At 38.3% G+C, this 69,804-nt stretch overlaps 7 protein-coding genes and 1 long non-coding RNA gene across 11 annotated transcripts; 6 read left to right on the top strand and 2 right to left on the bottom strand.

The window, feature by feature from the left end:
* Positions 1–4,962: 4,962 nt before the first annotated feature.
* LOC103444607 (type IV inositol polyphosphate 5-phosphatase 9) lies at positions 4,963–7,903 on the top strand. The gene is made up of 8 exons (XM_008383561.4): positions 4,963–5,116; positions 5,258–5,451; positions 5,588–5,686; positions 5,778–6,045; positions 6,270–6,454; positions 7,050–7,158; positions 7,254–7,405; positions 7,496–7,903. Exons 1-8 carry the CDS (start codon positions 5,096–5,098, stop codon positions 7,740–7,742), a joined length of 1,275 nt encoding a protein of 424 aa, XP_008381783.1. The 5' UTR covers positions 4,963–5,095; the 3' UTR covers positions 7,743–7,903.
* Positions 7,904–14,751: 6,848 nt separating this feature from the next.
* On the top strand, positions 14,752–16,834 carry LOC139192965 (uncharacterized). The gene is made up of 4 exons (XR_011577555.1): positions 14,752–14,940; positions 15,034–15,131; positions 16,051–16,111; positions 16,759–16,834. It is a non-coding gene; the product is annotated as an uncharacterized lncRNA (long non-coding RNA).
* Positions 16,835–27,889: 11,055 nt separating this feature from the next.
* LOC103444610 (65-kDa microtubule-associated protein 6) lies at positions 27,890–33,509 on the top strand. 2 transcript variants are annotated; one of them, XM_008383565.4, is made up of 12 exons: positions 27,890–28,893; positions 29,977–30,180; positions 30,516–30,782; positions 30,918–31,133; positions 31,211–31,366; positions 31,446–31,605; positions 31,731–31,882; positions 32,060–32,147; positions 32,222–32,295; positions 32,381–32,455; positions 32,635–32,991; positions 33,111–33,509. In XM_008383565.4, exons 1-11 carry the CDS (start codon positions 28,819–28,821, stop codon positions 32,971–32,973), a joined length of 1,806 nt encoding a protein of 601 aa, XP_008381787.1. In that variant the 5' UTR covers positions 27,890–28,818; the 3' UTR covers positions 32,974–32,991; positions 33,111–33,509. The 2 variants fall into 2 exon arrangements, with proteins under 2 accessions (XP_008381787.1, XP_008381789.1); XM_008383567.4 differs by having other exon boundaries at positions 28,045–28,893; positions 33,117–33,509.
* A 647-nt stretch (positions 33,510–34,156) lies between these two features.
* LOC103444609 (IAA-alanine resistance protein 1) lies at positions 34,157–38,436 on the top strand. Its single transcript, XM_008383564.4, has 11 exons — positions 34,157–34,982; positions 35,345–35,428; positions 35,534–35,583; positions 35,839–35,890; positions 36,222–36,335; positions 36,631–36,905; positions 37,108–37,257; positions 37,357–37,464; positions 37,680–37,781; positions 37,867–37,911; positions 38,019–38,436. Exons 1-11 carry the CDS (start codon positions 34,640–34,642, stop codon positions 38,172–38,174), a joined length of 1,479 nt encoding a protein of 492 aa, XP_008381786.1. The 5' UTR covers positions 34,157–34,639; the 3' UTR covers positions 38,175–38,436.
* Positions 38,437–38,608: 172 nt separating this feature from the next.
* On the bottom strand, positions 38,609–40,202 carry LOC103444608 (uncharacterized). 2 transcript variants are annotated; one of them, XM_029095725.2, is made up of 3 exons: positions 39,846–40,202; positions 39,463–39,669; positions 38,609–39,052 (listed from the first exon to the last, which is right to left on the bottom strand). In XM_029095725.2, exons 1-3 carry the CDS (start codon positions 40,071–40,073, stop codon positions 38,726–38,728), a joined length of 762 nt encoding a protein of 253 aa, XP_028951558.2. In that variant the 5' UTR covers positions 40,074–40,202; the 3' UTR covers positions 38,609–38,725. The 2 variants fall into 2 exon arrangements, with proteins under 2 accessions (XP_028951558.2, XP_008381785.3); XM_008383563.4 differs by having other exon boundaries at positions 38,609–39,019; positions 39,846–40,196.
* An 8,317-nt stretch (positions 40,203–48,519) lies between these two features.
* LOC103411905 (putative clathrin assembly protein At1g25240) lies at positions 48,520–50,160 on the top strand. Its single transcript, XM_029096441.2, has one exon. The coding sequence runs from the start codon at positions 48,724–48,726 to the stop codon at positions 49,990–49,992; it is 1,269 nt and encodes a 422-aa protein (XP_028952274.1). The 5' UTR covers positions 48,520–48,723; the 3' UTR covers positions 49,993–50,160.
* A 2,455-nt stretch (positions 50,161–52,615) lies between these two features.
* On the bottom strand, positions 52,616–54,759 carry LOC103411906 (protein BASIC PENTACYSTEINE2-like). Of its 2 annotated transcripts, XM_008350520.4 has the most exons (2): positions 54,519–54,759; positions 52,616–53,725 (listed from the first exon to the last, which is right to left on the bottom strand). In XM_008350520.4, exon 2 carries the CDS (start codon positions 53,718–53,720, stop codon positions 52,881–52,883), a length of 840 nt encoding a protein of 279 aa, XP_008348742.1. In that variant the 5' UTR covers positions 53,721–53,725; positions 54,519–54,759; the 3' UTR covers positions 52,616–52,880. The 2 variants fall into 2 exon arrangements, with proteins under 2 accessions (XP_008348742.1, XP_008348741.1); XM_008350519.4 differs by lacking the exon at positions 54,519–54,759 and having other exon boundaries at positions 52,616–54,510.
* Positions 54,760–58,002: 3,243 nt separating this feature from the next.
* LOC103411908 (PHD finger protein MALE STERILITY 1) lies at positions 58,003–60,639 on the top strand. Its single transcript, XM_029096193.2, has 3 exons — positions 58,003–58,315; positions 58,523–58,853; positions 58,988–60,639. Exons 1-3 carry the CDS (start codon positions 58,003–58,005, stop codon positions 60,420–60,422), a joined length of 2,079 nt encoding a protein of 692 aa, XP_028952026.2. The 3' UTR covers positions 60,423–60,639.
* The last annotated feature ends 9,165 nt before the right edge of the window (positions 60,640–69,804 follow it).

Here is a 69,804-nt window from a genome sequence, read left to right as displayed (position 1 = left end):
AACCCTAATATGCAATGAAACGAAACCTTAATAATAACGGGCTAGGACCAAAAAACAAAACATTAAAATAAACCTAAACACTAATATTTTCCAACACCCCTCAAACTTGCGCTACATGACATGAGTTTGCCAACATAGAGATGTGGATTCAAGCTTCGTTATGCTAACGTCTAATGCGAATGCCCAATGAATCCAACAATGCAAGTGCAAGATTCTAATGTCAGTGCAAGTACTAGTGCAAACTTACAATGTGAGTGCGAAGTTTTGAATAAACAAGCAAAAAATCCAATTTATCATGTTTACAACGTTACACGAATGCTCGAGTTGTCACAAATTTGAACACTCGAGAGTGATTGTTGCATTTGAGTAACAGGCTTCCAAACCCAAACCTTAAGGGTGCGTTTGTTGCACCGGACTGTCTCGGATTGGACTAGCTGCTGGGACTAAGCTGGACTGGCTTAAACTAAACTAAGCTGGACTAGTTTAATAAAGCGTTTGGTGCAGTGTTGAACTATAAAACCGGATAATAAACAAATTATAATAATATATTATTTCATGCATATATTATAATATATTATATTATTTAATGTATATATAGTAATATTTTATATTATTTGATGCATACATAATAATATTTTATTATTTATTCAACCTTTTAACCTTTTTTTCTCCTAGAAACTATCACTCTGGAATCATCTATTCTTTTCTCCTTCTGGCTCCGTCCATTTCTTCTTTTCTCCCTCATTTTCCTGCACAACGCAGATGTGAAGCTCATCGCAAATCCTTCAAAAACAAGCTCATCATCTTCACCATCTTGCCGCCATTAAGCATCTCCACCTTCCTCATCCTTTTTTCTTCCAAAAATTTTCGGATCTCTCTCTTCCATCTGATACATGTTTTGGCTTCTCCGCCTGCAAAGCCATCTCGGAATTTTCTGGCACGGGGTGGACTTTGAATTTGGTGGTTGGATTTGGTTGTTGTTATTGTTTTACGTTTTTAATTTTTTTTTTAATTTTGTGGTTGGATTTTGAGATTTAGGCAGCGGCTGAAGCTTTTGTTTCAGATTTTGGGGGGGGGGGCAAATGGTGTTGCAGAGAAGAACGCTTGCAGATGATGTAGTATGTAGACATGCAACAGGCAAATGAAACAGATTTGGGGACGGAATTAGCAATCCCATACCTATCAGGGATCCTCGCTAAGACGGCCTAGCGAAAGACTTAGTCGGTGCAAGTCCGACTTAAGGGGTGGTTTGGGAGTAAGCTTCTTAAAAGGAAAAAAAAAAAAACACCCATGAAAAACTGTAAGGGTTTTAGGTGTCTGGTAAACTGAAAAAAAAAGCTTATTTTGGAAGCTGTGAGAATAAGCTGAAATCAAAGGAAAAAGCTGAAGCTGTTATTTGCAGCTTTAGAAAACTAGTTTTTTTTTCAAAGTATACAAAGCTGCTCCTTTAATGAAAAGACTTACTATCAAATTGTTTTTTTTTTTTTTCAAAAGCATTTTTACAAAAAAGTTTCCCAAACACTTTGCTGATTTATTTCACAACCGTTTATTCTCACAGCACAGCTACTTATTCTCACAACAGTTTTTTTTCAAAGTACAACAATACCAAACCAGCCCTTAGTCTCATTAACAATAGTCCTTGTTCGCATCAAACACTGGCTAGCAATCCTAGCTAAGCCAGTCAAATCTAAAGAAGTTTAGTGAGGACAAACAAACGCCTCTTAAAACACTAACTAATTTCTTTTCCTTGCGATGTGGCCTAAAAAAACCTTCTTTTTTTTGTTTTTTGTTTTTTGTCTTGTTCCTTTCCCTTCTTTCATTTTTTTCTCCTTTCCTTTTCCTGCCTCCTGGAGTCGGCGTTGTGCAACAAACCAATATGCAAATTCGAAAAAAAAAAAAAGTCAAAACAATCTGGAGCAGAAGCAGGCCATGCAGGTCTGTGTGGGTGCAGATGCAGATGGATGCGGGTACACAGATCACGGAGTCTCGCGGGTGCAGCAGATTGTGGGTGCGTTGTGGCGGCGAGGATGAATGAATTGGAGAAGCGGGTTCGTGCAAATGTTTGATGGTGGCTCAACGGTCCAGATGGTGAGCCGAGTCCGATGCGGAACAGATGCGGGGTTCATCAGATTCTCACGATTATCCAATCTCTTTTTTTTCCAACAAAAACAAAATCTAGGTCTAACCAACACAAATCTAATTGACAAGAAACGAAAACGAAGAATTTTCGCGAACTTAAGCACCGACCAACAAACTGATACCAATTAAAGCAGATTAAACCCTAAGAATCAAACCTATTAGGATACCAAGTTGAAAAAACAATGGAATATGAAATATTACTAAACAAAACAAGAATACGGACACGGTTATAAATCGTAAGATTACAATGTGACTAGCTTGTTATTCTATAGAGTTATAAAGTATCATATATGTAGAAAACTAACTTCACCCAAATAAGCAAGAAAACAATACCCTTTTTGCTCATCATCATTTAGTGTGGTGTATGCTCACCACCCTATTTATTATCGTTAGATGAGTTTGAAATTCGATATTCGTTAGTGGATAGACACAAATCTCAAAATTCTACTTATCTAACGGTGATAAATAAGGTGGTGAGCATACACCACACTAAATGATGGCGAGAAATTTTGGATTGAAAACCCTAAGACGTGTTATTGTACCTGTGAGATGCATGTAATTTACTAATTTCAAGCTGATCAGATGAAGTTACTTAGCTAAGCATGCATCACATAAAATTAACTTGAATCGGGCCGATCGTGACTAGCTTGTTGTGCCCCAATTGCCAAATATCTCACCATCAAATAATATATTATATATAACAATTATGAGCGCATATGCTAATAATTAATATCTATCATTAGGAGATCATATTAACTAAATACAAAGTCGCGGAGCTACAAGAACACAGCCAAAAACATTCAGAAATAACACAGATTAAAATATTGTGTCCTTTTTAATATGATAAAAAGATGACAATTTTATTGGAAACATTTAGCTCGCCATCCAAATAAGAAATTGGATTGGTGGTTTGCTTTCTGTGGCTGTCATTAGTGCCTATCAAATCCCTCCAATTCGTATGGTGTGTAAATTATAAACTAATTAATATTATTTGAGAACGATAGTTTAACTTTAACGAGTATATATAATTAGTGGTGTTAAAATATACAAATTTTCTATTTGATTGGAGGTGTTAAAATGGCTGATTTTTCCGGATGAATTAAGATTGGAATCTTTGTAAACAAGTTGCAGTGTGATCGTTGGAAAGTATACTATACACTACGAAAATAAATACTTAAAAATTGGAAGGCGCCTTTCAATGTTAGGTTAAGATACTAGTCGATTATCACGTACCATTAATTTTAAAGCCATTTAATTTGTTCATACACCAACTTGTGATTTTCTGCCGGCGGCACTGGAAAAACTGAACTTACTAGTCTACCAACGACTTGCATATTGCATGCTCTGAGCCATCCCTGTTATGATATTCCAGCTAGCCGAATATGTCAGATCATATACCTTTAAATCAGCTTTTTGGAAACATATTAGTGTTATCAATGAGAGAGTCAACAGTACTTTTTTTGGATGTGTCTTCTCAGTGTCTATATGTGAAACAGATATATATTCATTTTCATATGAAACATTAATTTGATTGATTTTTTTTTTGGAGGGGGATTAGAAGCCATGTTTTTCTAGTTGCAAATGAAAAGTATGTATATGACTTCTTGCAAATTAAATAACATATCTTCACAAATTATAATTGAATCCAATTAGGTTTTTACCCGCAGCCACAAGAAAAGCTGCCTTGCTCGCCAAAACTACTAGCTAGGCCAAACTGTTAACAAAACGAAGGGCTAGAAAAGAATTACAAACTCTGATTCTAAATTTATTGACTACAATAAAGAATAAGACCACAAATATTGTCAAAACGACTACATAACTAAAATGCTATATCTTATAGCGTATTAATTTTTATACTAAGTTAAAGGTGTATTTATAAAGACCTAATTCTGAAACTAAGAGGGAAGGAGACATACTCCTTATATCTCTAGAAAACCCGAAACTAATAGGAAAGCAATCTAACCTTAGTAGAAAATAGAAAAGGAGGCATACTCCTTAATTATATCTCTAGAAAACCTTAATATATAAAATACCCTAACACAAAAACAAATTATTTGACAAAAAAAAAGAGCATAAAAACAAATTAAATTGCTCGCTCACTTAGAAAACAAAAACGCATTCTTATTTTCCAACACAAACCAAACTCGGAGATCATTGCATTCGACTGGGTCAGTTAGCTACTTCACCAAATACATTAGTATGTTGACATATGTATGCCAGAGAGATTTATAATTGAACGAGATAAAGAATATTATTCTAAAAACCGGGGCAAAGTTGAAATGGAGAATTCGTTATTAGTAAAAAGTAATCGAACTTTATAAATTCCATGTTATATATTACGTGAGCTTTAGTTTAGAGGATGTCAAATACCAGCTAGCTATGAATCAGCAGCAACATATATAGAAGTTTTGATCCAGCTTAAATAAGAAGTATATGTCCAGATGAGGACATTTTGATAACCAGTAAGAGGTTGACACGTTAAAAAAAACAGGGTTTCTTTACTGTTGCTGATCGTCTGTCTTCCATAATGGTGATATGGACCACGCCCACTTGCATGCACCCTTGCTTAAACAACTCTGTAAAAACATATCCTTCATGTTTTGCCTTAAGAAAATAGATAAAATTCATGCGTGCAGAGACCCATGTTTTCCCTGTACTCTCTCTCTCTCTCTCCCTCTCTCTCTCTCTCTCTCTCAAAGAATATATTTATTGGTAGACAAGCAATGCAGCCACTTCTTTTTAACGATTGCTGCATTCTCTATCCTCGAAACCATCCACGTCGCTTTAGTTAGTAGCAACTGATCCTCCAAACAACCCCAACTTGCAGTGGTCTCACAGCATGCATGATTATCTCTCTGCCATTTCTTTTTATCTGTTTTGGCATGATCTATCCAACCTTTTCTCCTTCCCTCTCTAGCATAAAATACTTAAACTCTTCCCCTCTTTCCCTCTGTCCATGGTTAGAAAGCAAGGAGGAGTGAGCACCTTCTTCTCTTAGGCATCCCGTTGATATTTTACCTCATCCATATATACATCTATACATACAGAGTATATACACATATGCATGGATAAACATGCTTACACCAATATTAATATATGTTATGTTTCCCTTAATTAGGTGATGTGGCCTAGATTAGTGGCAAACAAGATTCTGAGAAAGCAATTGGGAAGCAACAACTTTGTAGCAGATTTTCCAAGCAACGATGTCTCGGAAGGATTAGTGCTGGAAACACCAAGCGATGATCAACCGTCTTCAAACCCTACGTCCACCGTCTTCAATCAGCAGAAGGACACTAGCACACACAAGTACAAGTATGTATTTACCAACTCGATCTCGAAATTGTTTTCCCTTGTCCACCATGATTAGTACTTCAATTGGTACGTGTCTTTTTAATAAAATGTATTTTTATACATCTCATACGTATGGTTTTGTTTTCTCTTCATCTAGGGTTTTTGTTAGTACATGGAATGTTGGTGGGGTGGAACCTCAAGAAGATATGAATATGGAGGATTTGATTGACACGTCCTGTGACATCTATGTTTTTGGGTACTTACATAATTTCATAATAATTTAGAAAAACTATAACTCAAAGTTGTTTTAATTACTCATGGTCCAAGTAAATTTCCATGATGTTCAGGTTTCAAGAAATCGTTCCTCTGAAAGCCTCCAATGTTCTAGGATCGGAGAATAGTAAGATCTGCATGAAATGGAATTCCTTAATCAGAGAAGCTTTAAACAAGAATAGACACAACAATATTAAAGATCCACACTTCTACTGTATTGTAAGCAAGCAAATGGTGGGGATACTAGTATCAATTTGGATTCGAAGCAATCTGCGTCCATTTATTCGGAATCCAAGTGTCTCCTGTGTTGGATGTGGGATCATGGGATGCCTAGGAAATAAGGTACGTGGTACTTATTATTACGTACTTATGTTACAATACTTAGGGATTGAATTTAAAGATTTTAGTGGCAGAATATCCTTACTTTGTAATATTGTAGCCTTATGATCGATATTTTAGAGTCCAAGATTATATATGATCTAAAAACTATAATAATATCAAAAGAAACATTACATTTTTTTAATCTTAATTAATTTTCCTCTTTCAAAATGATGATGTGCATGCAGGGTTCGGTTTCTGTTAGGTTTCGGTTACATGAAACAAGCTTTTGCTTTGTGTGCACTCATCTAGCTTCAGGGAGTAGAGAAGGAGATGAGAAACTGAGAAATTCTAACATATCCGATATATTGTCAAGAACAAGTTTTCCTAGAGGCCCTTTGCTTGATTTGCCCCGAAAGATCCTAGATTATGAGTATGTTAACTAAACTTTGAAACCGTCCAAACCATTGCATTAATTAGTTTTTTTATACATAACATATCTCATTAATCAATCTATTTTTCACTATGTAACATGAAATAAGACAATTGTACAACTACAATATACATATTTAAGGCTTAAGCACCATTATTGTTTATTTTTTCCTCGTCGAATTTGTCGTGACAAATAACTAATTAATGGAGCCGCCTATCCTGTAGTGTTGTTGATCTTTATAACTACTTGTCTTGTTCTATATAATATTAATTATAATTAAGTAGTTGTTAATCAAATTTGATATGGCCATGTTGCACTCATTATGTTATATAACCACATGGAAAGCTTGACTTCTCTACACCAGTAAACAGTTAATGGTCTATTGTATCATGTCATTCAAACTATGGGTTCCTTAAAAGTTAACTTCATATATATGTTACATATATATATATAATGATCAAAAGTTAATATCATATAAACCCTAGACACCAAGCTAATTAATTACATAAATATATAATATGTTTTGAAGTACTACTCTAAATTAAAAACCTCAACAGATAGCGGCCACTAATTGCTTGGTTCAAAAATATTGCAGTCGAGTAATTTTCCTCGGAGATTTGAATTATAGAATTTCCCTTCCAGAAGCAACAACGCGTTCGTTGGTGGATACAAGAGAATGGAATACCTTACTAAAACATGATCAGGTAGACCACTTAATCGTTAGTACCCATTATATTTATTTAAACATGAATTTAATTTCTTTCACTCAAAATTTGACATCAATTTTCATTGGGATTAGCTGATGATGGAGCTCAAAGAGGGACAAGTACTCGAAGGTTGGAACGAAGGAGCTGTTGAATTTGCTCCCACTTACAAATATTGTCCAAATTCTGATGTATACTATGGGTGTTGTCCGGGAAAGAAAGGTGAAAAGAAGCGTGCTCCTGCATGGTAACTTTCACGTAATTATTACATGTAATTTGCAACATACATACCGACACGTGATATTATACTAATTGTTTTTTATTTCTGGGTTTTTAGGTGTGATCGGATAATTTGGCGCAGAGAAGGATTGAAGCAATATGTATACAATAGAGGTGAATCAAAACTGTCTGATCACAGACCTGTGAATGCAATATTCACTGCCGAAGTTAGGCTTTCAAGAACATTGAGAGGATACCATAGCTTTTTTTTATCTGACAGGTTTGAGAGAATATCAAGCCAGTTTCAAATATCCTCCACCGATAATTTTCTCCGTAAAGGTAGATCAACAAGCTTGAAACTTTGACCATAAAAATGTTACTCTAATTAAGAAGCTTGTAATATTTATAAATATAAAGTTTTGCTTACATAACCCGGCTGATGAATGTACAGTGAAAGTTGGTTAAGAAGCATCCTTTCTATTTGGATCGAATATTACAAAAATTGAAGGTTTTTGTTTTGGTCCAATGATAATGAATGATACAAATTTAATTGCGTAATATATGATGCTCCCAACCAGGGACCTGGGTGTTGTGTGCTAACCACCATGCACCCATATCTCGTGGCAAATATTTTAATCGAACTTAGTAATGATTGTTATTTTTTTTGTCGAATGAAAACTTAATTAAGAAGGATACGGATTGTCTGCCCTCCTTGTTTTCGTGTCCTCCCATACCCTCCTGTTTGTGTGATCACGGTTAAGCCACATCAACATTTTATATTACTATTCATTTTTGTCTTATTATCTCTATAAAAAAAACAATATAAAATTTTGACGTGGCTTAACCGTGACCACACAAAACAGGAGGGCATGGGAGGGCATGGGAACAAGAAGAGCAGACAATCCTTGTCCAATTAAGAAACCCAAAGACGGGTAGCAAATACAAATATAGGCCAAGATAGCCCAAAAGCTAAACCCAGAAAAAAAGAAAAAAGGATGCAGTCGATACGAACTATTTACCAAACACCACTCAGGTGAAACAAAAGAGGAAGAGGCAGATAGTGAAACCACCATCAAATCTCAACTAAAAGATGGCGGGGGACATGGAAGACCATCCCGAGATAGCACCATAACCAGTGAGATGAGGAAGGGGGCAAAGTTTCCCATAAGAGATTGCTGACCCTTGAATGAGTGGGGTTTTTAACAACTAAAAATGCACTTTCAACAACACCGATATTGTCTCTAAAAACCACCAGGAAATCTCAACTAAAAGATGGCGGGGGATATGGAAGCTCATCCCGAGATAGCACCATAACCAGTGAGGTGAGTAAGAGGGCAAAGTTTCCCATGAGAGATTGCTGACCCTTGAATGAGTGGGGTTTTTAACAACTAAAAATCCACTTTCAACAACACCGATATTGTCTTTAACTTTTTAATTACCACATACACAATTCGTCAGGTGTGAGGTTTTATCACAAAAGACCTCGGTATTAGTTGGCATGGAGTTAGGATATTTAAACTTTTCTTTTCTTAGAGAAATGGTCAATGTGGGATATTTCAACACGCTTTTTCTCGTGAAACCCAATTAGTGGGTAACATGTGAGAGATTCACACATCGACAACCATGCGGAGCCAAGGAGACTTACCTTACACGCATGGCCAAATCACCCACTAGCATCGCACGAGGCCAAGGGGACCCACCCATCATGTGGTAGTACATACCCGCTCCATGATTCCTAACTCCACTCCAACTAACACCAAAGCCTTTTATGATAATATCCACACCTGACAGATTGTAGTGCATGTAGTAGTTAACAAGTTCGGAACAATACCGACGATGTTGGAAGTGGGTTTTCGGCCCATCGCTCTGATAATTTTTACATAATATCATAGTCAGAGAGTGGGCATGTACTGCCACGTGATTGGTGGGTCATCTTCGCCCCGCGTGATGATTGGTGGGTCCTTTGGCCCCACGTGTAGGGTGTGTCTCTTTGTGGCCACGTGATTGCCGATGTGTGGATTTCCCACACGTGACCCACTAATTGGGTCCCACGTAAGGGGGCGTGTTAAATATTCCACATCGACCGTAGCTCTAAAAAAAGAAGAGTTTAAATATCCCTACCTCATTCCAACTAATATCGAGACCTTTTGTGATAAAACTCCACATCTGACGGATTGTGCAAGTGGTAGTTAACAAGTTTGAGACAATATTGATGTTATTGGTAGTGGACCTTTGCCCCGTCTATCTGATAATTTATACAACCATATCAGTTGCTTGGTTGGCAATTTTTGGAACCCAACCCCAATGAACAGAATCAAAGCAAGCCACTGCCCTACGAATTTCATCGACATTTTGATATAGACACCATTGGTTACGAAGGTTTGGCCGAAAGCAATTGATGGCGTTGGAAGAATCGCTCTCGATGATGATATGGTTGAAACATTTGGCTTTGGCAAATTTTAGACCCACAAGAACAACCTCTGATAATTTTTTTGATTGATTAGTGAATCTTAAGAATTGAACAAATTTTTCATTGTATTTGGAACACAAACCATATAACTATACTCTAAAATTGAGACACATTAGTTTTATTGTCCACTCTCGAAAAATAATACATCACATAACTTGATATATATATATATATATAGGAATTGCTTAAGGGGAGGGATCCCCATTTTTTCAAAAAAATGGGGATACGCTCCCTACCGTTGGATTTGACTTTAATGAAATCATGTGGTTGAGATTCTGTGGCCTGTGTTTTAATCTCAACCACACAATTTCATTAAAGTCAATCTAACGGTGGGGAGCGTGTCCCCATTTTTTTTGAAAAAATGGGGATCCCTCCCCTTAAGCTCTCTGTATATATATATATATATATATATATATATATATATATATATATATATATATATATATATATGATTGAGGAGTAGTGGGAACATCACATTCTATTACCATGGCTAAGTGGAAGATCCATCATCCATCATCCATCTGATCTTCATTTTTTATAAATTTGAATATATAGCAGATACCAAAGATATGATTTAATAACCACAACTTGTTTCATCGATAAGAAAAACTACAACTTGTTCAAAGAAAATACTATGACGGAGGGTTGCTTGTGCCTGTGGCCTACATATCCACTCCTCACGTGAGAATCAATTTGGAATACAATAATTGCAGTTCATTTGAAGGAGATAAATTAGAAAAGAAAAGCTATACATGGACTTACCACAATCAATTCAACCAAAACTGCGGTAGACACAGTACTTGCAAGTTGTAATTACTAGATATCGAATTATAGTATTTAATTGTCATGGATCATGGTTCCGTAATCACCACCATTATCCATTCGTTTTTTACAAAACATAAAGCATGGTAGTGATAGTAGGAAGAAAATGGCAAAATGGTTTGTACGAAAATGAAAACAAATTAAAAGAATGATATAATAATGGTTTTTATTTGGTACCTGAAAGGGCCAAAGACCAAAAGGCTACACCAAGACCATCCCACCATTCTAAAAATCTCCGCCTAACGCCGTTTAGGCGGCTAGCCATCACCCCAATAAGTCTTTAGGTGTTTGAAAATTAAGAAAGTGCGCGTAGACCCACTTAGGTGTTTGTCTAGCCCGCCTCGGTGCCCGCCTAGTCTACCTAAACCCGTCTAGGCGTTTGCCTAGATTGCGATTCTCACTTAAATAGAAAATCGATAACTTTTATTTGGCATTTTCTTTGGTCAATAAAATATAATAGACTTGTTAAATACTTGGATGAACACTCATTATATGCTTGTTTCCTGTATTTTTAATATGCATTCCAATACAATATTATGTGTTTTTTTAGTATAAGTAAACACTTATTTATACAATTGTTGACCCTAAAAACTATCAGGCCTACATGGATCGCAAGCTGAGTAACTAATGAGCTAACTACGTCATTCGGTTGATGCGGGGTGTGCCAACTCGTCGGCCAAGCTCGGCTGGGGAGTAAAAATGTGTTGATGTTGAGTTGAGTGCGCGGCCGACTTCTCGATCTTGCGACTGCGGCTGAGAAAAGAACACGTCCCGGCTTTTAGGTTCTAAGCTTGAAGATAAGGCTGCTAATTTTTCGAAGTTCACAAATCGTCGGCGCCAGATTCGGTCACAGTGATTATATTTGTAAGGGTATAAGCACGCCGAATCGACACCAGAGTATAAGGGCATAGATACTCAAAACAGATATATGTCTTGATGGTAAATGTGGTTCAGCCGTCAGAATGCCGAAGTCTAAAGCTTACTTGCGAGTATCCAATCATAAAACAACTTGGCGTTCAATGTGTCGAGCCTTAGTAGACTGTAATACCTCACCTCGCCGAAAAGGCTAATGAAATGACCTCTGCCAATAAAGACCCAAAAGTCTTTCTCGATCGAGACTTTGATAGATAACCAGTCGGCCTCGACACAGTGCTGTTTATCCAAATTGAAGGTGTTCCGTGGTCAGCTGGTTCTACGGCGATGATGCTGTTTATCCAAACTAAAGGTATCATCGGTTGCCTTCACAGTGCTGTTTATCCAAACTGAAGATGTGTTGGCGGAAAAAGAAAATAAAAAATCTCAAAGCTGTTGAGAGAGTTTGCGCAGGGCAATTTGTGTGTTAAATTAGAGGGCTTCGAATGGTGTACGCCGCCTTGTATTTATAGTACTGCTATACTGGCTTTGGTGGCTGACACTTGTTGCAGAATCTAATCGCTTTTCAAATTCATAAAGCAATTTACATTACGCAAGCCAAAGCCCATGCTTTAGTCGTACCATCTCATGCAAAATGAAGCCACGTGTTCATTTGTAGCAACCTGATATACTGCGATTTTATCTCTAAGTCTTGCAGGTGTTGCCATCTGACTAAAATTCTTGGCATCCTGCCAAGGATATTCGGTCCCACCATCATAATATTTTATCTCTTCATGCATGGTAAACCTCCTGCTGCATCACATCACTATTTCCATGTTCATCTAAAGTCTGAAACCTCATCCAAATGACTAGCTTTCCAAACAAGATAAAAGCCCATCTTGACTTTTCAAACTCATAATCAAAAGTCTAGCCTATCTAAGCTTCTTACGTCATCATAACTCCATCACCAACAAATTCTAGGCTTATCACATCACCACCAAAAGCCAAACAAATATTAGGTTTAAATAATTTAACATATTACTATGATATAATATCATGATTAAAATCACAACATTATTTCTCAATAATAATTGAAAATCATTTCAACCACTTTTTCATTTAACGGTCTAAAATTTTGTTCATTCAACGGCCTCGATTACTCGGGCCGATAACGTAATTTTGGGTCCAAACAACAATATATGATAAATTGACTTAAATCTGCCTAGTGATAGGATTAAAAGCACACCATAAAGTAGCACACAAATGTCCTATTGATTTTCCTTATTAACAATAAGATTTGTCAATTGTAGCATATGAAAATAAGGGTCTTTCCCGCAGAAGATTGTTTTATCTAACTACTTAAAATGTCAAAAAAACTTGATGTTGTCCCTACTGACCAGCCACCGAAAAATAATTATTAGACCGACTTACACTTATCTAAATTCTACGAAATTTTATATTCAGATACTAGACACAAAGAGCTACACTCACACAAATGTTTGGGATTTTTGGAGTTGATTTGCTATTTAAATTAAATCGAACAAAAACAGGACAGAAACAGATATTAAGTAGTTCACAAATTAAGAAAAACGAGTTAGGGGTATTGCTATCCACCACCAAATAATCATGCAAACATGTTATGTTTCATTCAAATTTCTTTTATTTCCGGATGAAGATGCTCAAGTTGGCTCAATGTTAGAACTCAACCTATTACTCTTTCTTACGTAGTATGTTAAGAGAATGGCGTTTTCAACTTAACTTAGTTCCTAGCATGCAATCTAGAATGATGTGTTCATAGATTTAACAAGAAGAAATCATTAAGAACGAAAAGAGTTTGAGTCATCACAAGGCATCGTAAGTACTAGCGTCGTCTTACTTATCCTAGAAATTGGTTCACATGTTAATCTCAATTAAAAAGTACTACTCTAGAACATATGTAGGTCCTCATTCGACAAGGGCAGGCACACACAGATTCATACCATTAGAATTCTAGATATGCTTACTAAGTATGCATCCATAGAAAACAAATAAATAATTCATCAATGAGACAAGTAGTGAACCAATTTTCATCCATTCATAAAAGTAATTCAAACGAAATGTCATAACAAACTTGCAATCATATTCGGGGCTTCAAAACAGCCCCTAACTTCTAAAAATTTAGTTAAACATAGTTATCAAATTAAACCAAAAGAAAGACATGAGTTTGAGAAGATAAAACCGAAAGAAGAGAATGCCAAGATTTCCTCTTTTCTTTCCTTCCTTCCCCAACGTAGCTGCCTTGTCCTCTTTCTCCTTCCTTTCCTTCTTTTTTTTTCTATCTTTTTTTTTCTCTAAAAAAACTCCTTTTGCTGCTGCAACCTACAACCTTTATGCCCATGCTTGCTGCCCCATTTCTGCTCCATAACTCACCCCACTAACAGCCATTTAGTGATGACAATAAGTGAGAGGAAATGTGGTAAAACAATTGTAACACTTTAGGTAGCCTTTATGTCAATTACTCCCTCTTAATTCTCATTTTTAATTCCATTTCCTCTGATATTTGAATAGGTGTCAGCTGACTTGTTCTTGGCTGCATCAGTTTTGGCTGCTAGTTTTATTGGATTTATTGCCTTCAATGCAGTTACAAACTACTCAGCTTCTTGGAAACCTTTCAGTGTTAAAAAGGCCATAACTTCTTCTAGAAAAATAATATTAACAATCCGCAAAATGCTCCAGACAATAGACATCTGTAGCTTTCCAAGCACATAAGGATCATTCTCTAATTCATTCTGAGCTATTCGCAACTTGCTTCCAAAGTCAGCTGATCTGCACAGGCAGTTTTGACGAATTTATTACTAAAAATCCTACTTGTGCTATTTTTCTTTTATTTGCTTGACAAATCCCACAAAACACAAAAAAAAAAGTAAATAGCTCAAAAATATAAGGAACTAACTAAGAAAAGACAAGTGAATTTAATGTAAAATATATATAAATATGAGCTTATCACCTAGTCTGCCTAAGTCCCGCTTAGGCGCTAGGCCTAACCTGCCTGTTACACCCCACCCCCCCGATTTTAAAGGTAGTTTTGGGTTTTTATTTAAAAATGGGTTTTGTGTCTTAATTGGTGAGCCCAAGGGGGCCCACCCCCTGATTTGTCCCCTGATTCCTCTCTTCTTTTCTTTTTTATTTTATTTTATTTTATTTTTATAACTCTTTCTTAAGCTCTATCTCTTTCTCTCCCCGAAATTATATGCACCTCTCTCTCGACCTCACTCTTCCCTCCTCACCGTCAATCGCACACACACACAAGCATACAAACACACAATGGCAGCATCACCATCGTTGGGCCTTTCTTCTCTCCCTCCTCCTATGTGAAGCACAGAGACAACCCAAACATGCTTAACACACCCACGCCGGCGAGTTCTACTATTCCCGACCAGGTGAGGCTCGAAATACCATCACTCATTTTTCCTTTTCAACGTTCTGGTGGTTTTAATAAAAATAGGTATTGTCTTGGGGACGTTTTGACACAGGAAAACCACCTCGGAGAACTAAACCCAGATTCCAGCAAATACCCGTGGCTTTCAGGCCACTTTTCGGCCAAACCACGACGAGTTGGTTGATATGCAAGGTATCAATCTCTTCGTCTCGCTGAGTATTACAACTTTCCTTTTTGTTTCACCCAATTTCATTGAGTATTGAAGAAGTTATACTTATTTGAATCTTACTCAGTTTCCAGCGACCTCAATGGCTTTCGATGTGTTTTTCGACCAAACCACGACTAGTTAGACATCGTGCAAGATACCATTCTCTTCGTCTCTTCGAGAACTATGATTTTCGTTTTTGAATCACTCGATTTCATTGAGTATTGACAAAGTTATGAGCGTTTAAAGTTTGTCTAATTTCTAGCCGAAATTCCGGCATTTTCCTTCAATTGGTTCCAGCAACCCACATAACAAACGGGCCAAAGAACCAGCCTAAGGTAGCCCAGCCCAAACCAGCGCCGAGCCCAACCTAAACCAATTCCCTAAACCCAAGCAAATGAAACCCAAACGCATTACCCTTTAAAGCCTAACCTAAAACCCAAACCTTGTTAGTTTAGGCCTTTGGGCCGTAAAGGACTCAGGTCTCAGGCCCGTTAATCTCTTTAAAACCCAACCCATATCCTTTTATTTTTATTTATTTTATTTCAAGCCCAAACCCATTAGAAACCCTTTTATTTATTTATTTATTTATTTTATTTGTTTGAAATTAAACCCACACTCTTAAAGCCCAACCCTTTTTTAAAAGCCTAATCCAAACATTTTTAACTTAAGGCCTTAAGCACTAAACCCTTTAACCTTTCAAACCCCAAACCCTAACCGGCCCAAACCCTTTATGTGGAATATTCCGTTAGGGAATATTCTAAGGAATATTCTATGGACTTTTACGAAATTTAACCGGAACCCTTCTTAGGGTAATTCGACGTCTTGAATCTATTTCCAACGTCTGTTTTCCCAAATTCAATTGTTATAATAGAGTTTTATTAATTGTACCCTTTATGTGCTTAGGTGCATTTATTGTGGCGTTTCTGTCTTCGCTAGCAACAGAACTATTCGATAATGAAGTAATGTGAGTGGACCCTTTCTAAAATGCATGTTTTAATAGTAGAAATGCATGCATGGAAAAGCATGATTTAGCAATTACGTTTTATGAAATGCTTTGAGATAACATGCTTACTGAGGTTATTTTGAATTATTACTATTTTTCCTATAACCCGTGTTCTTGTAGAATATCTTATGGATGACGATATGATATTTAGAACATGTTTAGAACACCTCTTTATAGTATAGATGATGAATGACTTTATACTATGAAGTTGTTTTTTTCAATATATATATATATATGTTCAATGGTTTTGTACTTACCTAGTGGTCCTTATTCCGCTACGGGACGAATGGATAGATTTCGGTCCGTTCCGGGCGACGGTTATGGTGTTGACATAGGGCCTGAAGTGTTTTTCTTCTGGCTATTAGCACAGGGACGAGGAGCCGGCATGGGGCCTGGAGAGTTATCGAACATTCACTAATGATTATTATATATACAAGTTATGATTTAAGACATTGCACGGCATGCTAGGATTTGAAAAACCTATGTTTATCATGATATATATGTGTTTTCATAAAACCTCGAGGTTAGTATGTTGATAATTGTTTTAATTTATATATACATCTATATATAAACTTGGTCCACTCATGTTTGTTTTGCACCCCCTTCAGGACTTAGAATCGAGGCATACAATCCCGACATTCAGGCACTTCTGCATCAGCATCTTCGAGACATCTCGGTGTAGGATCCATCCTTTGTTTCATTCAATTTTATATTATTTCTTTTAGTGTTCTAGTTAGTTGTATGCTCTGAACACGTTCCTTAAATGCATATTCATTACATTTTATATTTATAAGTCTTATCTATCCCTTATTTTCAGCTTTTGCACTTAATAAATAGCTTTCGTCACCCTCGAGTGTCGGCTAGCAAGTGCCTATCATGGTATTTAGGGAATATCGGGATCGGGGCGTGTCACTGCCGCTAGACTACCGAGCGTATTTTAGAACCTTGGACCGTCCTACTTATACAAAGGGTTTTTGGTGCAAATGCCACCTGAAATTGTAAGTACGTGCGATAATACCACATGAACTTTTTTTTTTCTTTTTTACCACCTGTACTCTTTTAACTGTTGGAATATACCACCTTCTTTACTTTCCATTTATTTGTCGTTAAACCTTGTCATCTATAAAAATATTTTTGTCAATTAACTTCATGGGGCTGGTTAGAATCAAATTAGCTCCAAAATAATATTGTTCAAGTCAACGTGGTGCCAAAGTTGGGGGTTTGTACAGATCCAGTTCGACAATTCATTTCATGAGTTTGAAAAATTATCTGCTTGTTGACCTACAAAAAAATATTGAAAACTCATTATAAATGAAAGATTAGATTTTGTATAATATCCACTTCAATTCTTCAACAACCTTGCCAAAATTCAACCTAAAATCAACTTCTCCATTTATCTCCATGACCTGACTCCGATGCCACTAAAAATATCCATCCACCTGAGGGGCGCGTGATATATTTTCATAGAAAATTGGATAGAAAATAACGTAGGTGGTACATTCCAACATATAGAGAGTCTAAGTGGTAAAAACTAAAACTTAAAAGTTCATGTGGTATTGACTCACATGCTTGCAAGTTTAGGTGGTACTTGCAAAATTCCCTTATACAAATATCTTCAACACCACAAAATGTATAGACCTAAATAAGGTTATTTTCGGATGGATCAAATCGAAAACAACATAATTCAACTTTTGTCCCAAAATTTTGGAATCGGATCAAATCAGAATCTTCAAGTTCATATAACTTAACATTTTTTTAATATTTTCAAAATTATGTATACATATAATTTATTCACAAAAATATTTCCTAATTTTCTTGCAGGGCTTAAGTGCAAGTCTGGCTAAGATGAGGGTTAAAAAAAATGTTGCAAGTCCTTTGGATGTGATCCTACAATTTACTAGGTCTTGAAATTAATTTATCGATGTTTAAAGCTGAAAAATAGAAAAATAAATATAAAATAATAGAGCCCCCCCCCCCGGGAATATATTTTTATGTGTCGGAAATGTTTGGAATGTCCTAAAATTAATTTTAGGAAACATGAGGTGCGACGAGGATGACTCGAATTTTGGCCTATAATGAATCTTGTAAAAATTATCAAAATCAATTGGAAAACGTGTGTTATAACTCATAGTTTTTGTGAAAAGTTAAAATTTTTAGTTTGATGAAATATTTGGCCCCCTGAATATATTTGATGTGTCAAAAATTTTCAAAATGGTCTGAAACTAATTTTAGGAAACATGCGGTGTAACGAGAATGCCTCGAGTTTTGGTTTATAATGAATCTTGTATAAATTCTTAAAATAGATTAAAAACATCGGTTAATCACAATTTTTGTGAAAAAAATTGAAACTTTTAGTTTTTGGAAATATTTTGCGTGTGAGTTAAGGAAAATGGTGCAAGACTTTGAATATAATCCTGCCATTTATTAGGTCCCAAAACTATTTTTTATTGATTTTTAGTTTCAGGAAATATTTTGCGTGGGAGTTATGGAAAATCTTGCCAGACCTTTAGGTGTGGTCCTCCCATTTATTAGGTCACGACACTATTTTTTAATTATTTTTAGTTTTCAGAAATATTTGGCGTGGGAGTTAAAGAAAATGTTGCAAGACCCTTGGATGTGATCCTGCAATTGGATAGGTCCCGAAATTAACTTTTATTGATCCTTAAAGTTGAAAAATAGAAAACTAACTATAAACTAAAAGAGCCCCCCCCCCCACCCCTCGAATCCCTATTTTTATGTGTAAAAAATGTTCGCGGTGTCCTAAAATTAATTTTAAGAACCAAGTGGTGTGATGAGAATTACTCGAATTTTGGCTTAAAATAAATCTTACATAAATTCTCAAAATCAATTGGAAAAAGTGAGTTATAACTCACAATTTTTGTGAAAATTTGAAATTTTTAGTTTTAGAAAATATTTTGTGTGGGAGTTAAGTAAAATGTTGCAAGACCTCTGGATGTGAACTTACAATTTATTAGGTCATTATTATTTTTTAAATAGTCAAGTAAATATAAACTAATATAGGGCCCCCAAATAAATTTTATATGTCAAAATTTATCAAAATGTCCAAAAATGAATTTTACGAAACCTATGGTGCAACAAGAAGGACTCGAATTTGACTTATAATGACTTTGTAAAAACTCCTAAATTGATTGGAAAACGTGATAGTTTTTATGAAAATTGCTTTTTTTTGGGGGGGTTTAAATATTTTAAGTGGGAGTTAAGGAAAATGTTGCAAGATTTTTTATTCTTAACTACGATGAGGCGAGCATGCATAGCATGTTTAGTATTAAAACGTGGGATCCTAGGACCAGTTGATTTCTAACAAATGCTCAGTTATGTGAAATATCCTTGTTAGCTCAGTCAGATACTGATACGCTGCACCCTTGATTTGCTTCCTTTCCTTTAACCCTACTTTTTAGTCTCCCTTCTCCTAAAATCGTGTCAATTAGGCAAGAGATTTATTAGCCCTGCATTTTGAGCTGGACCCTCGTTAATTCAAACCGCATTCTTGACTATTTGCCCACACCAAAAAGTCGTGAGTTTAGAGTCCTTGTTCTTGCCGTGATGAGCTCCCAAGCAATAGTCCCAGGGTCCCCAGTTCTTATGAGAGAAACTGACGTGAAGAGGGAGACTGACACCTTTTTGTACAATGACTACTTAGTCGATCAAGAGTCCACCCATCTCCATTCCACAGCTTTGTTTGATTCTTGACCACCGGCTATATATGATCATCAATTTGGTGGGCCTTTTGATCATATGATGTAAACCCACTTTCTGTGGTCCATTGTACCATTTTTCAACCGGATAGAATCCTTGCTGACAACATATTCTTTCTGACGGTGATCTTACCCTTGATTCCCTTTGCATCTCAGGTATCTGTTCTGGATTCCCTAGTTGATGGACTATGTAGCAGCTAGTTTCTTTCTTTTTTAATATTCAACATCAAACGTTAGGCTTAGAAGAAGCAAGATGAAATTTCGCTTACACAGACCCGTTCGAAACAGATTCAATACAAAGCACTGCACAACAATTAATTGTTTCCTGCATGAGTGCAAGCTCAATTATGGAAGGAAAAAGTTAAAAGACAGCACTTAGCATATCAAGTAAAAAATTAAGAGGGCATATCAAACATCGTTGTGTCTGGTACAGCATGGTTAACTGTACACGTCTACTTGTACTTACATTTGCGATTCGATAGGCGTTAGCTATTAGGTAGGTGTTTCTGTTTTTGTTTACTACTCGCTCGACGAGTGACTAAGTGGTAGGGTGGTGAAAGAGAGGTGCATATTTTTCATGCGTACTAGCATGGTAGGCTGTCCACACAAGTGAGTTCCAAGAGCTAGAAAGTGTAGAATTAACCAGACACACAATGCTACATCATTGATCTTGATCTGTTGATCATATATATCGAAGGGGTCCATTTCCAACTTTACACTCCCCTTTCCCAAATTTTGTTGTCTTTCTTTCAACGAAGATTTGATGCTCTTTTTACAGTATCTCCCACTCTACTCGATTGTTAGGTGCTTCCCGAATTCCTGCTTTTTTTTTTTTTCTTTTTTTTTTTTATCAGTAGTACTCCTGCTTTAAATGATGCGTTTTCGACTTTTTTTTTTCAATTTGTTCTGTACTTTTCACCATTTCGTGTTTCTACACTGCTATTGCAGCATCTCAGTTGTTTGGTCCTCCCTACACGCCCCACCTTTGTCATCCTTTTTTATTTATTTCTCTTTTCCTGTGTTGAAGTGACAGAGGGAGAGCACTGGTACTGATTGAAATACTTTTTCCGATTGCAGTTGAGTTTGTAACAAGATGCGATCAAGAGGATGTTCTAGATATTGTCACCGACATTCTGAAGCACGTGTTCGACGCTTGTCGTTAGATAGGAGTTTTGAACAGGGCAACTAGTCTGGTGTGTTACGTTAAATACTTGGATTTACTGAGTTGTGTTACATCTGGTTGAAAAACTTGAAGGTTTCTGGTGTTGGAATCCAATACCAAATTACCAATAGGAGGATAAGGGATGGATGTTGCTGGGCCATTCGTATTTTGTTAACGCACAAGAAACTACTTTTGAACACTATCATTTCTGTGGGCTCTACCACACGCCCACTACTTGATATCACATTTCAGTCGAGATCCAGAAATTGCCTTTATTTTTCGAGACGGAGTGGGATTTTCTGCTTTTTAAAATCTCTCTTCCAGTTTTCTTTTTTTTCTTATTTGTTTTCTCTCTATAAAGAAATTAATATCAAGTGTTGATGTGACTTAATCACCATAATCATTCAAATATGAGGAAATTGAAGATGAAGGGGATTTAAAATAAAGAGAATCATAATCCAATAATTTTTCTCTTCTCTTCTCTTGTTGGGGTCCATTAGAAACCAAAGGAGATGCCAAACTAGTGTGTGAAGCTGTCCCCTAGCTTTTTTGTAGATTAATTTGTGAGAAATTTTTTAATGTAACTGTAATATATTCTCTTTTGTATCTCTCGTTGCGTTACTCGTGTAATTTTGTACATCAGAGTCTTCCATCTCTTATAAGTTTTAATTTTGAAGCCCTTGTCCAACCAAATTTGATTGATGAGCAAAGCTTGGATTGGGGGTTAAGTATAGTGTGCGATGTTTTTATGCTTTACAATTCTGTTGTTCTTGTCCTGTTTGGTAAAGTGAGATTGGATTCGGATACGAATAACAATCCGCAAGAGCAATGAGCATTTGAGTATTTTTAACTACTCTGCATTTCCTATGAATTGTGAAATTCAATCATATTTAATAAAACACTCTGTAATATTATAAGTAAGAAGTTTTAGTTTCGATTCGTATAAACGTGTAGTTTTTTTGTTTGTTTTGTTCAGCACTTTCCTTCCTTCCGGCAGCCAAATTCATGCAATGACTATAATGCCCCCCTTAAGGTTGACATCAAGAGCTTTAATAATAGTTTTTATTGAACATTTATTTTATTTAGGAAGATGATAATTATCACTCCTGAATTGAAGTAATGATGAATTTCTGCTATTTTCCAATCATTGTATGCGAGCAAATTACAGGCGCTGTAGTGGTAGGTACGTGACGACTAGACGGCAACCTAAAACCAATACATAGACTATTAAATATACGACAAACTCAGTAATAACGTAACATACTAGGCCAACAAAAACTAAGAAATAAAGTCGATGATTCGTAAGTAGTGAATTGTCTTGATTATTAGGTTCTTCATCCTTATCACACTACGTCTAGACAAAACACAACCTAAAGCGGTTAGCACAACTTTCTTCTTGTTATATTGTGATATGTATAATGTAAGAGAAGACTAATCGGAGGAGTTAATGATTTTAATGTATATGGTTGAGTCCTTGCGTTGCCCGGTTGTAAACTTGTAATGATCATGTGTAATTAGTCCTTAACAAAGTCCTTCATGACATCGTCCTCAAGTCAAGGGATGTTTAGGGCCAAATTAGCATTAATAGTGTCGGCTAATAATCGAAGCAACTAACCTACAGTCGCATTCATTTAGTGCAAAGTCGTACAAGTCTTCCCCACCCAACCACCATATGATGACACATATATATTCTCCCTTCCCCACTTTGTTTTTCAAGGGTAGGTATCCACTACCCACTGTCTCTCATGAATAATCTTTTTTCATCAACTTTTATGTGGACATGGTTGTGATATATAAAGAATTATGCTTCGTTCTGAAAAAAAGAGCAACGAGTGCTGTTGAAAAATTAATTACAAATGGACATGTGTGTATGAATAATTGAATTGAACATTATAATTGGATATTTGTCCAATTGTAATAGTGTTTTAGCTACATATGCTACTCTTCTTTCAACAACGAAACTTGATTTATTATAACACAATATATTTTAGTATAGCAACAATTGGCTTTTTTTTCTTTCATATTCCTCTATATGGCAAGTCTTGGTTATCGTAAAGTTTGGACTGAGATGAAATTTCGATTAAAAAATGCTCAAATACTCCTTTATATTTGGAGTATTAGATTTTTGTAGGCTTATGTTTGAGAAAAATTTCAATAGAGCAGCTTGTCAGATTACTCTCACGATATCCAAATACAAAACCATCACTCCCTTCTACGAATCTCTGACCATCTGGTAAGTTTTTCTTCTCCTTATTTTTATTCCATATGTCTAACTCTAACCTGAAAATTTTTCATTTGGGCAGCAGTATCGCTTGGACTATATTCCTACTTTTCATATCCTTACGATATGACAAACTTTTTCTCTTTTTCTTTTTTTCTCTTTTGGGTTGGGGGCTCTGTGTTCTTTATTCAACGGCTCCGGCGCCGACACGACTACACAATTGTTGTAGATGTATTGGGGTTTTGTTTTTTCAGGTGAACAGATTATTAGGGTTTGAAAGGAGCAGCAGCTCAGCTCTACAAAGGGAAAAGCGTAGGTTCGTAGATATATTCCCAAAATGGTATATAGTTTTTAGAAATTTCTCACTTTAATTATGATTAGTCTGCTTTATTTTAATGATGCAATTATGCAGGTGGTTATATATAAATTAACAAGTTAAATATATGAAATCGGTAGACCAAATAATGATGGAAAACAACTTTCAATGATTATATTATAATGTATAATGCCTCTGCATGATTTATCTTGGTATTTTTTCTACTAAATTAATTATCTTTTTGTCATTTCAGAATAAAGACAAAGTGTAAGTAGGGTTTGATTGAATCAGTGGTAAAAGAATAGTAATGAGAGTAGGAGAAAAAAAAAAAGGAACACTAATGAAAATGACTTGAAAACTTTAAGTTTTAACGACAATGACAAAATAAAGGGTAAAGTGAATAGTATCATGATTGACTTTTTAATGTAAAAATGTGTTTTCGTTAAAGTGAACAGTACCGAAAGTTTTTCGTTAAAGTTCAAAAAAAAAAAAATGGTTGCTATATATAGATATAGCTGTGGAGATCATCCACCCGTTTGAGAAACAAGTAGCAGGGAGGGACCAGTACTTAACATGAGAAATTTCCTGGTAAAAAGGATAAAGAAGATGGCATGGCATTTACTATGCCGTTTTTAATCAATAATGCAACGTTAAGTGAGAACGTTAAAATATATGATACACACTATTAATTTGAAATGCTACAATGACATATGTATTCGAGTGGAGATAAGTTCGCCTCTTCCATAATGTGACAGTGACTCTTATCGTTAAAATATATGATATGCTTCATTAGTTAGGAATGCTACAATAATATACGTACGTATTTGAGCGGATGTAAGTTCATCTCCTTCGCCGTGTGACTGTGACTATGATTGATATTGAAAAACAGTACTGCTGGGTCCTGCATGGCATTAATGAAATACATATCCAGTTTTTTATTTTTCACGGCCAGCTATATAGTTTCTTTGTCTTTGGCTTGCAGTACCATGTATATGTTCAGTATTTCCTTCATTCTTTCAAGCTAAGAATGGTCGCTGGTAGGTACCAACAGCATCCATCACCATCCATTACAGGATAGCATAATACTTGGTACTATTTGTTAATCAAAAGCACCAAATTTTTGAAGCGAATGATAATGTTTTTGGACCTAACCTAATCCACCAAACCGACTAATAATTCAATAATTATTAGGGGATAATTTTATTAATTGAGATATAATATGTATTTATGCAGGCAGATCGAACGTCAATCATTTTTTGTTTGTTAGATATGAATACTTGGTAATGTATTAGTTATCTGATGCCTACGTAAAAGGTTTACTCATAGCTTTCTCATGCTTTTTTTTTCTCGAGAAGAATTTTCATAGCACGAAAATACAGATGCACCATCATCGTATCCATGTTAATATTCTAATTACATGTGTACATTTTTGTATGCATGACATGATATCCTTATCATACGATGCTACAATGACAACGTACAATGTAATTAAAATGCTCTAATTTCTCATCCTCTCAGTTCCTCCTTCATTGTTGTCGGGGAAGAATCATCATCTTCTGCAAAATCATATTCTGTGGACTTTTTTTCTAGACAAATGAAAAATCTTGAACCAAAGCAGACATGTGCCTCCCGAAAGTCACAAGCATTTTACTTAAGTATTTTCGTGTATAATTATATATATATATAAAATGCATTTTATGATTAACAAATTTCACGTGTATAGGAGAATATAATACGAAACTAACCTAGCTATAGATGCAAGTCTCAGCCTCACGCTCACGCTCACGTGTTCCGCATTCTCATGCACATGCACTTTAATTATGTATTTACATATTAATTATGTTATTTTTAGGCTTAACTGTACATAGAACTGCTGCATATTTATTTATTTATTGGTAATCATAAGTTTGGGGGGGAGGGCAGTCTAACCTTTTTCCCGAGCCATAACATATCGCAAGCATTTTTTAAGACTTACAGTGAGGTCTTAGTTTTTTTTTAGTCTACAGTTTCTCTTAAAATAATAATGTATCGATCTAATCGTCATTGGTGTCACAAAAGGCCATCTAAATTGAATTATTTTTGCCGATGAGCAGTAATTGCATCAGTTGCCTATAAAAAAAGATTGTCAACAACAAGACTTGAAATTAGATCTTAAAGTAGCGAAACAACAAACCTAAGCCTTGGTAATAAATAAATATTTGTTCATTTATTTACTTTGAAGCTTAGTCTATATCAAATGTTGCATCCATACGAACTTGATCAGTTAAAGCGTCCATCTCATAATTACTCATATCATCGCCAAGTACATAATAAAGGCAGTTGGAACTTGTTGTAAGTGTTTCTGACGTACCAACCATTGATTCTCCCATTGATGTATTGTTTTCCGCTAATTATAAGAAACCTATGGGACTCACTCTAGTTACATAGGTTAATTATGTATTTCCTCGAGGTATGCCCTAAGAGGCCGAGTAGTATTATCTCCTTTCCTATTACCATCATTTTCTATCCTCTCCTCTCATACTCTTATTTTTTTTATTATTCTCTATATAAAAAAAATTCAAAACAAGATGTAAACGTGGTGTAATTGCAACCATTTAAATATGAAGGAATGGAAATGGAGATAGATTAGGAGGGAAGAAAATCATATTCCCTTAGAGGCTTAGAGTGGAATGAATTACCTACACCCCATCGTAGCATAATAGCATGATCATATTCATTTTAATGTTTTCATAGGTCATTGTATTATTAATCCGAATGTCATAGTGAAGTATTGAGGAGCACGTATAAGATTTTATTCCTCGGTGAAAATTTTACTTAAAGACTTGTATAAGAAGAAAAAAAATAATTATGGGTGCCTCATCCGTACCCAAATGGAACTGGAACTACCTTCACTATGTTTGTTCCTGCAATCTTTAGACATTCTTGAGGCTTAATATATATAGGGAATCTTTAAGGGAAGGGATTTCTAATTTTTTTTTATAAAAATAGAGATTAGTTGTGGGATCCACACCATATTGAACTTTAACAATCCAAATTGTCTATTTTTCAAGTTATACCTCATAGATCATCCTTACAAAGTATGGGCCAAATCGGAAATGTTTAAGATATCTAATTGAGTTCAAAGAAATTAACGAATAATTTGTTATATAAGAGCCAATGAAATTTTATGTTGATAGTTAAATAAGCAAATGATTTCAGATTGAATTGATTTTTTGTAAGGATGATCTATGAAACGAGACTTACAAAATAGACGGTTTGGATCGTTGAAGTTAAATGTTGAGTGGGTCTCAAACCTAATCCCCATTTTTTTTCAGAAAATGGGGATCACCTTACAAAAAGGACCTATATATATATGAGATGTGTTTTTTTTCAGAAAAACTAATGAAAATATTTTGAAAATTTTGAGTTTTAACGATAAGGAAAAAATAAAGGGTAAAGTGAATAGTATCATGATTTACTTTTTAGTGTACAAATATGATTTTTCATTAAAGTGAACAATACCGGGAGCTTTTCGTTAAAGTTTTTTTTTTTTTTTTGGTTTGGACTTTTCGGTTTAACTTATAAAAGGGAGATTATATTCACACATCCCAAATTACTTCTCCTACACCCTTTTAATTTTTTAATATTTATTTATCAAGTGCTAGTGGTGTGTAAAAAATATTAAAAAATTAAAAAGATGTGAAATAAGTAATTTAGAATGTGTGAATATAATCTCTCCCTATAAAATTGTTGAAATGGCAGTAGATAGATACATGTAGACATGAGATGTGCTTGTCTTGTTTTCTTTTTGTGGGTGAAAGTGAAACCATCAATTTATAAGCCGAACCCTTGAAAACTACATTATGAAGGGAAAAAATAAACCCCAAAAGCAATATTCCCATCCTTTTCTATTTTGCTTGTTTCTATTGGAAGATAAGAAGTTTGGTGCTGAGCAACGCAATATAGCACACATATAAGAACAGTTGCACATTAATTACTTAAGTAACGTTGTTATCCAACACTTATTTTAACCTCCCGTACACTAATTTTAATTTTCAATTTTAGTATCAAATTAATTAATAAAAATTAATGAACAAAAAATAATAAAAACATATGAGAAGTGAAAAAATATGTATAAATATGCTCAAAAGCTAATTAGTTTTATAGTAAAAAGAGGACATAATTAATTGCTAAATATCACCATCAAAAACAGCTAACTACTGAGGTTGATTACTGTGGGTTTCTCTCTCTCAATTTCCCAATTTTCCATCTCTGTTTTCGAGAGTAAACTCCACGCGCAGAAGCTGATGCAGTACTTTTTCTACTCGTGAGCTTTGGAAAGGATATCACCGGATTTTTTCCATCTAATTTATTAATCTGTGTTTTTAAAATTTGATCTAACAGTTATAAATATAATATTTTTTTAAAAATTATAATAATTTTAGTTGTTGAATTAAAATTTAAATATCTGTATTAAGTGATTGAATGGATTTAATAGAAGAGAGAATCCCTTTCCGTGAGCTCTAACACACTTCCAGAGACGGAGAGAGAGACACTTGTGAGCTCACACACTCACTTCCACAGAGAGAGAGAGAGAGAGAGAGAGAGAGTGTTTAGGCAGATGATGATTGATATCACCTGCTACACACTAGGCGCATTTTAGCCTAACCTCAAGCGCCCCATAAAGAGAGAAAGATGGTTTTCTTTTCTGGTTATTACTAAATAGTAAGTCCATTGCCAATAATTTTCTCTTTCTTTCACTAAAGTCTCAACCTTTTACCCTAATCCTCTCTCTCTCTCTCTCCCTGTTGTTGTTTAATCCTATTTTTTTCTTTTGTTTTCCCGTTCCGTTCAAAACCCATCTCAGAGATCCTTTGCTTCTTCTTGGTCTCTCACATTTTCTTGAAAAATCTGAAAAAAGCAGAGAAAAGAAGAGCTAAAGGAGCAAGCTTTGGCAGCAAAAGTCTGAAGAGAATTGCTTCAGATCTAGGAGAACTCAGGTTGTTTGAGGCAATGGAGACATGCCCAACTGAGTCTTGGTCTCTTGGTCTCTTTTGACTTACAAAAAAAGCACTTATTAAACCCTCTCTATTCTCTTCTCTTCCTTCTTTCTTCTCTCTTCTGTAAGTCTTCCAAATTTCAACCTTTTGGCTTCAATTTTTGTTGGGGTTCTCTGGTTTTTCTGCCTACTTCAAAACCCACCAAGAAACTTGCTTTTCACTTCACTTTCTAGAGAGAGAAACAGAAAGTAAGCGAGAGAGAGATCTGTGCAAAATGCTGGCTCTTGGGAGTCCTACCATCGGTGTCCGTACCAGCGCCAGCTGCAATGTTTTACTCAAGGAACTTCAGGTAAACCCTCAACTTTTTTCTTCTTCTTCTGCTACTGCTGCTTGAAAATTTGCTTTTCACCTAGGCCCTTTTAATGATTGGGGTTTTTAGCAACTTTTAAGTTGTTGTTGCTCCGTCAAAAGAAAGCAGTGATTAATTCTCTAAAATGTGTAATAATGATGAGCCTAGTGGAGCTATAAATTTGGGGTCTTTTTTGGGTTCTTTGAAGTAACAAAGAAAGTACAGGTCTTTGCACCTTTTTAAGGTAAAAGGTCCCCTGAAATGCAATCTGTTCACAATAATTTTGAAACCCAGTTACCATTTTCTCTTTACTGTGTGAATTGAGCATAGTTTCTATAAATTAGTGTTTGAATATTTACCGATTCTTTATTTTTTCCTTCAACTAGACTTCTCCAATCTCTTGAATTTCTTTGCAAAATCATATACCAAATTTGATGGGTTATCTGTTTTGTACTGATTTTCTTGTTTTTTTTTTGTCTGGTGAAAGGCGGGTGTTTTCCTGAATTATATAGTTCCAGAACAATGTGTTTATTTTGTAATCTTTATTCTATTGGGATTTTTTAGACCAGGGTTCTGTTAACTTGTTTGTAGCTTTTTTCGTAAATGGTTGCACGCATTAGGAGGGGTATGAGCGCATGAGAGTTGACTGTCTTTTGGTTCTTCCTAATTTGGATTGGTGTTAGACTCTGGTATTGTTACCAGGGATGGCAGTTAGAGGGAATGCAGTTGATAGAACTTCTGGTTATGGACTTTGTTTTCAAGTTTCCATAGTTAAATGTGTTTCTTTCTCCATCTGAATTTTGGATTTTACCTTTCTCATCTGCTTCTACTCTGCAATTTTTTATGATGAATAATTCATGGGAGGAAGATAAGTATGTGTGGTGTGTGATGTTTCGTTTTTCTGATTGAATTTGCTTTACCTCTTAGCATTTGGTTTCTTTGTGTCAATAAGATGTTCATGACCCCAGTCTGTGTTGCAAGTTTCTTATTCTTTCCCTGTTGAAAAGGAGAAAGATACTGCAAACCACTGAGTCGTGTTTCCACAATAATTGATTTTGTGTATGGCTTTTTCAACGAGTGCAGCAAATATGGAATGACATTGGTGAGAGCATAGCAGACCAAGACCGCATGTTGTTAGAGTTGGAGAGGGAATGCTTAGATGTTTACAGGAGAAAGGTTGACGAAGCTGCCAATGCCAAGGCACGCCTTCATCAGTCTGTTGCAGCCAAAGAAGCTGAGCTTGCAACTCTCATGGCTTCTCTGGGGGAACTTAATATTAATTCACCGGTAAGGAATCCATTGGAACTTTGTCATTTTGGTAATGATAATCTTTTGACCATTTCTTGGCTTCATCCTTGAATTTTTTGTTCTCCTCCTATGTTTGCTCTCTTTTGCAATTGGGCCATTTAATGATTTGTAAAAACTTTCTGCTTGGTGATTCATTTGTTTCTTCCACTTTTTCTGTTTCCACGATGAGTTTACAAAATGTTTAGAAACTTCCATTCTCTGTCTCACAATATCACATAACAAAAGTATGAACTATTTTTAACCGATTTCTGTGACCTGTTGTATGTGCCTCTGCTATTTGACTTGTTCATCTGATTCTAAAATAAAATCTTCAGATCCAGAGAGAGAAGCGAGCAAATTCTTTGAAAGAAAAACTTGCATCTGTGGCACCACTTGTAGAAGATCTAAGAGTGAAGAAAGAGGAGAGGATGAAGCAATTTTCAGATATAAAGGCACAAATTGAGAAGATCAGTGGGGAGATATCTGGATACAACCATCTCAACAATGCTCCAGTCAGTTCGTTAACCCTAGACGAACATGACTTGTCGGTTAGAAAGCTAACTGAATATCAAGCACATCTTCACACTCTTCAAAAAGAGAAGGTAATTATATCATAATATGAATTTGAACTCCTCGTGAAATGTTTGCATCATTTGGATGCCTTGGAATGATACGGATTGCTTTATCCTGCAGTTTTGTATGTTCTGATATGTAGAATATACTTTATTTGCTTGCAGTCTGACCGCCTCAACAAGGTTTTGGGACATGTAAACGAGGTTCATTCTCTTTGCGGTGTGCTTGGCTTGGATTTTGGCCACACTGTGGGTGAAGTGGATCCTAGCTTGCACAGGGCAAACACTGAACAGTCTACAAACATCAGCAACAGCACATTGGAAGGCCTAGAACAGACTATTCTCAAGTTGAAAACTGAAAGAAAAGCTCGAATCAATAAGGTAATCGGTGATCATACTGTACATGTATTTTGATTGTGACTTTGGAATCTGAAGTATAATCCTGTTACAAAATGCAGCTAAAAGATATTGTAGCGTCACTTTTTGAACTTTGGAATTTGATGGACTCGTCAAAAGAAGAAAGAAATAACTTTTCAAGGGTTACTCGCATTTTTGGAATTTCAGAAGCAGAAATTACGGAACCAGGCCTTCTTTCAACAGAAATTATTGAACAGGTTGAATATCAATCTCCACATCTTCTAATTTTAATTTTTTGCAAGTTGAATATCAAATTCCTTGTCATCTCTTTGACAGGTATCGGCAGAAGTGGAGAGACTCGCTGAATTGAAAGCAAGCAGAATGAAAGAACTTGTTATGAAAAGGCGGGCAGAACTGGAGGAAGTATGCAGAATGGCTCATATTGAACCTGATATAAGCACAGCTGCTGAGAAATCAAATGCATTGATAGATTCGGGTATGAAACTTCACTTTGTCTCAAAGCCAGTTAATTAGATGCTTAGGTTAAATATATTTGACACAGAAAGACGTATAAATATTGTTTTTTGTTTCTTATAGAAAAATATTGTTGTTTTTGTTCAGGTCTAGTAGATCCTTCTGAACTTCTGGCAAACATAGAAGCACAGATAGTCAAAGCTAAAGAAGAGGCTATGAGCCGGAAAGAAATAATGGATAGGATAGACCGGTGGTTATTTGCTTGTGAAGAGGAAAATTGGCTCGAAGACTACAATCAAGTAAGCTTTGAGAAGTTGTGGTAGCCTTTCCACATGCCATGATATGAAAGGGAATCATAATTAGGATTTAAGTTTTGATACACACACAAACAAAAATCCATCTTTTAGTTTCCGTGGTTGATTATTATGCCTTGTAGTTTTTACGCATTTTATACAAATTTGTTAATTGAATTCCAGGATGATAACCGGTACAGTGCAGGGAGAGGTGCCCATATTAACCTCAAACGTGCAGAACGAGCTAGAGTGACTGTAACCAAAATTCCAGGTATTGTTTTCTTTAGAATTCGCCTCTTTGTCTGAGGATGCAACAGTGGTAGAGCTAACAAGGTCTCTTTCCAGCAATTGTTGACAATCTGATACACAAAACTCTGGCCTGGGAAGACGAGAGGAAGATGTTATTTCTTTATGATGGGGTGAGTTACTTTTGCAACAAAAGTTCGTGGATGTGTTTTTGGTGTAGTGTCCGCCTGTCTTAAACTTCCATAACAATATTTTCAGGCACGACTGGTGTCGATACTGGAGGATTACAAAGTGAGCAGGCGGCAAAAAGAAGAGGATAAGAAAAAATCTAGGGTAATTTAACTAAACTGTTGTGAATTGTTATCAAATGATATGACAATAAAGTAGATTGTCCAAATGAATTTAGAAATTGGTTTTGTTTAATTATGGCCTAACAATGCTTTGATATGAGTTACCGAAAAAGAAAAAAGTGGTCATATGGATGATGTCTTTAACATTCTTTCCATTTATAGAACCAAAAGAAGCTCCAAGATCTGCTCCTTACAGAGAAAGAAGCCATGTATGGGTCTAAACCTAGTCCTAGGAAAAGCACCAGCTTTAGGAAGCCAAATGGATATCGTTCAAATGGGAATGGATCCGTGCCTCCAACTCCTCATCGGAACTCAGTTGGCAGTGGAACTCCTGAGCTCTTGACACCTCGATCTTACTCTGGGCGCCAAAATGGATATTTCAAGGAAATGAGAAGAATGTCGACAACGCCCCTGAACTTTGTGTCCATACCAAAAGAAGATACAATGTCATATTCCACGTCTGTTTGTGGTTCTGTGCTGGGCTCCCCCCCTCATGATTGATCTTAAACACTGAAAATGGTACGTAGTGCTACCATCAACTTAATTTTCCCACTGTTTATATCATATCAGCCGTAGTCCCCAAGTTCCGATGAATCTTGTGCTCGACTTATTTGATTTAGACGTGGAATTTGGTGCAGGAACAGGCAGCAGCTGTTACAAGCTAGATGAACTTACACTCACTAAAAGCAGCAGAAACCTTGTGAATATGGAGGGAGTTGTACACTACTAGTTTTATGATTGCAATTTGTTAGGATTTTACATGGGAAGAGAGAGGTGACTCTGCCTACTGCCTACTGCCTACTGCCTAGGTAATTAGTACTCGTAGTCTTGGAATTACCCCTTGTTTAACTTAGAAGTCTTTGCTTGTCAATATAAGAGAGCAACTGAAGTGTTACAGTAGAGTGTTTCGCCATTTCGTATAATTGTGGATCGTGCTTGTGTTTCACGGTTGGTTTTCGTGTGTAAATATTGGCTCGTCACTCCGGTGGCTACCTTTCCATTTCATGTGGGTGAATCTTTAGTGTGTTTTGATTGGAGATGCCTGTTTGTAGAATCTTTAGTAGTTCATGCTGCTCTGCGGGAAGGGAAGGATGGGATTTTGTGAATTTCCTGCCAACCATCGCATAGTAAAAACGGAAACCAAATAATCGCAGTAAAGAATGGCTGGTTCGAGACTGCTTCCTTAAGAAGCATTTGTTGGAGATGCTTTTATTGTAAGCATGTAAATTTCTTGACATATGATAGTAGAAACGTTTTTAGTTGTCTCAAAACAGTCATTACTTCTAAAAGCAGTTTCAAACATTGCGAGTTTCACACAATCCACGATGGAGAACTCATATGGCTCAAATAAAACATTACAACCACGTGCTGATAGTCCAGGGGTAAAGAGTGGATTGTGAGACTTCCTTCAAATTAAAAACTGGAGGTTTTTTGTTCGAAATTCACTGTTGGTGTAGAAGCTAGACTTGTGGTTAGAGGGAGGTTGCAATGTCTCTGTGAGTCTTCTTAGCTTTCCGAATGGGTGGATAATCGTGGCTTACCATCAGTTATCCTCTTTTTCAAAATAGAAAAAAATCCGAATTCCACATTTTAACGTCAATTCTCAAACTAATAGTATAAAATATTTTATTAAAAATATGAACTGAAGAATCCCATAAGAGTAAATTTTGAATAACTCGATAGCATTGCATTTCTCAAACTCAAATATGACATAAAGTAGTGGACTTGTGGAGCGGCCAATCCAGATAGGGAGTGTGGAGTGTGGACTTGCGGGGAGAAGAGAGAGAGAGAGAGAGAGTGGAGTGAGAGCCGACCGCGCTGTCAGAGCCTCTCCTGGGGATTCCGAGAACAAAAATAAAAGAAAAAGAAAATAAAAAATCCGAAAAAGGAAAGAGAGAGAGAGAGAGAGAGAGAGAGAGAGAGAGAGAGAGAGAGGGAGTCGGGGATGGATGCTGTGACATTCGGTATTATAGTCGGCATAATCATCCTCTTTTTCGTTTCAGTTGTTGTTATGACCATCGAAGGTACTTGCAAGCGCCGTCCTTCTTCTTAAACCCTCCCTCCCGACGGACGGGCTTCAACTACTACACCAACTACCGACCTTAAATTCGATATTTACAATAAAACCCCCATCTTAACCGACAAGACAATTGGGGTTTCTCAGAAAATGGCGCTTTGTAAGAAAGGTTTGGTCTTGGTTGCTCTTGCTTTGGTTGTTGGGCTCTGTTCGGATCTGAGTTTTGTTTCTGGGTTCCCTGCATCTGCCGCTCACGAGCCTCACACTCACCACCAGGGTTGCAGCCATGCGCACCACCACCACCAGGACCACGGCCACAGTCACGGCAGCGGCCACGGCCACGACGAGGAGGAGGATAGATTACTGCCGAGATCGAAGCTTCCCGAGGAATTGGCGGAGGAGGAGGACATGAAGTTGTACGGATTTGAATTTCACCATCACGGTCACGATCACGATCACGAGCATTTTGGTGCTCTGCAGCTCTCAGTTGCTGGTATTTCTCTTACATTTTTTGGGTTTTTTTCAGAATTGTGCATTATTTGTTGCTAAGTATGTGGATTGAACAATTGGAAATTTTGAAGAAGTCAGTGGTGGTGGTGAGTGCAAAAGCTGGGAAATTTTTGCTTTGGTATTGATACAGATTGTGAAAGCACAATGCTTGTTTGGTTTGAAATCTTCTTTGCAGTCGAAAGTGCGAATTGTGTTGCTGAATAACTGTTATACAAGTCTCACTCTTTTTAACCCTTGCTTTATTTTGTTCCGATACTTTCTATTACTTATGCATTGTTGTGTCACACGAAATGAACTGATCTAAGATGCGTGAGCTGTAACTGTATTCTTATTCATCGTTTATAGGTCTCTGGATTCATTCCTTGGGGTGCTCGCTTTTGGTGAGCATGGCCTCCCTTATCTGCCTGATTATCTTGCCAGTGATGTTCGGTAAGTGACTCAATTGTAAGTTAATCTTTTTATTGACATTGGCGATGACTTCTGCTTCAAGAAGCCCGTACCAATGACCAGGACTGAATTTATTGCTTATTGCAGTACAGGGGAAACCATCCAAGGCAGTTGTTGATTCGTTGGCTATATTTGGGGTCAGATTCTTCTGACCTGTTTATCTAGTTTTTAAATCTAATCAAATTGTATATGGTTTGCATCTCTTTTGGACCAATTTGACATGTATACTCTTAAGTATGCCTCAATAATTTTACAGAACTTTCTCTTGAATTGACATTAAATAGTATCTCGAAGTCAATGCCTAGCCTGGTTTAAGTATCCTACAATATAGATTGTTGGAGCATGTGGATGGGAACAGGAACTTGATAATCTAATTTGTACTTCATTTGCAGGCTGGAGCAATGTTGGGGGATGCTTTTCTTCATCAATTACCGCATGCCCTTGGTAAGACAATAATCGGAGACTAGTTTATGATGCCTGCACTAATTTGTCAGCTTTTAGTTCATCTTTACACACTGTACAAATCTATTCCCATATAATCTTTTTTCACCCAGTCTAATCTGATGTTTTAAGGATTTGGTTATGTCTTAAGTTCTTGTATCTTAATTTACGAAGAGCATATAACAATCCAATGCTTTAAATTATAATGATGTGTGTAAGTGAACTCTTCAATTTCCTTAATCGAAAATGTATAATTTCTTAATAGATGATTACGTGTAAGATGCTTGTCTTTTATATTTATTAGCAGTTGAACCGGAATCTTATATAATTGCAGGAGGAGGGCACTCCGACTCGCATGACCACCATGAAGGCCATTCCCATTCTCATTCGCATGAGCATTCACATTCGCATTCTTTGGAAGATCTTTCAGTAGGATTATCCGTCCTGGGTTAGTACTTAGTTCTAATCTATGTTCTGCATGCTGTCTTAACCATGCTTTGTGCCTGCATGATTTGTGTTTGTGCGGGTGATTGAGGGCAGGTACATGTGATGTATGTTTCTGTGTGCTTGAATGTTTCTACTTGCACATCACTTCTTCCATATGACTCTGTAGGCTGTAACCCCTTCCTTCGTTTTCTGGTGTTTTTGGTTTCTTTGAGCTTGTTATTTAACCTGATCATTGTTAATGTCCTTGCTGATTGGGTTTTAGTTGAATTTTAATAGTACTATATTGGTTGTTACAGCGGGAATTGTATTATTTCTTCTGGTAGAAAAGACAGTGAGGTATGTTGAGGAAAACTCTGGAGGAACTAATGCATGGAGTCACGGTCATCATCACCATCATCATAAGAACAGCAAGAAACTGAAGGATGATAATGATTCTCACGATGACTTGCATTCAGAATCTTCCAATGGAAAAGATGGAAGGAAGCTGAAGACATCTGATGGAGAAGTGGCATCTGATAGTTTAAACGATCCTTTGATCGAAAATACTCAACATGACTCTCATATTCGTAAGGTAAGCAGTTAATTGGCTTATTGGTCTTTCAGAGTGTGTTTTCATCTTCATTTAATGTTGGCCATAGACTTGACATCTGCTGGCTTATATGCATCTTGAATGAATCTTACTTATATCTGATTTCTGCACCCAAGCTAATTTTGTTGATCACGTTTTAAATACTAGACTGCAATTTAAGCATTGCCATATATACATCACGCAGAGAAACACTAGGACTGGTGGGAGTGATGATAAACAAGATGTAGATGCTGCAAATGATTCCACTTCTGAGGCCAAGTCTGCAAAAGGGGAAACTACTCAATCACCCTCAAATCTTGTGTTTGGCTATCTCAATCTCTTCTCGGATGGTGTTGTATGTGACTTCTTGTTTGCAATCAAGCTTGTATTTCTTTAAACAAAATGCGGTTCATGATAGAGATTATTTACTGAAAGATTTGTATTGCCACTGCAGCACAATTTTACAGATGGGATGGCTTTAGGGAGTGCGTTCCTGCTTCATGGATCTGTTGGTGGGTGGTCTAGAACTCTATTCTTGCTTGCGCATGAAATTCCCCAAGAGGTTTGAGTTCTCTCTGTTCGTTAATATGTAATGGTCTGCATTTTAACCATCAACATCTTCCTATGTCAAAGAGGCAGTCTTGATAGCTAGCTGGCTAAACAGTCTCATGTCAAAGAGGCAGTCTTGATAGCTAGCTGGCTAAACAGTCTCATTTAGTCAGTCTTCTTCTTGTTTAGTTCTTGGGAGGTTTATAACTTGGTTTACCTTTGTTTCAGGTCGGTGATTTTGGTATTCTCGTAAGGTCTGGTTTCAGCGTATCTAAAGCTCTGCTCTTCAACTTTCTCTCAGCACTTGTGGCACTACTTGGAACCGCAATGGTAAAGTATTGTCTTTGTTGTAGGGTTATTCCATTTTAGTATCTTTGATAATTGAAACGAGAGTAATCCGTTGCTATTGATGCAGGCTCTGATTTTGGGACAGAATGCAGGACGGTCATCTTTGATTGAGGTGACAAGAGTCTAGCCCGAGAATGTTTTGCATTAAACATTCGGTTCATATTCGGCTTGCGTGATCGGAATTAAACATATTTTTTACTTTGTTGAATCTCTTTTCAGGGCTTTACAGCTGGTGGATTTATATACATTGCTGTTGCTGGAGTGCTTGCTGAAATGAACAGCAATGGCAGCTCATCGTTGAAAAGCACGGCTTTACAATTAACTGCATTGATACTTGGCATGGGAGTTGCACTATGTATATCACTTTTTGAATGAAAGTTCGTTCAGAAACCGGAGCGCGACTATCCAAATGTACTTCACAGGTATCAGGGTTTTACAGCTGCTAATTGTGAAATGAATGTGGAAAAAGGGACGGGAAGATGTAGAAAAGATTAATGTGACTGGAGAACTCTCGAGGGTGATAATTCTTGACATTTTTCCTCCCCTGGAAGACGGTGAACTTGCTTTTTTTCCTCCCCTGTTTCTTCATATCTTTTTCTTTTCAGATACTACTATATCAAGGACGTGATTTTTATAACGATAGTGATCATATTCTATGCCTTTTCCTTTGAAACAGGAAACTGATTTCCGCAATCTCTTTCCTCTGCATGCACACCTTCTGTTTTGTTCGGTCTTCGGATTGAATGAACCAAAAAAAAAAAAAAAAAAATCAAGGGACAAAAATAAAGTCTCCGAGAGAGGTGAGCAAGTGTGCGGAAATCAGTTTCTATTAAAATAAGTGAGAAACACTAGAAGCAACAATATTTGTGATCAAGAGGACCATCGTCTCATGACTGAATGATAACAAAAACTGGGTTTGATTTTATTCAAGAGTCGAACTTGTCGAACTGCTGGAGCATTTGAAAGACAGTAATGCTCTGCGTTGGGAGAGAAGGAAGAGGTGGCATTCTCCGTAGAGGTGATATCATACAGTCGCCGCGGGTGAGAGTGTGGTGGTGCCTCTTACGCACCGGTCGAGCAGGAGGCGGCGTTGCCACTGCCACCACCGTCTGATCGATTAACCCTTGATTGCTATAAGCTGCTGCAGCCGCAGATGATGCTTCTGTTCTTTTACGCATGCTATTGCTCTCTGAGAACCTTTTCTCCTTCCTTCCTCCTTCCTGTAAATGCATTTTACATGAGACAAAATCAATCTGCATATATAACACTGCCAGAGGTTAAATACATGCCTCAACTTTTTGCTTTTTATTGTATAGAAATTCCATTCAGTTCATGTATTCGAGCAACAAAATAACATCAAGATCTACACAAAACAAAAACATAATAAGAAAAAGGAATTAATCAGCTGAGAAAACGTCTTTTTTCTGTTTTGCGAGACTATATTCTAACGGGGGACGATTTTAGCGTGTCACACAATGACAAATTGTACTAAGTTTTGAACGCGTCATTCACCTGAGTTTCGAACCTGTCGTTCAAGTGGGTTGAAAGTGAAATTTCTCAGTATATTGTATTATTCAAGACGAGAAAGCATTCATAATATTTTACATATAAGATGAAAATTTTCATGGATGCTGAAATGAAATCGATCGAATTACTTTCTCACATTAATGACGGAAGAGTCGGGCATTGGGCATTTGACAGGGCGATCTTCATCCGGTGGCTCGAGAGGATGCTCTACCGGCCAAAACTCGAAGTCGACTTCAACCTGCATATGATGACGATGATGATTGCGAACATCCATGCACCCGCTGCCGCTGTGCTGGTTCTCCCTCGTTTCGTATAAAAGTGGAGCTTTGCATTCCTCTCCGTCCTAATTAAACAACCATGTCAATGAGTACTACTCCAGGAAAGGATAAAAAAAGGAAGTGATTTTCCGCACACTAAACAAGTCTGCGCAGAAGGAGAAAATGAGTGCGGACTGCGGATCAAAATCATTTCCCATGGAAAAGTGTATGTGTGTGTGAGAGAGAGAAAAAGAGGACTTACAAAATCATCCCCACATGAAAACCCCATAGAGATGTTGTTCATAGTAGTGTTGTTGCATGCCAGAAGCTGAGAAGATCTTAGAGAGAGAGAGAGAGAGAGAGAGAGAGCGAGAGAGAGGAGAAGAAATGAAGAAGAAACGAAGAGAAAGCTGAAGGTATGAAAAGTAGGAGTAGAAAGAGAGGTGGCGGTGTGGGATGATTTGCACAGTGGAATGAGGATTCCCACCATTTTCGTCGTTTTTGGATTTCCTGAACTACTTTAGTTGAGCCCTTTTTTTCTTTTCTTTATTGGGTTTGGGACCTGCCCTTAATTGCAGCACCCTTTCTCTTTCTTCTCCCTTTCACTTTGTTGCTTTTAGGGACATTTTCTACTGTAGTAGCTCTCTGCAGCTTGCTTAATTAAAACTTGAACCTTACAGTCTCCCACTTTCTACTTTTCGTGGTTTTACAGAACCTAAGCAGCTAGCCAGGAAATGCATGAGAGAGACAGATAAGGCCGTAGAATAGTTGGAGGAATGAAAAACTAAAATCAGTTAAAAAATAAATTAAAAAAACTCATACTCACACTTACATTCACATGGACCAAAAGTTTAAGATACTTTTTTTTTTGTAGGTGCTCAATTAAGGTAGTCGACAGCCGGCACTCCATGATCACGTCGAATCCTTATGAAAATGAATCCAGAACAAAATAGCGCTAAAGCTAGGGCGTCACCCGTAAGTGGCGCGCTGTGCGGCCCGAGCACAGTGATAAGTGAGCAAGGGTCGCTGTATCTCCATCGGCACCCGGATGCAGTGTTAAATGAGCAAGGGGGCCATAGAAACTTCTTTTCGAACGACTCCACTCAAAGTTGTTTGGGAGCATATGCTCCTATCAGCTTTACCCGGGACACACAAAAGAAGTACTTTGATCCTATTAGACGGGGGAGGGTGAAGAAGCTAGGACAGAAGGGTAGAGTTCAAGAGAGCAAAATGCGTTTAGGAACGTGGAATATAGGAACCTTAACGGGAAAATCTATGGAAGTAGTGGAAGTTATGGTGAGGAGAAGGATAAATATTATGTGCCTACAAGAAACTAAGTGGGTTGGTAGTAAGGCAAAGGATCTAGAAAACTCAGGGTTTAAACTTTGGTATTCGGGCACACAGAGAACGAGAAACGGTGTTGGCATCATCGTGGACAAGACCTTGGTACAAGATGTTGTAGATGTCAAGAGGGTAGGAGATAGAATCATGGCAATCAAGATTGTAATAGGACAAGAACTTATCAATGTGATTAGTGCGTACGCACCTCAAGTAGGGTTGGATACGAGGTCGAAGGAGAAATTTTGGGAAGATCTTGGAGACTTGGTGCAAGGAATTGCTCAGACGGAGAAGTTATTTATAGGAGGAGATTTAAATGGACACGTGGGCAGGGAGACAGGCAACTATGGAGGTTTTCATGGTGGCCATGGTTTTGGGGAGAGAAACGAGGATGGGGAAGCTATCTTGGATTTTGCAATGGCATTTGATCTCTTCTTAGCCAACACCTTCTTTAAGAAGAGAGAAGAACATGTGATCACCTACAAGAGTGGGTCGTCAAAAACACAAATAGATTTTCTTCTAATGAGGAAAGGGGATCGTATAACTTGTAAGGATTGCAAAGTTATACCAGGAGAGAGCGTGGCTAATCAACATCGCTTGTTGGTGATGGATGTACATATCAAAAGAGTGAGACAAAAGAACAAGACTTGGAAGTGCCCAAGGACTAGATGGTGGAATCTAAAAGAAGAAAAACAAGCCATTTTCAAAGAGAAAGTAATCACCCAGTGTGTGTGGGATAAAGAGGGGGAAGCTAGCCAAATGTGGGATTCCATGGCTAGTTGTATCCGAAAAGTAGCAAAAGAGGTATTAGGAGAGTCCAAGGGCTTTGCCCCACACCAAAAGGAATCTTGGTGGTGGAATGAGGAGGTACAAACAAAGGTGAAGGCTAAGAAGGAATGTTGTAAAGCCTTATACAAGGATAGGACTGATGAAAATGGTGAAAGGTATAGAAAAGCGAAGCAAGAGGCGAAGAAAGCTGTGAGAGAAGCTAAGTTAGCGGCTTACGACGATATGTATAAACGACTAGATACCAAAGAAGGAGAGTTGGATATCTATAAACTAGCTAGAGCAAGGGAAAAGAAGACAAGGGACCTAAACCAAGTGAGGTGCATCAAGGATGAGGACGGAAAAGTTCTTGCTACAGAGAATGCGGTTAAAGACAGATGGAGAGGTTATTTTCATAATCTTTTCAATGAAGGACATGAAAGGAGTGCTTCTTTAGGGGAGTTGAGTAACTCAGAAGAGTGTAGAAACTACTCTTTTTATCGTCGAATCCGGAAGGAAGAAGTGGTTGTAGCTTTGAAGAAGATGAAGCAAAGAAAAGCAATAGGCCCAGACGAGATACCAATCGAAGTGTGGAAAGTTTTGGGAGAGACAGGTATAACATGGCTCACTGACCTTTTCAATAGGATTTTGAAAACGAAGAAGATGCCAAATGAGTGGCGAACGAGCACTTTAGTGCCTATCTACAAGAATAAGGGCGACGTACAAAATTGCATGAACTATAGGGGTATTAAGCTAATGAGTCATACAATGAAGCTCTGGGAGAGAGTCATTGAGCATAGATTGAGGCAAGAGACACGGGTTTCGGACAACCAATTCGGGTTCATGCCAGGGCGCTCAACCATGGAGGCAATCTATCTCTTACGAAGATTGATGGAAAGATATAGAGATGGGAAAAAAGATTTACACATGGTCTTTATAGATTTGGAGAAAGCGTACGATAGGGTCCCAAGAGACATTCTTTGGAGGATTTTAGAGAAGAAAGGAGTACGAGTAGCATATATCCAAGCTATAAAGGATATGTATGAAGGAGCAAAGACTGCCGTAAGAACTCATGAAGGACAAACTGAAAGCTTTCCCATAACTGTAGGATTACATCAAGGCTCATCCTTAAGTCCTTACCTTTTTGCGTTGGTAATGGATGAGTTAACAGGACATATTCAAGATGATATTCCTTGGTGTATGCTTTTCGCAGACGATATAGTGTTGATAGATGAAACTCAGGAAGGGGTAAATGCAAAGCTTAACCTTTGGAAAGAAGTGTTGGAATCTAAAGGTCTTCGCCTAAGCCGATCAAAGACAGAATATATGGAGTGCAAGTTCAGTGCAAATGGAGGCCAAAACGAGTTAGGGGTGAGGATCGGTGATCAAGAAATACCAAAGAGCGATCGTTTTCGTTACCTAGGATCTATCTTGCAAAAGAACGGAGAATTAGATGGAGATCTCAACCATAGAATACAAGCTGGATGGATGAAGTGGAAGAGTGCATCCGGCGTGTTGTGTGACCGCCGTATGCCACTGAAGCTCAAGGGAAAATTTTATAGGACGGCAATAAGGCCGGCGATGCTGTATGGCACAGAATGTTGGGCGGTGAAGCATCAACACGTACACAAAATGGGTGTAGCGGAGATGAGGATGCTTCGTTGGATGTGTGGGCACACGAGAAAGGATAAGATTAGGAATGAGGATATCCGGGGTAAAGTAGGAGTAGCCGAAATTGAAGGAAAGATGAGAGAAAATCGGTTACGGTGGTTTGGACATGTGCAAAGAAGGCCTACTGACGCTCCGATTAGAAGATGCGACTATGGGACAGAGGTTCAGGGCCGAAGGGGTAGAGGAAGACCTAGGAAAACTTTGGAAGAGACCCTAAGAAAAGACTTAGAGTACTTGGATCTAACGAAGGACATGACACAGGACCGAGCACAATGGCGTTCTAAGATTCATGTAGCCGATCCCACTCAGTGACTTGGATTTTCCAAGTCTCCAACCGAGAAGTTTTCGTCACTCAGGAAATTAAGGGAACACTACCTCAACCTACATGCTCCACTCACAAAGCTCCAACAAAAGAAAATTCAAAGAACTTAGCGAAGAAGGCTTTGGTGTATTTAACACAATACGTTGAAATGAAGGAAAGCTTATTTATTGATATCCCCGATAAGCTACAAATATGTACATATACATGAGTCAAAATAAACAAACAAGAGAGAGCCTTCACAAATGTTGCTTAGGAGAAGTCGCAGCAGTCGGTAGAGCCCCAGAAAGAGAAGGCATCGGAGGGGGATCATTCGGAGCCTCAGTACTGGACAGAACCCTAGAAGGAGGAGGCATCAGAGGTTGATCATTTGGAGCTTCATTACGCGGTACAGCCCCAGAAGACGAAGGCAATAAATGCCTTTGGAACAAACCCACAAATCTCTGATGATCAAGTAAAACCTGACCATCAGATTCCTTCATCTGGTCCAGCTTCCTCTTCATGTTTGTAGCATAGTCATGTGCGAGACGGTGCAACTGTTTATTCTCATGCTTGAGCCCTCTAATCTCCTGTTTGAGACTCATCACTTCAGCCGCCAATGATTCAACTTGGCGGGTTCGAGCAAATAGGCGTTGGGCCATATTAGACACAGAACCTGCACACTGAATACTGAGAGCCAGAGAATCCTTAACAGCTAACTCATCAGATCGTTTGGAAAGTAGTCTGTTATCTTTGGGAGTGAGAAGGTTCCTGGCCACCACCGCAGCGGTCATATCATTCTTCATAACGGAATCCCCAACGGTAAGAGGACCAGTAGGGGAGACGAATGATGGGTGCCATATGTTGTCTGGAGAAGGCGGGGCTGCCTCTTCAACAAGGTTCAAGTCAAAACGACGGTCGGAGGGGCCAGACATTTTCAAAGGTGTTGAAGAGAGAAGAGGTCGAACAAATCAAGATCTTAGAAGTGTAAGAATGGAGCTTCTACTGGTGGAGATTCAAGTGTGCTTTGGAACTTAATGCCAGCCCCTATAAAAATCTGCACTCGACGGAGCTTCAAAAATCGAAGAGGCGCCTGCTCAGAAATCGAAGAGGCGTTTGCTTTCTCAAAAGCTGGGCTGCTCAGAGACCACGAGGGTCGATCTCAGAAATCGAAGAGGCGTCTGCTTTCTCAAAAGTTGGGCTGCTCAAAGACCACGAAGGCCGATCTCAGAAATCGAAGAGGCGCTTGCTTTCTCAAAAGTTGGGCTGCTCAGAGACCACGAGGGCCGATCTCAGAAATCGAAGAGGCACCTACTTTTCCAGCCTTGGCAGCACCTGTCACACGCACACTCAGCTTTGCGGAAATTATGGGCATTCTGTCGAAGACTTCTGGTGAAGTAGAAAGCACATGAGTCTTACTGTTCAATCACCCACTTCCCACACGCAATAGTAGCTCATGTGTATCACAGATAACTTTGCCAAAGTTCTCTGCCAAAGTTGAGCACGTGAAGCTTGCAGCTTCCACTACATCGCTCTGACCAAGACGGGTAAAAGAATAGCAAAGAAACAGCACTAACAAAGTTTAGACACATAAATTTTGAAGGTCTAGCTACCCCATATTATTACCCACAAGGGTAAAGGAACAGTATCACTGCTAGATAATTGGAAAGTCCCTGTGTGTTAACCTCTGTGCTTCGTGGCAAGGTAGACTAGCAAACATGCCCAACCTTTACTCACATTCGAGAAAACACTCCCAATCTCGAGAGCCAAACTCCCAACATGATTACTTTCTCAAAAATCGAAGAGACACCGTTCTCCAAATCTCGAGAGCCAGACCCCCAGCATGATTGCTTTCTCAAAAATCGAAGAGACATCGTTCTCCGAATCTCGAGAGCCAGATCCCTGATAGGATTGCTTGTTCGAAAACCGAAGAGGCAACACTTTCCCAACTACAAGAGCCGAATCTCCTTGGATAAAGCTGTCTGTAATCTTCACACGCAACATCAGCTTTCCACATACCACAGACCACTTTTTCAAAGTGCTCTGACAGGGTAAAGGAATTGCATTACTACTTGTTGTTAAGGAGACTCCTATATATGTCAACCTCCATCCCCAACGGACAGACAGACCTGCAAAAATGCTCAACCCTTCCTCATATATGAGAGGGCACTCTCAACGAAGCCTTTCGAAATATTCAGCTTTCTTTCCCCCCGATAATACCTCTGCAAACAAGTTATACTAGAGCAAGAATATCTCATATCACCAGGGTTAAAAGCAAGAGTATCCCATATCATGCTTTTTCCCTGTCTTTTCCTTTGGCCTTGTTCTTACGTGCAAGACAAGGAGAAAGAGAGCAATCAGTCAGCACTTGGAATCAAGCTTCCAGCCAGGAACTGACTGCCTGGAACTTACTTACCTGGCATTGCTCTCGAGTACTCATCTTCAACATCTTATGCTTCCAGGGAAGATACCGCATCTGCCTGAGGAACAGATAGGGCAAGTGAGAAGGATACAAGGAAGCATGTGGAGACAAGCGTAACAGCACACGTGCCGATACATCCATTACTCTGTCAAAGCAAAAGTATCCCATATCAGTAGGGTCGAACGTACTCTAGATTTGATGGACTTGTTTTGACCCTCAAATTCTTCAGTCGGCCTTATACTCTGGAGGAAACCAGAAAACCCTCCAGCTCAGTTCAAGAATAAGCCTGTGGAAAGTTACTTCTTCAAAAGCAAAAGTATCCCATATCATCTCTTCTCATTTTTCTTCTCTTTATCCTTCATGCTGCCTGCAAGATAGGGAGAATGTGAACAATCAGCCGGAGCTCTGATTGCTTACCTTGTCTGTCACCTCTTTCAGCAAATCCCCTAGCTCGGCAACTTGAGGGACTCCTACTACATGGTTTGTATCGCGCTTGACCAAGCCTGAAACTACAAGTAAGCTTCAAGTGAAATTGATACATTACCTTGTGCATCTCCACCAGTTAAAGATACCACCCCTGGATGGAGGAAGAGTACTTCCAGAGAAGATGCCACATCTACCTATGAGACAGATAAGGCAAGTCAAGACGATACCACATTCCGATACTTAGAAGTTTCGTGATTACGAGATCATTCTCCCACAATATTTCCTAATGTCATTTGTACTAAATCATTCACCTGTACTCACTAAAGGAAAGCTGAAACCTATGTACTTGTGTAAACCCTTCACAATTAATGAGAACTCCTTTATTCCGTGGACGTAGCCAATCTGGGTGAACCACGTACATCTTGTGTTTGCTTTCCTATCTATATCCATTTATATACTTATCCACACTAATGATCGGAGCAATCTAGCGAATATCACAAAAAGCGACCGTTTTCGCTACCTAGGATATATCGTGCAAGAGAACGGAGAATTAGAGAGAGATCTCAACCATAGAATAGAAGTTGGATAGATGAAGTGTAAGAGTGCATCCGGCGGGTTGTGTGACCGTCGTAGGCCACTGAAGCTCAAGGGAAAATTTTATAGGACGGCAATAAGGCCAGCGATGTTGTATGGCACAGAATGTTGGGCGGTGAAGCATCAACACGTACCCAAAATGGGTGTGGCGGAGACGAGGATGCTTCGTGGGATGTGTGGGCACACAAGAAATGATAAGATTGGAAATGAGGATATTCGAGGTAAAGTAGGAGTGGCCGAAATTGAAGGAAAGATGAGAGAAAATTGGTTCCGGTGATTTGGACATGTGCAAAGAAGGCCTACTGACGCTCCGGTTCGAAGATGTGACTACGGGACAGAGGTTCAGGGCCAAAGGGGTAGAGGAAGACCTAGGAAAACTTTGGAAGAGACTCTAAGAAAAGACTTAGAGTACTTGGTTCTAACGGAGGACATGACACAAAACCGAGCGCAATGGCGTTCTAGGATTCATATAGCCGACCCCACTTAGTGGGAAAAGGCTTTGTTGTTGTTGTTGTTGTTGTTGTTGCTCAATTAATTTGTTGGGTTACCTGCATTTTACATCATAAGGTTTTGAGGTCATCACTATGTACGTGGGTTTTAAATTACACCAATATATATCACATTAGTATTTAACGTCTAATTAGATGGTGAAATTAACGAAGATGTTAAATTGGTACGATTAAAAAACGTGATTTAAAATGCAAAATTTTAAACCTCATATCTCTTTTCGCAAATAACTCAAATTTTGTGGTGTAAAATACAGTTAACCCTAATTTGTTCATTCAACGCAAATACATTATGCTGTCCCCTCCACAAAACACAGAGTGTATCTACAACGTGATCGTTAGAAGACTTTGTTGTCTCATGTACTATTTTCAATCATAGTTTATCACTTGCATGTGCATTATTTTACAATTTGTTGACTTACATAAATATTATTGAATTTTTAAGCTCAAGCTACTCATCAAAGACATTTAAACAAACAAAACTGATCACTTTGGAGACTAACTTTCTAATACATATAGATCTCACAAGTTATGATTTCCTTAACATGTATCAGAGACGTGGTCATAATTGGTACGTCTAAATATCATTATTACAAGTGAGTTTGTCTAGCATACGGATTGGGAGATCCGTAGTCATTAAATTCTTAATTATTGAATCCTTAACTAAAGATCTAACCGTTATAAGTGGTCATTCTAAAATATTTAATTTCAGTCATTCATCATCATCATGGTTCATATCATATAAAGCCCCTCTGGCCTATTGGGGTATATATATGTAGTATACTATTTTCTCTTGAAAATAGAAGCGTGTTAATTAACGTGTGAGAAGCATAGCCTACCTTTAAAACAAGTCCAATAAAAGCAATCACAAAACAAAACTCAACAAAAATCACTTAAAAAAGATGTTCCCAATTTACTCACCTCCCAAATATAGCCATAGGCTGTCCAAATCCTCCCATCTCCAAAGGTCCAAATTGGAAAATTGAAAAAAAAAAACAAAAAAACAATGTAATTAGAGTGCTAAAACAAGGGTAAGGAGGGTTTTCATGAGAAGGTGCTGGTGACCAATTAGAATTAGAGAGAGAGAGAGAGAGAGAGAGTGAGAGAGAGGGGTGGGGAAATGAAACTGTGGAAAAAGGCTGCCGGGCTAATCAAAGACCGGAACAGCATCTGGGTGGCCGTCATCTCACGGCGAACGTCGCTCCGCAACCCTGATTTGGAGGCCATCATCATCAAAGCCACCAGCCACGACGAGACCACCGTCGATTACAAGAATTTCCACAGGGTGTACCAATGGGTCCGCACCTCTCCGCTCTACCACAAGCCCCTCCTTTACGCGCTCTCCACGCGCATGGAAAAAACTCGCTCTTGGGTCGTCGCCCTCAAAGGCCTAATGCTCATGCACGGCATTTTCTGCTGCAAAATCCCCTCCGTCCAAAAGATAGGGCGGCTGCCGTTCGACCTCTCCAACTTCTGCGACAAACATTCTAAGCCCAGCAAAACGTGGGCCTACGACGCGTTTGTTCGCGCGTATTTTATGTACTTGGATCAGAGATCCGCGTTTTTTAGCACGTTGGTGAAGAAGAACAACAGAAAATCCGATCAGGAGGAGCCGCCTCTGCTGGAGGAGCTCGGGCGGTTGCAAAAGTGGCAGTCGTTGCTCGATATGCTCCTCGAGATCAAGCCCGAAGCGATCAGTCCGCATCGCACTAATCACACATACAATAACAACAAGGTTTATCTTATTTCCGAAGCAATGATATGTTTACTGACGGAGATCTTCGACGTGTACAGCAGAGTCTCTAAAGGGATTGCCGGAGTGCTGTTGAGGATTTACGCTTCGCCAGGCAAACAGGAGGCGCAGATGGCGCTCGGGGTTGTTCAGAAGGCGGCGGTTCAAGGGGAGGAGCTCTCTTTATACCTCGAATACTGCATGGATATGGGCATCCTCAGCACGGCGGATTGTCCTAAAGTCGAACAGATTCCGGAAGAGGACATCAGAGACCTGGAACGGATAATCAACCAAGCGTCGAAAATGGAGGAAAGCTTCGTGGAATGCGATCGGATGGCAGCGGCTCAGAAAAAGGAGGACAATAAGGCGATCGTGGCCATGCAGAAACCGACGTCGAAGAAATCCAAGACGATAATTACGGACAAATGGGAGGTGTTTGAAGAGGATTTAATCAGCTGGGTGAGCGCAGATACATCAGGTTTCTCGGATGTGAGCGGATACAGCTACAGTAATACGAGCAATAGTGCTATCGGGGTCGGGGTACAAGGACAATATAGAAACCCTTTTGCGCCGTCGTCGAAAAATATAATACCGTATCATCATCCAGTACATGCTGCACATAACCACCAAGTTCTTCCAGATTTGATTAGTTTCTGACTATAATTGTTGTTGTTTTTGTTGTGGTTAAAAATGTTGGAAAGAGTTTGATTAATTCCCTTGTCCCCGTGCGCAGCTTAATTCATCAAACATGTTCTCCCAATTTTTGTGGATCTTATATCCTTCCCCGTTGAGCCTTACTGTTATAGATTAATTTTTTGAGCTTGATTTCTTCGTGATTCTTTTTTTGTTTTGTTTTACTTGTTAATCATCATATTAATTTGATGAATTGACATTATGTATGTGCAAGTATGCCATCTGTGAATTATTATCTGGAATATGTAGGTACTGTAGTCTATATTATACAATTTCTTCTGGTGTTGTTATTATATTTAGAAATTGGTCGAAATGATGAAGATACAAATCCCAATTGTTGAATCATTGACAATATTTTGAGATTTTGTCGAATATACGATTTTTAGTCTCGTAGATATTGATCGATACTCGGACCAACCACCATAGCCACCACTCCAATGTTCAAGTTCAGAGCTTGCACTGCTCTAATGGTAGCCGTTGGATTTTGATCCAACAGTCCTTGTTGCTTGGTCAATAGGATTCGGACCCTCTGCTCAGGAAATGATCCAAATTGTTGGGGGGGGGGGCGGGGGAGGAGGGGGGTTGGGGATGGCAACGGACCGGTTTGAAGACAGAAATACTATATTCATCCCATAACTACGAAAATTAATCATATTTATAACCGCAAATTAACTATCTAGTACTATCCATAACCATACTTACCGGATGACGCATGATAATTTAGTATTAATTTCGTCATTAAATATTTGATGTATAAAATGATTTAATTAATGGATCTTGTGGAGAATAAAAATTAAAGCTAAACATTGATAATATTGATTGATCTTTGATAACTCTCATAAATACCATAAATTCTCATAGTTTTGGATTCATAATAAAACTTTTGAACTTTACCACAAAATGCAACTCATACAATGCAATTTTTGTATTCTCAAGGTAATAGATTAAGTGAATAATGAATATACATATATTATATAATACTTTAATATTATACATAATTATATTATATATTATTAATTTCAGATTCGGGTACGGAAATGGATCGAAGACCCACATAATCATATCCAAAACTATAACTGAATAATATTCACGGTTTTTTTCCGACCCAAAATATACCCAAATCTAATATATTCGGACGGTTATCCACGATTATCGAGTTTAACGGTTAAAATTATCACCCCTAAGAAGAAAAGGAAGAGAGAGGTGAAGAACCGAAGAAGGCACGGGGAGGAGATGGAATTTGCATTTTTTTTTCTTTTTCATTTCTTTAAATTTTCTATGTTTTGACCAAAATACTTTCCTTTCTACCACATTGACGCCACATAAGTAATCTTCACGCCGCTCAGCAAATTTACAGACCAGACAGAAAAGACAATGTGGAGCAAAAATCGAGTGTTAGGAAGTTAAATGGCGGAATTTGAGTTTCAAGAAAAGTTTCGAGCCGCTAACTCTGCTTTTGTCTCAGTTCATGGCCAGTAATCTTTCCTGTCTAAACACATCTACACCGTCACTGTGACGTTAATTGCCACCATATTTCATAATCTTTGCACCTTAATAATCCCTTCACTTTCGTTATTGACCGCCATATTTGTATACGCTGAACCTCCAAAGTCCAGCTTCAAGTACAATGCAGAGACTCTTCATACATGTCCTGATCTCACATAAACTCATCTCATTGACATCACTTTAAAAAGATTTGGGAGGTGTAGGCATCATTGTGAGAGACGACGCGGGGATCTTTGTGGCGCCCGCCCGTCGGAACTTTCATAATGTCTCGTCCCCTCTCCACGCAGAAGCCTTGGCATCCAGGGGGTGTGTGGTTTGGGCGGCGACAAGGGGTTTTAAAAAATCTAGTAATCGAAGGTGATTCTCTTCAGATTCTGGGAGCGCTAGCAGATCCTTCCCCTAACTGTTCATCCATCGCCCAGTTAGTGGAGGACACAAAGGCTTTTCTTCCATCTATCACTGAAGATTTGTGTTCCATGTTCATCGCCAAGCAAACACAGTTGCCCATCAACCAACTCGGCTCCCACTGCGAATGGCTACCGAGTCCACCTAACTTCATTTTGGATCTTCCAGTTGAGGATTGCTTGTAAATGGTCTCTCCATCTACTTGTAATCTTTTGATGTACTACCTCAACCAGGTTCCGCAAGACAACAGTACTATCGATGAACCTCCGATCGAACTCTCAGTTTCCTCCTTAAGGCAATCGTCAATGTTAGAAACGAAAGTAAAAGACATGGAAGACACACAGCAACGTCCACGTATTAGACTCTAAATCCCTTTCCTAAACCTGTCACTTCTCTAGTTCCTATTTTTCTCATACAAAACTTTCCTCTCTGACGGAAAACATACACGATGTACGAGTACAACGCTTGAAACACACAAATATTGACACTTATCAAACTAGGCAAAACCAAGAGTATAAAAATTGAAAAGCGATCGTGATACGGAACAAAGTAGATATAAGCCAGAGATGCAATTCACATTGAAAACTACACTGTTGACAACAACAGATTAATAAGAAAAAAAAAGAGCATTCAGTGCCAAATATTGCGAACATTAGATTAAACGGAGATTGAATCCTAACCAAAAACAATTCAATAAATAACAACTCATCCATATAATCCTGGTGGCCAGAAGAAAAGTCAGCCATTAACAGAAGCCGAAAGGAAAAAAATTAACAAAAAGAACAATTCCAAATTTTAAGAACAAGTATCATCCATCCTGACTGAAAATTAAATGACTACAAAGTATCTGAAAGATCTCTGCAAAAGGCCACATAAATATATACAGGTGAAATAGACCAAATGCAATGTAAGTCCCACTAATGGTTACCAACGTAGTAACTCTACCTGAGAGTGACGAACTTGTTGGTACCATGTTTTGCCCAGTGAGACCTTAGATCAATTGGGTTAGCAAAATTATAACCTTCAGCTGCAAGCTTCTCCAGCACCTTCTTGAAAGCACCCTGACTCATTTTTCTTCCAGCTATTCTTGCCCCGCGTCGCTTCGTACTCATTGGCAGAGGATACATAGATACATTTGTGGTGCAACAAGCAGATTGCCAACCACCACACCCCCACCTATAACACTGTTGTGCAGCTCCAGTGCATGAGCAGACGGGAATTGGAATACCAGAGATATCCATGTTAATCCCATTTATCACAACGTCCAAACTCTTCTTTGCTGGCTTCACACGAGGAACTGAAGGATTGGCATTATCCTTTGGCTTCCTGGGCTTTTTCGCTTTTGGGGCTTTTGGTGCACCCCCACCCTGTCTTTTCTTTGAGGTGCCACCTTCCTTAGGGACAACTGGCTCTTCCATCCTACCCACCCGCTCATCCCTTGACGCTTCCGGTGGCTGTAAGATCTGCAAGGAATGAGCTCCTGAAGTTTCCGGAAGAACAGCAGCATAGTTAGGATTGGCAGGCATCATATTGAGAAATTTATCTCGCTGGTTTACCCAACTCTCCCTCATATAGTTCATAGGAAGCTGAGCGTCTGATACAACACAATCCCGAGGGTGATAAGCTCCGTTGGCGCTAACCATGACTGCAGGATCGCGCCCAGGGGCAAAAGGTTTAATGTCGCGCTCTGCCATGCTTGACATGAGCTGCAGGCTAAGATGACCTTTAAAAGATGGCTCATAGTAACCCCAATTGCGCATGTTCAATGCATCATCATCCATGAGAGCTACGGATTCAACAAGACAAACAAACATCGTTTAGTCTCGCATAGGCCCTCTAATGAAAGTCTTTGAACAACATTAAAACTTACCACCTTATAGCCCTCCGAGGCCATAGAAATCGAAAACAACAGGATAGCAATAATACAAAAACACATACAAACAGAGAAACAAAGCATATAGCTCAATCCAATCACAAATGAGGACCAACGAGGCAAAATTATAAACAATATCATCTGCCAAATATTGGATCTTCCCATTAAATTAAAGATTTAGCAATTTTTTGACAGCTGAGAACAAGAAGGAAATTACAAAGTTACAAATCTTATTGATCTTTCCTAATCCCCCTTTCAGATCTAAAAGAACAAAAATTTAAACTGCAAACATGCAATTGGTAATAAGTATGCACATATTTTCATCCAATGGCTTAGTTCTAAAAAAGTGAAATCCCTCCAATCCGAATCAATAAACATGCGAATCCCAGGATAAAAAATTTTGTGCATTTCATACACTTTCTCAGCAACCAAACAGAACCCAAGTAAACAGACCATCACCCAGATCTGAATTTCAATCCAAAAGCAAATACAACAAATTAGGGTTTCCTAATCTGAGAAATTGGGATCTGAGATCTGGGCATAATAAGGAGAAAAAATAACAAATTCATAATAAAGTTTGAAGCTTTCAAATAAATAAATATGCATAAGAATGTAAATGGCAGGTTAATAGTATAAGGACCCATATATTCAAATTTTAGAAAGGGAGAGAGACAGTGAGAGAGCAGCAAGGAGAGAGAAAACTTACTTGGGTGGGTGTAAACGGCTCTTTAGGGTTTTGCCCTTCTGGAGAGAGAGAGAGAGAGAGGAGAGAGGAGAGAGAAACCTGAGAGAGAAGGAGAGAGAAACTTCTGAGATAGAGATAGGAAAGAGGAGAGAGGAGAGAGGAGAGAGGAGAGAGGAGAGAGAAAGCCCTAAAAATGAGAAAGAGAGAGACAGAAAGAAAGATAACCTAAAAATGGGGTATCCATCAAACTTGTAAGTTATAGCTGTCACTTTAAAATAAGATAAAATCTAAAGGCCCCCCCATGGATAAGTTAGTTAATTAATTAATTAATTAAATTTGATATATCTTATGCTTTTTCTTCTTTTTTGTTTGGGTTAAAAATATGATGCAATTATGTTGAATTGAACAGTCGAAGTTGAATCGGAAAGAAAAAAAACAGTGGAAATGCTTTGTGACAATAAAACTCCTAATTCTACCAATAATAATAATAATAATAAAAATAAAAATAAAACTCCCAAATTTTTTTGAGAAAACGAGAAAAATTTTGTTGATAAATAATAAGTTAGACCTAATTGAGGAATATAAACCTTATCCCTTATAACACAAATGCAACAAAAAAGAATACATGAAAAAAGGGGACATACATTTTACCCTTCTAGAAACAAAAACAAGAATGATACAAAGAAAAAGGTACTTGAAACCTAACCCCTCTAAAATCAAATCTAAAGGTCTAAACCTGCAAAACAAGTCGAATAACACCATAAAGTTAGGAAAACAACAAGAAAGTGAGACAAACCTGAATGCTGAGATGTACATTAACTTGAGAAGCGGCAGCCAGACAAGCCAACGTAGTCTAAAAACAAAGCAGCAATCATGTCATGTTAAAGATGGAGAAGACAAACCCATGTTAGCAAAATTGTTTGCAACAAGATTTCCTTCTCGATATATGTGAGATGCATAGAAAATCATTTTTCCAAATGCAATCTAAATAAATAGACCATTGCGTACGAAGAGGTCAAGGAGGATCAAAATCAAACGATTGAAGAGCAGAAATAACACTAGAATTGTTACTTTCTAACCAAAGACAATGTTAATCTCGTTGATATGCAAAATCTACACCAATAATGATTGCTAAGAATTATACAAAAAAAAAAAGAAAAAAAGAAAAGTTGTGATGACCAATCCATTGAGAGAAACCTCCAAGAAATCGATCATGACAATTCCTGAAAACTCCTCCACAAGCAGCAGGATCATGATTTCCTTTAGACAAACTATATGTATTAAGCTTAATCTAAGGAAACCAAAGAGGAGACCAAAGTACATGAAGAATAGTAGGCGCCTTGCGAGGTATAAGTCGGTTCCGCAAAGAATAAATATTCCAAGTGTCAAAACCCTGAGAGTAACAACGTGTACTTGTAATTAAGCGAAGACATTGAAGTGATTGGGTATATGAGAACGTTGAATTCTGTTCTAGGCCTACAGGGCACACCCTACAAACTACGAGTAGATGACAAAATATTTTTGAATCTAACAAAATAATAATTGAGGCTTTTAAAATTATATATTTAAAAAATTCAAACTTTATTTTGGTACATCCATGGCTTTGGAATGTTGACATGCATATGGAAAAAGTTTGATGGAAACTCAAATCAAGAAAAAGTAGGGTGTGGAAACTAATTACCTACTCTAATGATAGATTTATTTAGAATCGGAGGAGTCGTGAGTTAGAAAAAAACACTTGGTTTGTTTAATATTTGCTTACCAAGGATGAGATCATCAAAAAATGGTATGAGATTATTGATTAATGTGTGATCCAATTTTTTTAATTTTATTTCGATGTATTAGTAAAGACAAAAAAAAAACCAGACTGTTAATAATTTACATCATACTCATCATTAGAATGTAAACGTACTCGAATGTGTTAATTAAGTGTTAGGCCCGTCAACGTCTGTGAGTTCCATCTTTATTAGAGAAATGATACAAATAGATGATTAGAGCAAGATTTTTGGTTAACTAATCGAGTCATTTCTTTTTGTATGTTGTATGCAAAGATTGAATTAGATTTTGAACCAAATATATATGTTCTATTTTATAAATAGCAACATTGTTCTAAACAATTTAATTAAACTTAGATCTGCACTACCCCAATTTGTTTAGAACTTATCAAATTGTTTTAAATTTATAGACATATTTTTCTCCTAAATAGTATAAAATTATAAATAACAAGATGATGCAAATGGCCCTTTACCACATTGGTGAAAAAGAGTTGAACTCTTGCATGATGGTGTGAGTTCGAACTGGCTAATCTAACATCTAATTTAACAAAATCTATTGTTTGACAAACAAAATAAAAATTAGTAAGATGATGAAAATTCCTATTAAAAAGAAGGATAAAAATTAGGCCTAAAAACTTAAGCTAAAATGAAAGCCCAAAACCACACAAGACCAAACTCCAAATATGATTGGGCCTGAACAACCCTGAAAACTATGATTACGAGAAGCTGAACTCAAAGCACATTGATAACATCTTTGTTAATGGAGGACAAACTGGCGGAATTGGATCCCCTCCTGAGCAAGAGATTAGGATCTTCCTGACTCAATAACACAGGTCGTTGAATTTTGATTAAACAGTTACAAATAGGGGACCCCTCTAAAAAATAGTGGGTCAAGAGGATCCTGATTTCCTGCTCAGGAGAGGATCCAATTCCCTAACTAGCATGCCTTGTTCTTGTTCCAAAACAAAAAAAATGTTGCCTAGCTATTCAAACTATGGAAATCAATCAAAGTTCTCTCATGCATGTTTTCAAGTAACGGAAAAGAAACGGGCATCTCTTTTGCGATAAATTACGGGTGCTGAAAACAATAAATCATGTGATGTATCATTGTACATGTTATAATAATTGTAGGCGATATAATTTAACTGAAATAATAACATCACGTGATTGAAGTTGAAGTACACCCAAAAAAGCCTATAAATTAGTTAATAAATTTATAATTGCCCCAAGAAGGGTAGTTGGGCAAGAAATTTTGCGTTTATGTTTTGTCCATATCCCTACTTCTAAGAAATATATATTTACTTATAATATATATATCATTACATGCATAAATCCCAGGTGAGTAGAAAATGGCGGAACATAAAGTCATACACCAATGGTGAAACACTTTGCATTGTCAAAAGCATGCTTCCTATAATTTACTCCTAACCTCCTTTTCTTCCATATGTTGCCGCGACAGAAATGGCAACCCTAATTTTGAAAATATATCATGCAGATAAGCTGATGAAAGGGCTCTTTTGGGTTGCTCCATTCCCCAATTTTATTTCCAGGCACAAATCTTGTGCATGATCTAGCTGCAGTATATCTAAACTAGTTTAATTACTTCCTTAAACGATCAGTGACCTCCTAATAATATGTTAATTAGATTGTTTGATCATGCTTCTTCTTCGTTTTCATATATACATGCCTATATAATCTTCCTTTGTTGCCTAATCCCGATTAACACATTAATGGCGTCCCATTTGGACTTGAGTCAGTTAAGTGGGTGCAAGAAGAGGAAGAGAGGTGAGAGGGTATTTAGGTTCAGGAGTTTTGGCGAAAACGGGTACCCGGTAGGGTTGGTAGGATCGTCATTCAGGGAAAATGTTAAGTCTCTCCTTGAATATGGGCATGTTGAGGGTAACCTAGCTGGCCATGGCATGCAATGCTGGTCGTTTCAGCTCCAAGTTCATCGCCATGCTCCTGGCCACGTCGTGCTATTTGTCATCGAAGAACCTATCGAGGCATCGCTCAATCACCATTGCAAGCAATGCCAATACGTTGGTAAAGTTTCAATTACTCCCCCCATCTCTAAGTTTATTTTCATTTTCTAATTTGAAAATACAAACTGCTATTTGAACCGTATTTACTGATACTTGAGGTCTTTCGTGTGCTAATAAAGGCCATGTACACATAATGAATTTGCTTAAAATCACAGATATGTTCTAGCTATATGACGACTAATTATTCGATTATATATACATAGCTCAGGCTGGGGGCAGCATATGGTATGCAATAAGAATTATCATTTTGTGTTGCCTTCCTCGGACACAATGGTGGCAGCTTGCAGCTGGAATGGCAAAGGTGGCAACGCCTCCGATGGAGGCCAGCTACTACTGAACCCCACGACAACAAATAGTCGTAACGAGGGTAACTCGATGAATAATTTAGTGGAATTAGAGGGTCATATGCTGCATGGTGTCTTTCACTCTAACGGTTTCGGGCATTTGTTGTGTGTCAATGGGGTGGAAACCGGTTACGACTTGGCTGGTCACCAGATCCTGGACTTTTGGGATCGCTTATGCACCGGATTGCGTGCAAGGTAATATGAAGTCAAACTATATATGTGCTAATAGTTTACTAAGGAAATTTGTGATTAATGTATTTTCATTATACAAAATAGTTTTATAACAAAATATCATGCATGAAACAGTTTGTTACATCTGTTTGATATAGGAAAGTGAGTTTGAACGACGTGGCACATAAAAGAGGGATGGAGTTGAGGCTAATCCACGGAGTAGCATACAGCGAGCCATGGTTTGGTCGTTGGGGTTACAAATTTGGCCGTGGAACATTTTGTGTCACGCAACAAATGTACCAAAAAGCCATTGAAGCTCTACAAGGCATCCCCTTATGCTTGCTCATTCACCATCTCGGCACATCCAACCATGAAATCGCTCTCATCTTCTCAAGGTATCACACATTGTCCGACAATTCTTTGGTCACTCTTGGCGACCTTTTCCATTTCATGCTAGAGCTCAAGTCGCGGTTGCCACCCACAGATCATCAAAATCCATTTATTGATCCAATCTATAACCCGGGAATGCTGATGGAAACGAATTGTAGATGGTCTTCGAAAAGAGTTGAGATGGCGACTCGGGTGATTGTTGAGGCCTTGAAGAGGGCTCAGTTTAGGTGGGTATCTAGACAAGAAGTTAGGGATGCCGCCCGTGCCTATGTAGGCGACACAGGGTTGCTAGATTTTGTGTTGAAGTCACTAGGAAACCACATTGTAGGAAATTACTTGGTTCGTCGCACGTTGAATCCAGTGACTAAAGTTCTTGAGTACTGCTTAGAAGACATCTCCAATCATGCTTCCCCTAATCATCGGGACGGTTTCCTCATGCACAGTCCGAAGGCGAAGGCTGCGTGGTACAAGCTTTCGAAGTTTCGGTTAATGAAGGATATGTTCTACATGTACAAGTACATTCTCAAGGACCAAAAGATGAGCAATGCCGGGATATTTTCGGCTATACCGATGGCTGTACGGATCATTCTCAATTCCAAGTACCTCGTGAAGGATTACTGCGGCGAGGTGGTGCCTATGAAAGTTGAATATTTAAGCATGGATGGAGAATCAAACATCTACTGCACAATAACACTAAAAAACAATTCCAAAGAAGATGACGACGATAATAGTAAGAGTATTAGAAACAACAACAATGCAATAATATTGCAACCCTACGAGTGTGTGACGTTAAAAAACAATGCTACATTTGATGATTTGAAGCAAGAAGTGGAGAGGAATTTCAAGGAGATCTACTGGGGGCTGAGGGGATTTGTGGTGGACTCAATTGCAAATCTGAACAATGCGAAGGGGACAGATTTGGTTTTTGGCATGGTTGAGGTGGGTCAAAAGATTGTGCTCGAGGGTAGGAGTAGCAAAAAGATGGGTGGAGTTAGAGAGATGTATGAATGTGGAGCAGTTAATTATGTCGTGGACTGTCCCTGTGGAGCTAAGGAAGACGATGGGGAAAGAATGGTGTCGTGTGACATTTGTGAAGTTAGGCAGCATACGCTTTGTGTTCGAATTCCGGACAGCGAACAAGTTCCTCACATATTTCTCTGCAATCGATGTGAAAGAGAAATCATACTTTTGCCTTCTCCATAGAATCATCCTCTACAATTTGTATGCGACTCTAAGTTATCGGGCTTTTGCTATGACCAATTGGTCCACCTCCTCTACAATTTGTATGCGACTCTAAGTTATCGGGCTTTTGCTATGACCAATTGGTCCACCTCAAACCCTACTATCTTTGAATATGTTTAAACTCATTTTCTGATGTAAAGAGACCTATGAATGAAATGAATAAAAATCTTTTTATTTACTTCCCTTGTTTAATTTCCTGCAATTATTCTTTGTAACTTCCTGCATTTCCCTCAAATCCGATGTCTGATCCTATCAAATTTGTGGTGATTTAATTTTATGTATGTGATTAATGTAAGAATCCTATGTGGATTCAACTAGTTATAGATAAAGGAGAAATAATATGTTGGTAATACAAATTAATAAGAGTTTGGATACATGGAAAGCTACATCATATAATGAGGGGTATACTTTCATCGTGCACTAGGTAAGTCTTTCTTATCTAATTTCAAATCGTGACCTAGTATGCATACTAATAACTAAGGTTATTCCAACAATTAATTTATATCATTTTTATTTTAGAAGATGTTCATGTAGTCTACATTGAATAGGATCGAAATTGATCGAGAATAACGATACAGATCAGTCGAATAAATTGAAGTATATGTTAATTGCAGAAAGATTCATCATTTGAGCTTCTTCTTATGTTTTCCTCTTTTGTTCAATTTGTGTATAAACGCATTTCATCATTCATCGCCTTGGAGAAAATATTCAGTAAAGCTACCGCACTACGGAAAGGATAAGAACCACAGGCGACGAGGTGGGACAGAATAAAAGGGGATTGGGCGGTTCAGGCTTGAAGACGGACGAGTTACATGATCCAGATGCCCATACTAAAGTCTTACTGATTAGTTTTTTTTTGTTTTTTGTTTTTTTTTAATGCATTGATAATTTTACATTAAGGAAAGGGGAAGTTCGGCTAAACTACTCAATAATCAGCCTAATTTTACACTGGTACGTCTTACTGATTAATTATTTGTATCAAAATAGTAATTACGAGCATATTTAAGAGTAGAAACTTGTTGAAGAGGATCGTCGACACCAAATATATGTTTGTTGTTGATCCCTTAGTATATTGGTTGTTTTACAGTATTGGTTGTTACAATATCATTTGTTTTTACTTGTTACTTGTTATTTTGCCGGAATTTTCATACTTGTTATAAGATTTTACATACTTACTTTGTATAATTATTACATTTGCAAACAATTTTTTTTTAATTTGCAAGAAAATATTATTTGGTAGATGCGAGGTATTCACAAATGAGAGGATATTTGAGACCATATAAAGGTGAAAAATATCATCTCCTGGAGTTTCGTAGGAGTGCCCAACTAACGGGTCTTAAAGAGGTATTCAACCACATGCATTCTTCTTTAAGGAGCATCATTGAAAGAGGCGCGTTTACAAATCCGTAATCAAATTGAGAGGAATTGAGGAGGAATTGGATTGAGGAGGAATTGAAATGAGGTGGAATCAGAATCAGATTTGTTGATGCACAAAATCAGTGAGGACTTTGGTACAACATAAAATGTTAAGTTTGTGACCTTCGCTAGATTGCTCCGGTCACTAGTGTGAATAAGTATGTAAATGGATAGGGACAGGGAAGCAAACACAAGATGTACGTGGTTCACCCAGATTGGCTACGTCCACGGAGTAGATGAGTTCTCATTAATTGTGAAGGGTTTACACAAGTACATAGGTTTAAGCTCCCCTTTAGTGAGTACTAGTGAATGATTTAGTACAAATGACATTAGGAAATATTGTGAGAGAATGATCTTTATTTATAGAAGAGAATTTCTAGTTTCATTCTGACATTGACACGTGTCGTGTTGTGATTGGCTTATGATGTCGACACGTGTCACACTATGATTGGCTTATGATGTCGACACGTGTCACACTATGATTGGCTTCTGATGTCAACACGTGTCGTGCTGTGATTGGCCTCCTGGTTGGAGGAAAACTCTTTTGGGTCCTTGACGGTATAACGTTGACCGGTGCTCAGTAGTTTCGGGATTGGTCAAGTATGGTATAAACAGTGCTTCCCTAAGTTCCCGAGTGAGGGAAGCTCCTCGGTTGGGGACTTGCAAGATCCAAGCCATTGAGTAATCACGAAACTTCTAAGTACCGAAGTGTGGTATCATTTTCACTTGCCTTATCTGTCTCATACGTAGATGTGGCATCTTTGCTGGAAGTACTTTTCCTCCATCCATGGGTGATATCTTTAACCGATGAAGATGCACAAGGTAATGTATCAATTTCACTTGAAGCTTACTTGTAGTTTCGGGCTTGGTCAAGTGCGATACAAAACCCTTTAGTAGGAATCCCCCAAGTCGCCAAGCTAGGAGATTTGCTGAAAGAGGTAACAGACAAGGTAAGTAATCAGACTTCCAAGCAAGCAACCTGGATCGGAGGTTCGACTTCGACTTCCGGTTGATTGTTCTCCTTCTCCTTGTGTCGTAAACAGCAACAAGGATAAGGAGAAGCAAATGGAGAAGAGATGATATGATATACTTTTGCTTTTGAAGAAGTAACTTTGCACAGGCTTATTCTTGAACTGGGCTGGAGGGTTTTCTGATTTCCTCCAGAGTATAAGGCCGACTCAAGAATTCGAGGGTCAAAACAAGTCCATCAAATCAATAGTGCGTTCGACCTTGATGATATGGGATACTTTTGCTGTTGATGAAGTAGTGAATGAATCGGCACGTGTTTTGTTGCGCTTGTCTCCACATGCTTCTTTATATCCTTATCACTTGCTCTATCTGTTCCTCAGGCAGATGTGGTATCTTTTCTAGAAGCATAAGATGTTGAAGATGAGTACTCGAGAGCAATGCTAGGTAAATAGTCAGGCAAGGGGTTCCAGGCAGTCAGTTCCTGATTGGAAGCTTGATTCCAAGTGCTGACTGATTGTTCTCTTTCTCATTTTCTTGCAGGTAAGAACAAGGGCAAAGGAAAAGATAGGAAAAAAGCATGATATGGGATACTCTTGCTTTTGACCCTGATGATATGAGATACTCTTGCTCTGGTGTGGCTAGTTTGCATATGTATTATTGGGGGGGGAAGAAAGCTGAGTATTTTGAGATGCTTCGTTGGGAATGCCCTTTCAGATATAAGGAAGGGTTGAGCATTTTTGCAGGTCTGCCTGTCCGTGGAGGATGGATGTCGACATATATAGGAGTCTCCCTAACAACAAGTAGTAATGTTATTCATTTACCCTTCTTGGTCGTAGCAATTTAGTGGGAGCTGCAAGCTTCAATGTTTTAACTTTGTCAGAGCACTTTGAAAAAGTGGTATGTGGTATCTAGAAAGCTAATGTTGCATGTGAAGATTGCAGACAAGCTTTATCCAAGGAAATCTGGCTCTCGAAGTTCGGAGAGCGATGCCTCTTTGGTTTTCGAACAAGCAATCCTGTTGAGGATCTGGCTCTCGAGATTCAAAGAGCGGTGCCTCTTCAATTTTTGAGAAAACAATCCTGTTTGGAGTCTGGCTCTTGAGATTCAGAGAGCGGTGCTTCTTCGATTTTTGAAAAAGTAATCCTATTGGGAGTCTGCTCTCGAGATTCGGAGAGCGGTGCCTCTTCAATTTTTGAGAAAGTAATCCTGTTGGGAGTCTGGCTCTCGAGATTCGGAGGGCGGTGCCTCTTCGATTTTTGAGCAAGTAATAATGCTATTCCTTTACCCTTTTTGGTCATAACAATGTAGTGAGAGCTGCAAGCTTCACATGTTTTAACTTTATCAAAGCGCTTTGAAAAAGTGGTATGTGGTATCTTGAAAGCTGATGTTGCGTGTGAAGATTGCAAACAAGCTTTATCCAAGGAAATCTGGCTCTCGAAGTTCGGAGAGCGGTGCCTCTTCGGTTTTCAAACAAGCAATCCTGTCGGGGATCTGGCTCTCGAGATTCAAAGAACAGTGCCTCTTCGATTTTTGAGAAAGCAATCCTGTTGGGAGTCTGGCTCTCGAGATTTGGAGAGTGGTTCCTCTTCGATTTTTGAGCAAACAATCTTGTTGTGAGTGTTTTCTCGAATGTGAGTAAAGGTTGGGCATTTTTGCCAGTCTGCCTTGCCACGGAGCACGGAGGTTGACACACATTGGAACTTTCTAGTTATCAAGCAGTGGTGCTGTTCCTTTACCCTTGTGGGTAATAGTAGGGTAGCTAGACCTTCAAAATTTATATGTCTAAACTTTGTCAGATATCTTTGGCAAAGTTATCTGTGGTACCCGAGGAGCTGATGTTGCATGTGGAAAGTGGTGCCTCTTCAAAATCCAGAGAGTGGTGCCTCTTCGATTTTTGAACCAACGGTCATGTTGCCTTTTCTTTTATAAAGGCACCAATTGTGTGCAAGAAGTACATTCAGAGAGTTATTGCTTGTAGGAATTTTCCCCTTACTTCAGAGATTTATTGCACCTTATTTCTCCTTCATCATTTCTGAGAATGTCTGGCCCATCCGACCGTCGTTTTAACTTGAACTTTGGTGAAGAGGCAGCAATGCCTTCTCAAGACAACATATTGCGCCCATCATTTTTATCTCCTACTGGTCCTCTTACTGTTGGGGACCCTGTGATGAAGAATGATATGACCGCTGCGGTGGTGGCCAGGAACCTTCTCACTCCCAAAGATAACAGACTACTTTCCAAACGATCTGATGAGTTGGCTGTTAAGGTCTCTGGCTCTCAGTGTTCAGTGTGCAGGTTTTGTGTCTAATATGGCCCAACGCCTATTTGCTCGAACCCGCCAAGTTGAATCATTGGCGGCTAAAGTGATAAGTCTCAAACAGGAGATCAGAATGCTCAATCATGAGAATAAACAGTTGCATAGGCTCGCACATGATTATGCTACAAACATGAAGAGGAAGCTCGACCAGCTGCATGATGGTAAGATTTTACTTGATCATCAGAGGTTTGTGGGTTTGTTCCAAAGGCATTTATTGCCTTCGTCTTCTAGGGCTGTACAACGTAATGAAGCTCTAAATGATCAACCTTCAGTGCCTCCTCCTTCTGGGGTTCTGCCTAGTACTGAGGCTCCAAATAATCACCCTCTGGTGCCTCATCTTTCTGGGGCTCTGCCGATTGCTGAGACTTCTCCTGAGCAACCTTTGTGAATGCTCCATCTTGTTTGTTTATTTTGATTCATGTATATGTACATATTTGTAACTTATCGGAGATATCAAAACAAGCTTTGCTTCATTTCAACATATTGTGTTAAATACACCAAGGCCTTCTTTACTAAGTTCTTTGAATTTTTCCTTTTGTTGAAGCTTGTATGTTGAAGCTTTGTGAGTGAAGCATGTAGGTTGAGGTAGTGCTCCCTTAATTTTTCGAGTGAGGAAAACTTCTCGTTTAGAGACTTGAAAAATCCAAGTCACTGAGTGGTCGTGAGACTTTCGAGTATCAAGGTGCAGTAGCATATGGTAGGAGTCCCCCAAGTCTCCGGTCGAGGGAGTTGACGAATGAGGCATTTCCTTTCTAAGTGGTAGCCCAAAACTCATTCTTCATATATATTTGTTATGAAAGTTGTTAGGCCCAAAGAAGAGGAGGCCTAGGCAATTTTTTTTTTTTTCGAAATTTTTTTTTCGAATTTTTGAATTTTCGAATTTCCGAAAAAAAAAATTATATATATATATATATATATATATATATATTTTTTTTTTTTAAAGCTTTGTAGGTGAAGCTTTGGTGTTGAAGCTTTGTAGGTAAAGCTTTGAGGTTGAAGCTTTGTTGGGTACCATGAATTGATTTTGCTTCACACTATCTTGATCAAGATAGTGTGAAGCTTTTATAGGTGAAACTTTTGTGTTGAAGTTTTGTAGGTGAAACTTTTATGGGTGAAGCTTTCGTGGGTCAAACTTTTGTAGGTGAAGCTTTTGTGGGTCAAGCTTTTGTAGGTGAAGCTTTTGTGGGTCAAGCTTTTATGGTTCAAGCTTTTGTGGGTGAAGTTTTTGTAGGTCAAGCTTTGTTGGGCACCATGAATTGATTTTGCTTCACACTATGTTGATCAAGATAATGTGAAGCTTTTGTAGGTGAAGCTTTTGTGTTGAAGTTTTGTAGGTGAAGCTTTTGTGGGTGAAGTTTTATGGGTCAAGCTTTTGTAGGTGAAGCTTTTGTAGGTGAAGCTTTTGTAGGTGAAGCTTTTGTGGGTCAAGCTTTTATAGGTCAAGCTTTTGTGGGTCAAGCTTTTGTAGGTCAAGCTTTTGTGGATGAAGCTTTTGTAGGTAAAGCTTTGGAGTTGAAGCTTTTTTTGGGTACCATGAATTGATTTTTCTTCACACTATCTTGATTAAGATAGTGTGAAGCTTTTGAGAATTTGTGGTTAAACTCCTTTGATGAAGCTCTTGTTGGCACCATAAATTGATTTTGCTTCACAATGTCTTGATCAAGAGTGTGTGAAACTTTTGAGAATTGTGGTTGCCTTCCATTGATGAAGCTCTTGTTATTGGCACCATAAATTGGTTTTGCTTCACACTGTCTTGATCAAGAGTGTGTGAAGCTTTTGAGAACTGTGGTTACCCTATATTGATGAAGCTATTGTTGGCACCATAAATTGGTTTTGCTTCACACTGTCTTGATCAAAAGTGTGTGCAGCTTTCTACAAGTTGTAGTGTTTGCATTGTTACAGAGGGGAAATGTTTGAAGCAGATGCAAGAGGGCTGAATAGCTTGATCTTCGTATGCCATGCACTGAAGTTGTTGTTGGCTTGCAATAAGACTTTGTTGGTGACTATAACTTTTGTTGGGCATAAGTGCTCCTCTAGTTGAGTTGTCAAGCTTGAGGGTTTTTGATTATTTATGAATGCTATGAGTTCACATGTACAAGTTGTACCACTCGTCTTCTGGTAGGTGGAATGAATGGTGAGTTACTTTCATCACTTGGTTGGTGGTACGAAGGTGAGTTCATTATTCCCCTGGTTGGTGCCATGAATGGCAAGTTGCCAAATGATATTAGAGTACGGGTTGTACATTTCATCACCTGGTTGGTGGCATGAAGGAGAGTACAGGTTGTACATTTCATCACCTGGTTGGTGACATGAAGATGAGTTCCTTCTTCACCTGGTTGGTGGCATGAGTGGCAAGTTGCCAAATGATATTAGAGTACGGGTTGTACATTTCATCACCTGGTTGGTGGCATGAATGGCAAGTTGTCAAATGATATTAGAGTACGGGTTATACATTTCATCACCTGGTTAGTGGCATGAAGGAGAGTACGGGTTGTACATTTCATCACCTTGTTGGTGGCATGAAGATGAGTTCATTCTTCACCTGGTTGGTGGCATGAGTGGCAAGTTGCCAAATGATATTAGAGTATAGATTGTACATTTCATCACCTGGTTAGTGGCATGAAGGAGAGTACGGGTTGTACATTTCATCACCTGGTTAGTGACATGAAGATGAGTTCCTTCTTCACCTGGTTGGTGGCATGAGTGGCAAGTTGTCAAATGATATTAGAGTACGAGTTGTACATGTCATCACCTGGTTGGTGGCATGAAGGAGAGTACGGGTTGTACATTTCATCATCTGGTTGGTGGCATGAGGATGAGTTCCTTCTTTACATTTCATCACCTGGTTGGTGAGAATAAGGGCAAGGTGTCTAGGCACATTGTAGCAAGTGTCGAATGACACAAAATATGTTGAACCCTTTCAAAGCACAGTTGGCTTATGTATGAATGTGTTGGAATGTATGATTGAACGAATATACTGTGAAGCTGTTCGTTTATTTGTATAGTCTTGTTGACATATACTTAGACTTTGTTTCATGTTGGAAGCATTCATGTTGAAGCTTTGAACCCGAGTGTTTCATTTCTAAGAATGTAAGAGGATTATGATCGAGTTGTCTAAATCACCTCTTTATTGAATTCATGCCAAATAGTCTTCGTTACATAGGATGCCGAACGGCTGAAGCTTAACACTTGTACAATGTAAGTATACTTGTAATAGAACTTCAAGTGATCATCGTTTCATAGATGGCCAAGGGTCTTGCCATCAGAGCTTCTAAGCTTGTAGGAGCCAGGGCAACTGATGCCAATAACTTCAAACGGTCCATCCCAGTTTGGACTAAGTGTTCCTTCACTTGGGACTCTGTCGCAGAGTAATCTTTTCTTCAATACCCAGTCCCCCACTTTGAAAGAACGAGGTTTGACCCTTGAGTCATAGTAGTTGGAGATGCACTGCTTATAGACGACATTCCTCAAGTGAGCCTGGTTTCTGTGTTCCTCGATTGGAAGGGTGCCATGAGCAAGGAATCTATAAATCGGGGTAATCCAACTATCTCCTTGTTGTAAGTTACACACTTCCGCAGCCATAGTGCTTGGTGCTGCCAACAATTCGACCTGAATTTTTCTCCCAATCTTGTCTTCCACCGCTGAGGCAAGGCGAGCCAAAACATCTGCATGACTGTTTGCCGCTCGAGGAATTTGGGTGATCTGGTAGTGGAAGTGCTTGAGCAACAATTGTGTTTATGTTGTCATGGAGCTATCCTTAGCGTCAAAGTTGTTGGTGACTTGGTTAACCACCAATTGGGAGTCACTGAAGATATCAATTCGTTTAACCCCAAGGTGTTTGGCCAAACGTAAGCCTGCTAGGAGGGCTTCATATTCGGCCTCATTGTTCGACGCCTTGAATTTGAAACGAAGAGCATACTCAATTGCCACTTTGTCAGAGGTCGTAAGGACTAGTCCTGCTCCACAACCCTGTTGGTTGGACGAGCCATCAACATATAAACTCCATGCTGGGGTTGTTAGTTCTATTTTCTGAGCTTCTGAGGGCAATGAAACCACTTCTTTTGGCGTAGAAACAATGTCAACATGATATGTGAAGTCGGCGATGAAGTCTGCTACTGCTTAGCCCTTCTCAGCTGGTTTTGGTTGGTAAGAGATGTCAAACTCACCCAATGTTATCGCCCATTTGATCATTCACCCAGAAGTGTCAGGACTTTGGAGTATCTGTCGAATATGATGATTGGTAAGCACGATGATGAAGTGTGCTTGGAAGTAAGGGCGAAGTTTTCGAGCAGACATGACCAATGCTATAGCCAATTTCTCAATGTTGGAGTATCGTGTCTCTGCATCTTGTAAGGCCTTGCTAGCGTAGTAGACATGCCGTTCGACATTACCATAATTTCGAATGAGAACGGAACTTACTGCTGAAGCCGATACCGACAGATAGATAATGAGAGTGTCACCAACCTCAGGTTTGGAGAGCAGAGGGGCTTTAATCATGTAGTCTTTGAGGTTCTTAAATGCCTCAGCATATTCATCAGTCCATGTAATGTACTTCTTACTTCCCTTAAATGCTTTGAAGAAATGAGCACATCTGTCTGTGGCCTTAGAGATGAACCTAGTTAAGGTTGCCACCTTGCCAGT

The sequence above is a fragment of the Malus domestica genome, chromosome 16 (assembly GCF_042453785.1).
Source record: "Malus domestica chromosome 16, GDT2T_hap1".
Classification (NCBI taxonomy): Eukaryota; Viridiplantae; Streptophyta; class Magnoliopsida; order Rosales; family Rosaceae; genus Malus; species Malus domestica.
This window is presented reverse-complemented; position numbering and strand designations above follow the sequence as displayed.

Bases quoted from the DNA above. Each gene is read 5' to 3' on its own strand.
- LOC103444609 (XM_008383564.4), top strand. From the start codon at position 34,640: ATGGCGCTTTGTAAGAAAGGTTTGGTCTTGGTTGCTCTTGCTTTGGTT. The intron at 35,584-35,838 runs GTCAGATTCTTC...CTTCATTTGCAG, and splicing joins ATTCGTTGGCTATATTTGGG to GCTGGAGCAATGTTGGGGGA. The intron at 36,336-36,630 runs GTTAGTACTTAG...TGGTTGTTACAG, and splicing joins AGTAGGATTATCCGTCCTGG to CGGGAATTGTATTATTTCTT.
- LOC103411906 (XM_008350519.4), bottom strand. From the start codon at position 53,753: ATGTTTGTTTGTCTTGTTGAATCCGTAGCTCTCATGGATGATGATGCA.
- LOC103444607 (XM_008383561.4), top strand. From the start codon at position 5,096: ATGGTTAGAAAGCAAGGAGGA. The intron at 6,455-7,049 runs GTATGTTAACTA...AAAATATTGCAG, and splicing joins CGAAAGATCCTAGATTATGA to TCGAGTAATTTTCCTCGGAG. The intron at 7,406-7,495 runs GTAACTTTCACG...CTGGGTTTTTAG, and splicing joins AAGAAGCGTGCTCCTGCATG to GTGTGATCGGATAATTTGGC.
- LOC103444608 (XM_029095725.2), bottom strand. From the start codon at position 40,073: ATGGTGGGAATCCTCATTCCACTGTGCAAATCATCCCACACCGCCACC. The intron at 39,670-39,845 runs GTAAGTCCTCTT...TTGTTTAATTAG, and splicing joins TTTCATGTGGGGATGATTTT to GACGGAGAGGAATGCAAAGC. The intron at 39,053-39,462 runs GTGAGAAAGTAA...TTATATATGCAG, and splicing joins CCGACTCTTCCGTCATTAAT to ATTGATTTTGTCTCATGTAA.
- LOC103411908 (XM_029096193.2), top strand. From the start codon at position 58,003: ATGGCGTCCCATTTGGACTTGAGTCAGTTAAGTGGGTGCAAGAAGAGG. The intron at 58,316-58,522 runs GTAAAGTTTCAA...TACATAGCTCAG, and splicing joins CAAGCAATGCCAATACGTTG to GCTGGGGGCAGCATATGGTA. The intron at 58,854-58,987 runs GTAATATGAAGT...TGTTTGATATAG, and splicing joins TGCACCGGATTGCGTGCAAG to GAAAGTGAGTTTGAACGACG.
- LOC103444610 (XM_008383565.4), top strand. From the start codon at position 28,819: ATGCTGGCTCTTGGGAGTCCTACCATCGGTGTCCGTACCAGCGCCAGC. The intron at 30,783-30,917 runs GTAATTATATCA...ATTTGCTTGCAG, and splicing joins ACACTCTTCAAAAAGAGAAG to TCTGACCGCCTCAACAAGGT. The intron at 31,606-31,730 runs GTATGAAACTTC...GTTTTTGTTCAG, and splicing joins AAATGCATTGATAGATTCGG to GTCTAGTAGATCCTTCTGAA.
- LOC103411905 (XM_029096441.2), top strand. From the start codon at position 48,724: ATGAAACTGTGGAAAAAGGCTGCCGGGCTAATCAAAGACCGGAACAGC.